Here is a 72089-nt window from a genome sequence, read left to right as displayed (position 1 = left end):
CCTCCCTGTCCATCACCAACTCCCGGAGTTCACTCAAACCCATGTCCTTCGAGTCGGTGATGCCATCCAGCCATCTCATCCTCTGTCGTCCCCTTTTCCTCTTGCCCCCAATCCCTCTCAGCATCAGAGTCTTTTCCAATGAGTCAATTCTTCGCATGAGGTGGCCGAAGTACTGGAGTTTCAGCTTTAGCCTCATTCCCTCCCAAGAACACCAGGGCTGATCTTCAGAATGGACTGGTTGGATCTCCTTGCAGTCCAAGGGACTCTCAGGAAGTGTAGGGCCACCCAAAATGGACGGATGGGTCATGGTGGAGAGTTTTGACAAAACGTGGTCCAGTGGAGAAGGGAATAGCAAACCACTTCAGTATTCTTGCCTTGAGAACTCCATGAACAGTATGAACAGGCAAAACATAAAGGTTGGAAGAATAGATTAGATGTCTCTCCATGAGGCTGAAGAATTCCTGGCAAGAGAGGAAGATGTGGTCCATAAATCAGATCATCAGGTACTTGGAGACAAAGTCCGTGGTGGAATCTCAGGCTCCCAGGCTGTGGCGCTGCTAAGGAAGGTCGGCGAGTGGATGGGTGGGGCGCTGGGCGAGCTGCTTGCCTGCCTGTGGAAGTCCCTGAGCTGAGTCCCTGGACCAGGAGACAAAGCCCGCAGATCACGGGCTAGAGTCTGGAGGTAACGTGACCTCAGAGCAGGAGGAAAGAAGGCAGCAGAGGGCAGCAGGCGCCCCAAGGGAGCTGGGTTTGCTGTTGCTATTGTATGTTTTTTTTGTTGTTTGTGTAACACCGAGGTAGAGGAATAACTGTTGGAAGCAGCAAGGACGCACGTGGAGGACCGTTCTCCCATCAGACCCCGAGCTGCCGGAGAGTGAGGGGCACACACTGGCTGGGGTCTCAACTCTGGCAAAGAGGTGAGGGAATTCTCAGAGGATTATCTGAGGATGGATGAGTCTGCTGATCACTCAGTGGAAGGTCTTGGTGGCAGAGTTAAGGGTTGGAGGGAGAGGAGGAGTTAAGGCTTGGCTGGATGGGGTGCTGCTAAGCTACTAAGTCATGTCAGTCATGTCCGACTCTGTGCAACCCCAAAGACAGCGGCCCACCAGGCTCCCGTCCCTGGGATTCTCCAGGCAAGCATACTGGAGTGGGTTGCCATTTCCTTCTCCAGTGCATGAAAGTGAAAAGTGAAAGTGAAAGTGAAATAGCTTAGTCCAGCTCTTTGAGACCCCATGGACTGCAGCCTACCAGGCTCCTCCATCCATGGGATTTCCCAGGCAAGAGTACTGGAGCGGGGTGCCATTGCCTTCATGGGGCTGTGTAAAGATGGGCTTTTATTTTTCTAAACAGCACTAACTTTGTAGATTGTTTGGTAGATGACTGACATAATTTGTTAGTGGCATACGTTTGTGGTCAGTCACCTCTGACTCTTTGTGACCCCATGGACTGTAGCCTGCCAGGCTCATGTCCATGGAATTTTCCATACAAGAATACCAGAGTGGGCTGCCATTTCCTCCTCCAGGGGATCTTGCCCACCCAGGGACTGGATCTGCATCTCCTCCATTGGCAGGAGGATTCTTTCCCTCTGAGCTGCCTGGGAAGCCAGCAACATTTATATGTATATAGAAATTATCTCCTCCTACTCAAAAAACTGACTACAGAAAATTCCATTGGCCTCCAACTTTATTTTATTTTTCTAGCATTTTTTAATGGCTTTCTCTGCTCTTTTAGACATTGTGGGCCCTCAGTGATAATTGTAGTTTTGACTCGATTCAGCCCATTTGGAAAACAAACCATTAGGAAGTGCATTTGGGCTTCATTTTGTGAAAGAAACAAACAAAAAACCCCCTACAGTATCTATTTCATTAGCACATCAGGCCCTGGGGAGAGGTGAGAATACTCTGGAAAGAAAAGTGCAGCAGGACTAGGGAAGAGATCAGCCAAGCCCCAAAATTCAATTTTGCTCTTTCCAGACCACACCTCAGTCAGAGCAGCTGGACTAGATAAGGCTCTTTGGTTAAGATGCTGAGACTGATTTTCAGATGAGAGGTAATGTGAGGAGGACTTTCTCAGGTTGAGAAGTGTTTTCTTTAGGGAAAAATAGCAGGCAAAACAAAGGAAGTGCTGAGGCTTTCAAAGAAAATGAGAACAGGAGAGGATGATGGAGAAAATGGTTTAAATGTCCCAAAGAAAGGCTGTGCTTGTCTGCACAGGTCAGGTCTGCCTGACAGTCAAGTCAGAAATGTGTCCAGCCGTCTGCGGCTCTGAATGCATGATAACAAATCCCCTGCAATGGTTCAGCTTTTGATTGCCTCAGCAATGGCATTGTTTGTGACCACAGAGACCCAGCTACTCTTCCTCTTGCTAAGAGACGCTTAGAGCCATTCACTGGGGCCTTATTTAAAGACATTACATTGATAAATTAAATGGAATAATATATCCAGCTTGCCTAGCACATGGGAAGGCTGCTTTCTGTCCACTTCAGTTATTATACAAGCACAGTGAAACAATGGACGACGCACATTGCTCTAAAGAATTGCTTTTCCCTCTGAATTTTAAAATTGCAATAACTGTAATAGTGAAACTATTATTGCGCTTGTTTACTCTAAATCAGTCTCTTGGCATTGGCTGGAATTCTATGTGAAATGAGTCTTTTCTTGGCCTCTCCCCAGCAGGCTTGGTGATGCAGCCTGGTCTAGAAAGTGGTCCTACAGCAATTGTGGTAATTACCACCCGGATTGAGATGCTCCTGCAGGTCAGTTAGGTGCTGTACTGGGCAGGCGTTCTCCCCATTTCCCAGAACCTCTGTTGAGTGAGGTAGCAGCATCCTGGTCTAATGGATGAAGAAACTGAAGCTTAGGAGAGTCTTGGCCAAGACTGTTTTATTAATGATGAAATTCATAAATAAAAGGTTTTATTACTTCCCTGGTGGTTCAGATGGTAAAGCGTCTGTCTACAATGCGGGAGACCTGGGTTTGATCCCTGAGTCAGGAAGATTCCCTGGAGAAGGAAACGGCAACCCACTCCAGTACTCTTGCCTAGAAAATCCCATGGATGGAGGAGCTTGGTGCAGGCTCCTGTCCATGGGTTCGCAAAGAGTAGGGCACGACTGAGCTACTTCACTTCACTATGTCAGTGGTGAAGCATAGCTAACCCTTGATTAGAATCTTCTGAAGAATTTTAAACTCTTTTCAAACTATTTTTTAAGCTTGGGTCACTGTGATCCAACAGCAAAGGCATACCGTTGAAAATGGCAGGTGGGAATTCTTGCCCATCTTACCTTCTTTTTTCATTTTTTGGCGGCGCCAGGTCTTCCTGCTGCACCGGGCTTTTTCCCAGCTGTGGCTAGCGGGGGCTTCCCTTGCTTGCGGTCCCTGGGCTTCTTGCCGCCGAGGCTTCTCTTGCGGAGGAGCACCGGCTCCAGGCGTATGATTTCAGTAGTGATGGCTTGAGGGCTCTGAAGGACACAGGCTCTGTAGCTGTGTTGCTCCGGCTCAGTCACTCCGAGGCATGTGCGATCTTCCTGGATCCCAGACCAAGGATCAAACCCATGTCCACTGCATTGGCAGGCAGATTCTTAACCACTAGACCACTGGGGAAGTCCAGGAGGCAGATTTTTTTTTTTAATGTTTTTATTTTGGTTATGCCGGGTATTTGTTGCTGTGTGCAAGCTGCTTCTAGTTGGTGTGGGCGGGAGCTCCCACCGGAAGCCTGGTGGTCACGGGCTTCTCATCGGGGTGGCTTTTCTTGTCGTGAATCATAGGCTCCAGGAGCACTTCAGTGGTTGCACTGCGTGGGTTCAGTAGCTGTGGCTCGCAGGCGCTAGGGCACGGGCTCAGGTGTTGTGGCGAAAAGCTTTAGTTGCTCCTGCCAAGTGGGATCTTCCCAGACCGGGGCTCCTGCTGATTTTGATCAAAACATAGCTCCAACTATAGGGGTCTGCCCTTGGGTTTTCCCTTCTCCTTTGCCACTGTCTCTGGGCAACCTCACTTACGCTTAGGACTTCAAATGCCAACTCCATTCTGATGACTTCCAAGTCTTTAATTACAGTTCGATCTCTTTCCTGAGTGCCAACCCATTTAGTCTTATAAAACTTAATTTTTGTTGGTTAACATATACATTTTACACTTACCAACAGGTGTAAACTCTGAAACATCCATCAGAAAAGCATGTCCCTGAGGCACTTGCACAAGAGGATATCAATACACGTTCACACAGTGACGTTTGAGACAGATAAGTGCCCTTATAGCAGGTCACCAAATAGGAAAGATAGAAAGCATGAGCAGAGAGCATGCGACATAAAATGAAATACATATATAGAGACTGACCATCATTTGAAGCCACCCCATTTATATCCAGCTACTCATGAGATGTCTCCTCCTGGGTATTCCTAAGGGACCTCAAGCTCAATATACCCCAAACCGAACCCATGCCATTCTCCCAAGCAATGTCCCCTCTTCCAGTTTCCATATACCCGGACAGTCATGGCTAGGACCAGCAGGTCACAGAATCCTTCCACTGCTTCTATCTCTCTTCCTGTATCCTGTTGGTGGCCCAGTCCTGCAGAGGAGAGATTCTTGGAATAAGGTCTCCAAACTACCTGCAGCAACTCCATGTGGAAACAAGTTAGAAATAACGATGCTTGGACTCCATCCTTGTTCAGAATGAGCATCTTTGGGGCTGGGACCAGCAATCTGTGGTGTAACAAACCATCCATGTATTCTGGTGATGCTCTAAACTGACCTTGTTTATTAGCTCTCTAATTACTCCATTCCGGAAGCTCCTAAGTCAGGTCCTCCTCTTCTCGCACTTGAATGAATACAATCATTTCCTAACCATGTACCTTTTCCCAGCTTCAGACCCCTATGAACTTCCTCCCCTTTCTTGCCAGCATGCTCCCTCCAAATGAAAATTTAATCATGTCTCTACCACACATATTAGGTTGGTGCAAAAGTAATTCCATTTTGCAATGTTCCAAATAGGAAAAGAAGTACGTCAAGGCTGTATATTGTCACCCTGCTTATTTAACCTCTATGCGGAGTACATCATGAGAAACACTGGAATGGAGGAAACACAAGCTGTAATCAAGATTGCCTGGGGATATATCAGTAACCTCAGATATGCAAATGACACCACCCTTACGGCAGAAAGTGAAGAACTAAAGAGCCTGTTGATGAAAGTGAAAGAGGAGAGTGAAAAAGTTGGCTTAAAGCTTAACATTCAGAAACTAAGATCATGGCATCTCATCCCATCACTTCTGGCAAATAGATGAGGAAACAGTGGAAACAGTGGCTGACTTTATTTTTCTGGGCTACAAAATCACTGCAGGTTGATTTTGTGATTGCAGCAATGAAATTAAAAGACGGTTACTCCTTGGAAGGAAAGTCATGACCAACCTAGACAGCATATTAAAAAGCAAAGACATTACTTTGCCAACAAAGGTCCGTCTAGTCAAGGCTATGGTTTTTCGAGTGGTCATGTATGGATGTGAGAGTTGGACTATAAAGAAAGCTGAATGCTGAATAATTGATGCTTTTGAACTGTGGTGTTGGTGAAGACTCTTGAGAGTCCCTTGGACTGCAAGGAGATCCAACCAGTCCATCCGAAAGGAGATCAGTCTTGGGTGTTCATCGGAAGGACTGATGTTGAAGCTGAAACTCCAATACTTTGGCGACCTGATGTGAAGAGCTGACTCATTTGAAAAGACCCTGATGCTGGGAAAGATTGAGGACAGGAGGAGAAGGGGACAACAGAATGAGATGGTTGGATGGCATCACCGACTCAGTGGACATGAGTTTGGGTGGACTCTGGGAGTTGGTGATGGACAGGGAGGCCTGGCGTGCTGCAATTCATGGGGTCACAAAGAGTTGGACACAACTGAGTGACTGAACTGAACTGAATGTTGAACTTTGCCATTTGATATTGGAATACATTCATAAATAAATGTGGTTATGCTATACATCATTTTAATGCACATTTCTCGCTTTTTTTCCCTAATGACTTATTAGTTGCTGTATATTTTATATTTATTTTAGACTATGGAAGTGATGTTAGACAAAAAGCAAATTTGAGTAATTTTCTTATTCGAGTTCAAAATGGATTGTAAAGCGGCCGAGACCAGCTTGCAACACCAGTAACACATTTGGCCCAGGAACTGCTAAAGAATGTACGGTGCAGTGGTGGTTCAAGAAGCTTTGCAAAGAAGACAGGAGCCTTGAAGATGAGGGTGTGGTGGCTGGCCACTGGATGTTGACAGTGACCAACTGAGAGCTATCATTGAAACTGATCCTCTTACGACTACATGAGAAGTTGCTGAAGACCTCAACATCGACTCTTTTACAGTCATTTGACATTTGAAGCAAATTGGAAAGGTGAAAAGATTCAATAAGTGGGTGCCTCATGAGCTGACCGAAAGTAAAAAAAATAATAATAATAATGATAATCATAGTTTTGAAGTGTTGCTTTCTCTTTTTCTATGCAGCAACTGTGAACAGTTTGTCAATTGGATTGTGACATGTGATGAAAAGTGGATTTTATACAACAACTAGTGATGACCAGCTCAGTGGCTGGACCGAGAAGAAGCTCCAAAGCACTTCCCAAAGCCAAACTTGCACCACAAAAAGGTCATAGCCACTCTTTGATGGTCTGCTGCCCATCTGATCCACTACAGCTTTCTGAATCCTGGCAAAACCATGACATCTGAGAAGTATGCTCAGCAAACCAGTGAGCTGCATTGAAAACTGCAATGTCTGCAGCCAGCACTGGTCAACAGAAAGGGCCCAATTCTTCTCCAGGGCAACACCCGACCGTAGGTCACACAGCCAACACTTCAAAAGCTGAACAAATTGGGCTATGAAGTTTTGCCTCATCTGCCATATTCACCTAACCTCTTGCCAACTGACTACCACTTCTTCAAGCATCCAAAAACTTTTTGCAGGAAAAATGCTTCCACAACCAATAGGAGGCAGAAAATGCTTTCCAAGAGTTTGTCAAACCCTGAAGCACAGACTTTCACATTTACAGAAGTAAACAAATTTATTTCTCATTGGCAAAAATGTATTGATTGTAATGGTTCCTATTTTGATTAAGAAAGATGTGTTTGAACCTAGTTATCATGATTTAAAATTAATAATCCAAAACTGCAATTACGTTTGCACCAACCTAATCACTTTCTTCAAAGTTTCCCCTGTGCCTAAAGGGCACTCTTCCCAAGAAAATATAATGTAGGCTCATAGAATTATTTAATGTGGCTACTAGAAAATTTTTTAAGTTGAAGAAGAAACTGGACTTCCCTAGTGGGGCAGTGGATGAGAATCCACCTTCCAGTGCAGGGGACGTGGGCTCACTCAGTCCCTGGTCCAGGAAGATCCCACCTGCCTCGAAGCAGCTAAGCCCGTGTGCCAGAACTGCTGAGCCCACGTACTGCGACTCTCAAAGCCCAAGTGCCTCTAGGCGTCTGTGTTCCGCAAGGGAAGGCCCTGCAATGAGCCACAGGGAAGAGGAACCCCCAACTAGAGGAAGCCCTCACGAGTCAGTGAAGACCCAGTGAAACTAAAGGTAATTAATTAAAAAAGAAAAAGAAAGAAAGAAACCGAAAGATCCCACACGCCACAGTAATGACCCTGAGTGCTGCTACTAAGATCCAGCACAGCCAAATAAATAAATAAATATTATACAAATAAATGAATTTAAATCATGATTATTAAAATCCTATATATCTAAATATTATTTCAACAAGCAATTAATATAACTAATAAGGTACTTTACTTTTTTTCCCAAGTCATTGAAATCTGGTCTATATCTTCACGCTTACTGTGTATCTCATTTCAGATGTTTTCATGGAAAATATTCGGCTTATATTTAGATTTCATAAAATTTGCAAGTTGAAAGAGTTGAAAGAGTAGATGTACTTATCCAAGGTGCTCCAAATATACTTAAGGGTTTTTTGATAGCTGAATTGAATACCACTTTTAAAATTTAAATGAATCAAAAATGAACTTCTCAGTCAAGCGACCACATTTCTAATGCTCTTTAGTTGCAAGTGGCAACTATCTTAGGGCCCCCGCTCCCTGCCCTGCTTCCCTGAATGGTTCCTCACAAGGAAGTGCATTTCCTGAGATACTTCAGTCGTTTCGTGCCTCAGGACCTCCCCCCATGACACCTCCTTCCCTTCAGTTCTCTCTCCCTCATCTCCTTCTTGATGTGACAAAACCCACTTATTTTTTAAAGTCAGCCCAAGAGACACCTCCTCCATTAAGCCTCCATCTCTGCTCCCCAGGACTGACCAATCCTTCTCTGAGCTGAACTGTATCAACTTCTAAGACTCATATAAATACTGAATTTTATTTACTTGCTCATATTTCTTTTTTTTAAATTGAAAATTGTTTATTTTATATTGGCATATAATTGAGTAACAATGTGTTACTTTCAGGTGTATAACAAAGTGATTCAGTTGTACATATACATGTATACATATCTCTTGTTGCTAGTTAGTAAACTCCTGAAATCTTGTTATTCATCTTCTTTTATCCATAGCACCTAGAACACCACCCCAATGAACACACGAGTAATATCCAAGTTTGTGCCTTTTTGTTATCACATACTCTCCTCCACAGACCTGAAGGGCAGGGGTTCACTATCACTGAAGAATTAGTAAAAATTGTCACTATGGAAGATGATGGATCTGTTACTTGATGTGATTGTATTAATCCTTTCAGTGTATACATGTATCAGAACATCACACTGTATATCTTAAATCATATTGTACAACCTAAATAGATACACATTTTTAAAAATATATATATTTTATTGAGGTATAGTTGACTTACAATGTTTCAGGTGCACAGCAAGGCGATTCAGTTATACAAATACATACATATTATTTTTGAAATTATTTGCCATCATAGGTTGTTACAAGGTGTTGACTCTGGTTCTCTATGCTATATGGTAAACCTTTGTTGCTTGTTGCATATTTTTTAATTAGAAATCTAGCATTCTATTCACCCTAAGTCAAACAAACGGAATCAAAATGTCATAATGTTTTAAATTAGGCAAAAATTCATAAGTTTTCTAAAATATATATATTGTATTTATTTTTATATATGTATACAAAAGCTTTTCTATTACACTTGATAAAGGCTTGAGGAAGATTAAAAACAAAGAAGAGATGGAGAAATTGGAGAACAAAAACTAAATGAAATGGGAGCACTAACATGAAATAGAAAAAGTGAAATAAACTAGGTAAAAGTAAAAGATCATCCTATAGTACAGCTTTTTTTTTTAAAACATGAGTGCTCATTAGAAACGTATCTGGAGCTCTGGAGGAAAACAGCAATACCTGAGCATTTGTATTTTTCAAAAAATTTCAAGAAAATTCTGATATGCACCTTGATTTTATTAATTTTATTTTTAATTAGAGGATAATTACAATATTTTGACAGTTTCTGCCAAACATCAACAAGAATCGGCCATAGGTTTACATATGTCTCCTCCCTCTTGAACCTCCCTCCCCATCCCCTCCCTCTAGGTTGTAACAAACGACTGGGCAGCAAAAGAGATACAGATATAAAGAAGAGACATTTGGACACAGTGGGGGGAGGAAAGGGTGGGCTGATTGGAGAGAGTAGCATTGGAACATAGACATTACCAGATGTAAAATAGATCACCAGTGGGCATTTGCTGTATGACCCAGGGCACTCCCTACGTTTTGTTTTAAGATAAGGTCCTGTAATGTGATTCCTGGAGTAGTCACAGCCTTCTGGAGACTATGAGGACACAGGCCCAAGGCACCTTGATTTTAAAAAGCAATTACAGGTTTTTCTATTATATCCTAGTTTTGGTGCTATAGAGTTCTATTATTTTTCTGTTGACCATTCATGACCCAATGGTATTAAGTGAGTAATAATAGTAATAATCACAATAGTAAAAGAAGTTTGTCAGTTTTCACAATCAATAGTCAGTCAAAAAATAAATGATAATTACAATTGCAAGCCATAATGGGAACATGATTAATTTAACAATATGAAATAATTACATTAATTACATACAAGTTGGCGGCGGAGGGGCGCGTCAAGCAGAGTGATGTGGTAAGTGGAAATGCATCCGTGCACATGTTTTCATCCACCCGGCCAGTCTCTGACTTTTGGTTGGTGCATTTAATCCATTTACATTCAAGGTAATTATCGATATGTATGATCCTATTTGGAGAAGGAAATGGCACCCCACTCCAGTACTCTTGCCTGGAAAATCCCATGGATGGTGGAACCTGGTAGGCTACAGACCATGGGGTCGCAAAGAGTCAGACACGACTGAGCAACTTCACTTTCACATTTCATGATACTATTACTGTTTTCTTAATTGTTTGGGGTTTGTTTTCTTTACGTCTTTTCCTTCTGCTGTGTTTCCTGCCTAGAGAAGTTCCTTTAGCGTTTGTTGTAAAGCTGGTTTGGTGGTGCTGAATTCTCTTAATGTTTGCTTGTCTGGAAAACTTTCGGTTTCTTCATCAAATCTGAAGGAGAGTCTTGCTGGGTATTCTTGGTAGTAGGTTCTGCGCTTTCATCACCTTAAATACATCATGCCATTCCCTTCTGGCTTGTAGAGTTTCTGTTGAGAAATCAGCTGATAACCTGGTGAGGCTCCCTGGTATGTTATTTGTTGTTTTCCCTTTTTGCTTTTAATAGTTTATCTTTAATTTTTGTCAGTTTGGTTACTATGTATCTTGGTGTGTTCCTCCTGGGACTCTTTCGGGGACTCTCTGTGCTTCCTGGACTTGACTGACTATTTCCTTTTCCATGTTCAGGAAGTTTTCAGCTATTACCTCTTCAAATATTTTCTCTGGTCCTTTCTCTCCTTCTCCTTCTGGGACCCGTATAATATGAATGTTGGCATGTTTAATGTTGTTCCAGAGGTCTGTTAGGCTGTCTTCACTCCTTTTCATTCTTTTTTTCTTCTGTGGCAGTGATTTACACCATTTTTTTCATCCAGATCATTTATCCGTTCTTCTGCCTCACTTATTCTGCTGTTGATTCCTTCTAGTGTATTATTCATCTGTTTGTTCTTTAAGTTTTCTAGGTCTTTGGTAAACAGGTTTTGCATCTGCTCAATCTTTGCTTCCATTCTTTCCCAGAGATCCTGGATCATCTTCACTATTGTTAATCTGAATTATTTTTCTGGAAGGTTGCCTACCTCCACTTTATTTAGTTGTTTTTCTGGGACTTTATCTTGTCCCTTCATCTGGGACATAACTTGCAGCGTTTGCATCACGATTAACTTTCTGTAGTGTGTTTTTTTGTTTCAGCTGCTGCGAGACAGTGCTTTTTCTTGCTTCTTCTGTTTGCCCGCTGATGCATGAAGCTGAAGCTTGTGTAAGCTTCTTGATGGGAGGGACTGGTGGTGGGAAAAACTTGATCTTGCTCTGGTGGGCAGGGCTTTGCTCAGTAAAGCTTTAATCCAAATATCTGCTGATGGTGGGGTTGCACTTCTTCTCTTGTAGTTGTTTGGCCTGAGGCGACCCAGCCCTGGGGTCTTTGGGCTCTATGGTAGGGTTAATGGCGACCTCCAAGAGGGTTTCCACCAAGACCTTCCAGTGTCCCCTTCCCTGTGGGGCCCCTACTGACCCACGCCTCCACAGGAGGCCTTCGCAGACTAGCAGGTAGTGGTGGTTCAGTCTCCTGTGGGTCCCTCTCCTCTCCTCTGGGTCTTGGTGCGTGCACAACTTTGTCTGTGCCTTCCAAGACTGGAGTATCTGTTTCTCTCAGTCCTCTGGAAGGCCTATAACCAGATCCCACTGGCCCTCAAGGCCCGATTCTCTGGGGATTCCCAGTCCCTTTGTCGGATCCCGAGGCTGGGAAGCCTGAAGTGGGCTTCAGAACCTTCACAAGAGTTCGAGAACTTCTTTGATATTATTGTTCTCCAGTCTGTGGGTAGGCAATTTGATTTGATCGTGACTGTGTCCCTCCTCCCTGCAGCTTCTTTGTCTTTGGAGGTGGGGTATCTTTTTTTTTTTTTGATGGACCTCCTGCCAATGGTTGTTCAACAGCTAGTTTCAATTTTGATGCTCTTGCAGGAGATGAGCGATGTCCTTCTACTCCACCGTCTTGCTATAATTCTCATTTGAAAAATCATACTTCCATAAAACTGGAAAGAAAAATAAATAAAAATTTGAAAAAAAAAAAAAAAGTAGTATTTGAGCTCTTGCAACTGTCATGTTATGGCAATGTTCCTAAAGCTGAAGGACAAGAGATGGGCTTTCTGCCTTGCCATTTGTTCTTTCTCCAAAGATGATAGGCACACTGCTGAGTGTTCCCTTCACAACGGAATTAGAAACAGAAGACTGTAAGCTCTGGTGCTTGTTATATTTCTCTGTTTTTCCCGGACTCAGTGCTTTAACTTCTCTGAGGCTTGGTGTCCTCCTCTGTAAAATGTTTATGAGTACGTGCTCAGTCACTTTAGTCACGTCTGACTCTTTGTAACCCTACGGACTGTAGCCCGCCAGCCCCTCTGTCCGTGGGATTCTCCAGGCAAAAATACTGCAGTGGGCTGCCATGCCCTCCTCCAGGGGGTCTTCCCGACCCTGCACCTCCTGCATTGCAGGCCGATTCTTTACCCACTGAACCACCTGGGAAGCCCTACAATGGATGACAACCTAATGCACTAAAGACGTAAAATGTGCCATAAACTGGAGTTAAGCAAACGTAAGGTCCTATTATCATTTACTCTCACAAGGTCACTGACAAAGGTGAGAAGAGAGGAAACGCCTCCTTTATGCAGGAGGCTGTACTACCTGTGGAGGCAGGTGGGAAGCGAGGTGCGTGGATGAAGTCACGGCTGTCTCATCCTGCTTCTTCATCACATTTTGTCTCTAGAGGGAGGAGATGCCGCTTTGCACTCTCATTGGTTCTGAGAGTTACCAATTCCTATGTCTGGCTTTTTCTCCTCCAAACCTTCTTTGACTGTCCTGAGATCTTTCTATATACAGGCCGCTACATTAAAGATTTCTGAAGTTCAAGACAGGACTGAAAAGCAAGAATAATATTGTTAAATTATTGGGAGTTAAGATTGTCAGGTGTAAGCTGTAATGATTTAGCTCAGGATACTTGCTGAGCTGGGGACTTCCCTGGTGGCTCAGCAGTAAAGAATCCACCTGCCAATCCAGAAAATGCGGGTTTGATCCCTGGGCCAGGAAGATCCCCTGGGGAAGGAACTGGCAACCCACTCCAGTATTCTTGCCTGGGAAATCCCATGATAGAGGAGCCTGGTGGGCCACAGTCCATGGGGTCACAAGGAGTTGGACACAACTTAGCAACTCAACAACAAAACGACAATGCCAGCTTGCTGAGCTGGGTTCCCTCTGCCCGCCTTTATCTCCCAAAGGGAAGAACGTGACAGGGTTGGAAGGAAAATAAGACAGCAGGTGGCGAGTGTACTGGAGAAGGGGCGCTTCTCCCCAGAGTCAGCTTCAAAGGGGGTGGGACGGGTGGCTCCGGAAGGGTGTGAGTTCCAGCAGTGGGGGGCCCTGCCCTCGGCCTGCGCCCCAGTGGCTCCTTACATGCCTGTGGCTTGAGAGCAGAAGGGAGATATCATAATGCCAGAGGCTGAGAGCAGAGAGAGCCCAAAGCAGCCAGTGTCTCAGTTTCCTAAGCTCCAGAGAGCCTTCCTAGGGAGACGCTCTCATTTCCCGGGGTGTCCAAAAATGAGTATGAGAGAATGGTAGACCTGAAGGTGTCTGGTCATGATGGGGAGCTGGTCCGCCAGCCACACTGCAGGTTAGGCCGAGGAGAGGTCAGGCAGAGGCCAGCACAGCGCTGACAGGTGCCCCCACCAAGTGTCTGATGCCTCCCCCACCGCTAATGCCCACTCACTGTGTGATGCTCAGAACTCAGAAGTAGTCCTCACAACTGCTTGGAAGGAAAAGTAGAAGACAGGGGATTAACCAGGACAGCCTGGAACTGGCTTGGCTAAGAATTCAGTCAGAATGGGGTAAGGCAGTGGATGGAGACTTTTATAGAGATGAAGTCAAGTTACACAAAATAAAGTAAGGATGCAATTAGAAAAAGCCTGTGCATAGCAATAAAGACCAAGTGCGACCAAAAATTAATTGTGTGTGTTAGTCTTTCAGTCATGCTCCACTTTGCAGCCCCATGGACTATAGCCCGCCAGGCTTCGCTGTCCTTGGCATTTCCCAGGCAAGAATACAGGAGTGGGTTGCCATTTCCTTCTCCAGGGCATTTTTCCAAGCCAGGGATTGAACCTGGGTCTCCTGTATTGAAGGCAGATGCTTTACTGTCTGAGCCACCACGGAAGCACCAAAACATAAATAAATAAAAATTAAAAAAAAAAACAAAAGTAGGGGAGAATAACCAATTTACCCTGTAGAAGAATTCCAGATAATTGAAGTTGATATTCTGCCCTCAAGAGGGGCAGCCAACTCCCTGCTCCCTAGTGCGGGTTGTGTGTGTGCACGGTGACTTTTCAATTTGGACGTGCCACACAGCATGCAGAATCCTAGTCCCTGAGCGGAGATCACACCCAGGGCCCTGGGTTCTAGGAGTGCCCTAGAGTGCAGAGTCTTAACCACCAGATCACCAGGGAAGTCCTGGCATGGTGACTTTCTTCCCAAGAGTGTAGGGTGGGAAAAGAGGGAAAACGGTAACCTGCCAGCAGAGAAAGCCAGCAAGCAACGGCTCAGCCAGGTGGACCCAGGTCAATGTCAGCAGTGGTAGTCGTGTTGATAGTAGGCGCTCCTGGGATGACAGGAAGAGAATGGCACTTTGCCTCTGCCGATTCCCCTCTCCAGACCCACAACCCTGTCTTACCATGTGATAAACATCAGACACATCCCAGACGAGGAACATTCTACGGCTACCTGACTCGTCCTCCTCAAAACCGTCAAGATCGTGACAAACGGGATGACTGAGAAGCTCACAGCTGCGAGGAGCCTGCGGGGACATGATGACTCAGTGTATCTTGGGTGGGATCCTGGACCAGATAAAGGGCATTAGACAAAAACTAGGGAAATCTGGATCAAGTATAGACTTAGTTAATCGTGATTAAGCAGTTTTGATTCATTAATTATGGCTAATACACCATTCTAGTGGAAGATGTTAATAAGAGGGAAAGCTGGGTGAGGGGGTATATGGGAACTCAATACTATCATGAGGTTCTGCAAATCTCAAATGATTCTAAATTTAAAGGTCTATGGGAAATGCATGAATCTTTTAAAAAAAGATTAACTGGGACTTCCCTGGTTGTCCAGTGGCTAATACTCTGTGCTTCCATTGCAGAGGGCACAGATTTGATCCCTGCCCATGAAAGTTCCACCTGTTGTACAGTGCAGCCAAATCAATAAATATATCAATTACACAGTGAAAAGCACTGCTGTGCATTTATTGCTGGCGTTATCAGGGTAGGGGTGAGGAAGGCACTATACAAGAATTTATCCTATTTTCCTGTGAGTCAAGTGGGAGTCAGTCAGTTTCGGTTGAAGTAACACAGAAAAGAGCTTTTATATTCCTGTCACAAATATGTGGCCCCTCCAGTGCCTGGCTGATTCTGCATGAACACTTTTTCTGCACCATCATCTCCACAATCTTTGCTCTCTGATGTTAATAATTCTGTTAGCAGCTCTTTGGTTGTTCCTTGAGCCAGAATATCTGCTACATCAGCTAGCTTCTTTTCAGAATCCAGAAAAGAGTGGAAGATTGGAAGTCAGAGTACCTTTGAGTGTTACCTGATCGCCATGCTCTTTGACTTGACCTTTCTCATTCCTTACTTCTTTAGCCATGAACTGATGATAATAATGGTCCCAGGATAGTACAAACTTAAATGGTGGAAGGTACGTGAAAGTATTCTGTGACCTAGAAAGGGCTGTGATATTTTATTTTAGAACGTGCTTCTCTTCTGGGAGACTAGGACTTCCTGTGTCTCATCCTCTTTTAAGCAGCGCTCTGGCCTATTCAGTCGATTCAGCTCTACAGACATTTGTCAAGGATCATTAACACGTCAGGCACATGAAGTGCCTCACCTGGGTAACGATGTCCCTGGAAAAGTAAGAAGTGGAGAAACTCAGGTTTGTCAGAATCTCCATGGCTTGGAAGAGTTGCATGTGGTGGGATGGACAAGCTGCTTGGGTGGGGATTATAAACCCACAAGAGGCATTTGTGAGTCTTGATGCCTTTGGTTGCTGGACATTGAAAACCTGAATCAAGATGGCCTAGATAAGCTGTTGGTTCACCTAATGGGGAGGTCCAGTGTTAGGAGGTCTTCAGCGTTCCATGATACAGTGGTTTAACCACGGCATCAAGGGTACAGTTTTTCCTTTTTCTGTTATCTGTAGTGATGGCTTCATCCGGTAACTAGCTCCTTTCAGGGTATGGGATGGCTGCCAGCAGCAAGTGGAGTTCTTAGCTTCCTTGTTCGTGATAAAGCAGGATGGGGAGGGCACTCACACCTCGTGACCTTGACTGTCCTATCTTAATTAGCTACCCCCACCTCCTGTCTCTTTCTCTAACCTCTCTGCATTCTTCCTTTCACAGTTTGAACTATTATTTACTTTTCTGTTTTGCTTATTATTTATTTATATGTTTACTCATTTATAGTCAGCTCCCTCTCTGGAATATCAGCTTCACGGGGTCATGGATTTCATCTTGTTCACAATGGTCCTTGACCCACCTTCTAAGCAGAGTGGGGATCCTCCTTGACCTACAGGAGAGAGGCTGAGCCTGCAAGGGGGGTTCCCCTTTCCTGCCTCCTTCCGAAGTCCACAGTGCTTCTTGCCTGTGTCTTGACCGCTTGGTGGACGTCGAGATGTACTGGAATTAAGACGATCACAGGTGCCACTTTGAAGAGGTCTTTCCAAATAAAGCATCTTGAGTTGGTTTAGTTTGGTTAGAAAAACAGAACGGTTGACCAGAGAAATCTGGGAAAGCTGGGAAGACAAGGTTGATGGACAAATTGTCCCTCAAGTAAGAAGGGCAGCAAGGTCAAATGGGTGGAAAACAAAGTGGCATAAGATGAACAGTTTAGGACCAAGTCAGAGCAGAGCGGGGGCCATGGTAGGGCTTCTCTCCCACAAACCTCTGTCTACATTCCTGAGCAAACTAATTGCACTTTTGCATGGCAGTGCTCCAAGGATCCTATGAAAGATTAATAATAGTTCTTCACAGTTTTAGAGCATTTCATAACTTATAAGACGTATTCCCAGACATTATCTCACTTCGTTGTCACAGCCATTCTGTGCGGTTGGCTTGATCACTCCTCTTTTGCAAGCAAAGAAACCAAACCTCAGAGCGACTTTCCAAAAGCCATGAAGTTCATAAGAGGGAAAAACTGGGTACAGACATTTTCCTTCAAGTCTTGAGTTCATGCTGCCTCAGTGCAGTTGAAGAAAATGGGCTAATGATTTCCTAATGAAAACACATCCTTAGGCCTAGGCTTTTTTATTTTGCATTATTTGTCATTCCGTTTAGTATTGAGTTGCTCTGTACTTTTATATACATATGTAATTTTCCATAACAGAAAAGTTAAAAAAATTAAAAGGATGGGGTCGTGTGGCTTGGTCAGTCCCCAGCAGAGAGAACCACCGGAAGGTCAGGCCCCAAGGAAGTCAGGTGCTGAAGGGTTTGGGCTTCAGTGCTTTAAGATTTGACTTTAAAAAAGAAATGAGAAAAGGACATTTGGGAATAAGAAATAAGAAAAATCACGTGCATGCACAAGCAGCTAAAAAAAAAAAAACACACACACACACAAAGGGATGAGTTGTTCCCTCTGGGTTTTATATTCTCTTGCCAGATCATTTAATTATGTTTCTATTCTTTTTTTCCCAAATTTAATTTTCCCCCAGACTTAAATAAGGAGCAGCTGATGCTTCATAGAAGACTTTGTGGAGCAGCCTTTCAGGAGGTGTTATTTGCAGGTCCTGGCTTGATGTCCATTTCATTGTGTGATCTTGGATTATTATTTCCCTCCTAAGAGGTTCACTTTCTTTGACTGTAACATAGAAATAATACCACCAAATGACCTCCCAAGAAAACTGATAAAGAAGGCAGGGTGATAGCCATGAAGGCACTTGGAAATTTTCCAAAGTAGAATGTCTTAAGCTGGGAGATGTTTATTATTAGAGTATTCCTTGGATTCACTTGAGTTTGTGGGTTACTACAGTCCAGGACTCTGGCAGCCCCTGCTGCCCTGGAATTAAAGTTGAAAGGACTTAAGTTGTCAGTCTGCCTGGGATCTCAGTTTCTGAAGCTGGATGTCTTCTGGTTGATTTGGTTGGTTGGACACAGATTTCATCCCAGGAGGTATTATTGATTTGCACAGATGAGTCAGGAAGCAGAGTGTCCTGAGAAAGAGATGTGGTCAGTCCTTGATTATCCATGCTAAGGGGCAGATCATAATCTCAAAGAATAGGTCATCTCAAGGAGTGGGATTATTTATCTATTGGCAATACCTTGGCATTCAGGATCTTAGTTCCTTGAGTATAGATGAAAGCCATGCTCCTTGCATTGGAAGTCTTAATCACTGGACCACCAGGGAAGTTCCAAGGAGTGGGATCATTTTAATTCAACTTTGCAACAATACAATTTTTTTTTTTAACCTCCTTAACTTTGTTGCTCAGGCTTGACTTTGTAAAATGGAAGAGGGTTGACCAAGATAGATTTTGGGTGGAGGGAGGAAGGTCATGTGGGGTTACTAAGCCTGGCTCAAGACTCACCTTTCTTTGCTTTCACTTTCAAAGGCTTCAGGACAGGTGCTGTTGGCTTATCTTTTAACAGGAGGGAAACATGAATGTGAAGTCGCTTGGTCGTGTCCGACTCTTTGCGAGTCCCCATGGACTGTAGCCTACCAGGCTCCTCTGTCCATCGGATTTTCCATGCAATAGTACTAGAGTGGATTGCCATTTCCTTCTCCAAGGGATCTTCCCAACCCAGGGATCGAACCCAGGTCTCCCGCATCGTAGACAGACGCTTTACCATCTGAGCCAGAAAGGGGCAGGACAAAACTTTTGAAAGAATGACATAGCCCAAGGACACAACATAAAATGATTAGAATCAAATGGGTCCAAGATGGCAGACCGGCTTTGATCAGACTTTGATCCTCAGTGAGCAAGCTAAATACACACCCAGAGATGCCATGATAGTTTCAAGGCACTGTCAAAAGACCAAGGAGTGGCCCAATTCCTGGAAATCTCCACCTCTTCTCTAAAACAGATGGAATAATCCTCCCACTCATTCAGTTCAGTCGCTCATTTTTGTCCGACTCTGCGACCCCATGAACCACAGCACGCCAGGCCTCCCTGTCCATCACCAACTTCCGGAGTTTACTCAAACCCATGTCCATCGAGTCAGTGATGTTAACCAACCATCTCATCCTCTGTCGTCCCCTTCTCTTCCCGCCTTCAATCTTTCCCAGCATCAGGGTCTTTTCCAATGAGTCAGCTCTTTGCATCAGGTGGCCAAAATACTGGAGTTTCAGCTTCACCATCAGTATTTCCAATGAAAATTCAGGACTGATTTCCTTTAGGATGGACTGGTTGGATCTCCTTGCTGTCCAAGGGACTCTCAAGAGTCTTCTCCAACACCACAATTCAAAAGCATCAATTCTTCAGCACTCAGCTTTCTTCACAGTCCAACTCTCACATCCATACATGACCACTGGAAAAACCATAGCCTTGACTAGATGGACCTTTGCTGGCAAAGTGATGTCTCTGCTTTTTAATATGCTATGTAGGTTGGTCATAACTTTCCTTCCAAGGAGTAAGCGTCTTTTAATTTCATGGCTGCAATCACCATCTGCAGCCCCCCAAAATAAAGTCTGACACTGTCCCACTCATTAGCATATGAAATTACCCAGCCTATAAAAACTAACCATGCCACATTTCACATTTCACATTTCACTCACTGTCTGCGATTGCCTACAGTCTGTCTGTGGAGTGTGCTTCTCTCTGAATCTGAATATGTACATTTCTTACCTATCACTGTCTCTCACTGAATTCTTTCTGTGATGAGACATCAAGGATCTGAGCTTCATTAGGTCCTGAAACCATGCACGGTGGGTTTTGGCTGGGTTTGAGTCCCAGACACATGGGTTCAAGTCCCAAGCAGGGTTTTGACCAGGTTTGAGTCCCAGCCACATGGGTTCGAGTCCCAGACTGGGTTTTGGTTGTGTTTGAGTCCAGCACATGGGTCCCAATCTGTGGTAAATGGTTTCAATCTGACAGCCTCGTTTCTAAGTTTCTTCTCAAGAAGATATTCTTTCAACAAATGCTCCCTTCAGTGCCATTAACCATCAATACTTCATTTAATCATTCATTCATTTGCTTATTCAGTGTATGCTCCAAGTAGCCCCTATGTGTTGAGTACTTCTTAGGGATCAGGTGTACAAAGATTAGAAATCTTCTTTTACCTTGAGGTCTGTTGTGGGAAACAGATGAGTCCCATACGGTGTGATTAACAGCTGTCATAGTGGAATGCCCTTGGTAACTGTGAAGGAGGAGCCCTTTCTAAACCCAGCAGAGACAGTAAAGACTTCCAGGAGGAGTTAACACTTGGACTTGAAGCCTCAGCAGGAATTTTTCATGTGGATGGATAAAAGTGATGGTGGGGTGAGGGAAAGCATTCCAAGAGGAGGGCACAGCATGCACAAAGGCATGCAGGCATGAAACAGCAGTGGTATATTTGAGGAACAGCTAGTATTCTGATTGGCCGGAGGGTACCTGTGGATTGCCAGTAGAGGAGTCCAGGTAAGTAGGTGCCAGATCCAGCACCAGGCTTATCCTGAAGGACATGGGGAACCACTTCCGGGAGTCAGGTCATTCTCATTTTAGAAAGAATGCTCTGGCAGGAATGTAGAGACTACGATAGAGACGTGAGATTGAAGGAATGGGGCGGATGCTCTGTTGGGAGCTTTTGAAACAGGAGGCAAGGGGACAGGGCAAGTCTGTGAAAGAATGACACAGCCCGAGGATATGCCATAAGCTGATTAGAACCAGAGAGGTCCAAGATGGTGGATGAGTCTACTTCTGCTCGGCCTTGAGCCTCAGTGTATGCTCGTGGTAATACATCAACAAGCTAAATGACACGCTCATGGGCACCATGACAGTTCCAAGGCTAACTGTAAAGACAAAAAGTGGTGGTGGCCCAGTTCTTGGAAGTCTCTGCCCCTTTCCTGTGACTCAGACGGTAAAGAATTTCCTGAGATGAAGAAGACCCAGGTTTGATCCCTGAGGCAGGAAGATCCCCTGGAGGAGGGCATGGCAACCCACTCCAGTATTCTTGCCCAGAGAATTCCATGGACAGAGGAGCCTGGTGGGCCATAGTCCTTGGGGTCACAAAGAGTTGGGTATGACTGAGCCAATAACACTTTCACACTTTCCCCCAAATAGTGGGAATAATCCTCCCACTCTTTAACCTGTGAAATTACCCAGCCTATAAAAACTGGCAACTCCCACACCCTAGTGCTGCTCTCGTTTAATGAGATGGCCCACACTCGTCTCTGGAGTGTGTTTCACTGCAAATAAATCCATTTCTTACCTATCACTTTCTCTCACTGGGTTCTTTCTGTGATGAGACATCAAGAACCTGAGCTTCATTACGTTCCAAGACTGGGTGTGATCTCAGTTAAAAGACTGTGGGTTCAAGTCCCAGTGTGGGTTTTGGCTGGATTCAAGTCCTAGCCCATGGGTTCAAGTCCCAGAGGTTCACGGTTTCACTTTTATGGTAAATGAGCTGAGAATGGATAAAGGCCTCTACTCAGCAGGTGTGGATGGAGGAGGGGAGAGTGGAGAGAGAGATCTGAGTGGAGGGTATAAGACTAAGGACCTGGTGGAAGGTGGGGGACAGACGTGAGGGAGGGGAGTCTAGACTGACTGCTTGGTTCCTGGCTTAGGTGACTGTGATGACCAGCCTGCTGGCTTACATAGGAAACACAGGGGGAGAATCAGGCTTGGGAGGAAGTTGATTTATTTCGCTTTGAAAAGACTGAGGTGAGTATGGGACATCCACGTGGAAATAGCCAGTATGCAAGACACGAGAGTGTTTAGGGCTAGACTCCCTCATGTGGGCATCAGTGAGGTCACCCAGGGTGAGCAGGGAGGGAGAGGAAGCAGGAGGGCCACAGAGGACCCCAGGTATCTGATGGTCGTTCAGTCGCTAAACTGTGTCCAACTCTGTGTGACCCCATGGATGGCAGCACGCTAGGCTCCTCTGTGGTCTACTATCTACTGGAGTTTGCTCCAATTCAGGTCCTTTGAGTTGGTGATGCCATCTAACCATCTTCTCAGGAAACTGATGTTTTAGGTGAAGTAGAGCAAGACAGTCCAGGAAAGAAGCCTGAGTAAGAGAAGTCAGAAGTGCAGCGGGGAACCGGGAGGCAGCATTTAGGGAGGCCAGGGCGGATTTCAGAAGAGACAGTGGACAGAGCTGACAGGTTCCTAGGGAGGGTAAGTCTGATAAAAGCCAAAAATAAGGGGCCTGGTTGGCAGAGCAAGGCCTGTAACATCACCGACAGGCTTGAGGAACAGCCTTAGTGAGGAGGAGGGCTGCCCTTCACTGACAGAGGAGATGGAAAGAGCTGGGAAGGAGAACCTCCTTGTTCTAGTTCCTCAGGTCAGTTCAGTCCAGTCGCTCAGTCGTGTCTGGCTCTTTGCGACCCCATGAACCACAGCACGCCAGGCTTCCCTGTCCATCACCAACTCCCGGAGTTTACTCAAACTCATGTCCATCGAGTCAGTGATATCAACCAACCATCTCATCCTCTGTCATCCCCTTCTCTTCCCGCCTTCAATCTTTCCCAGCATCAGGGTCTTTTCCAATGAGTCAGCTCTTCACATCAGGTGGCCAAAATACTGGTTTCAGCCTCAGCATCAGTATTTCCGATGAAAATTCAGGACTGATTTCCTTTAGGATGGACTGGTTGGATCTCCTTGCTCTCCAAGGGACTCTCAAGAGTCTTCTCCAAGACTCTCTTGAGTCTTCTCTCAAGAGTCTTCAAAAGCATCAATTCTTGTACGCTTAGCTTTTTTTATAGTCCAACTCTCACATCCATACATGATTACTGGAAATACCATAGCTTTGACTAGAAGGACCTTTGTTGGTAAAGTAATGTCTCTGCTTTTTAATATGCTGTCTAGGTTGGTCATCGCTTTTCTTCCAAGGAACAAGCGTCTTTTAATTTCATGGCTGCAATCACCATCTGCAGTGATTTTGGAGCCCCTCAAAGTCTCTCACTATTTCCATTGTTTCCCCATCTATTTGCCAGGAAGTGATGGGACCAGATGCCATGATCTTACTTTTCTGGATGTTGAATTTTAAGCCAACTTTTTCACTCTCCTCTTTTACTTTCCTCAAGAGGCTCTTTAGTTCTTCTTCTCTTTCTGCCATAAGGGTGGTGTTCCTAGCCAGGAGCTAGTCCACATTCTCCAGGGCACCTCTGATGAGGAAGAACTTTTGGGAATGGAATTCAGTGCCTCCTGATTATCAAGTCCTGTGTTAGACATTTCATGCAAATAATCCCACCATAGCCCTAGGAGGGGACAGCATAATCTCCTTTTTCAAACAGAGGACATCAAGGCTTATTCAAGTCACTTATTCCTCTCTTTTCCACCGGCCAGGTCACAGCCTCCAAAGCAGATCTGTGAAGAGCCAGGCCTTTATCTCTCATTGGCTCAAGTTGCTAAAGCTGATAAGGAAAAAAGATAGTCTTGGGCCAGACACAGGGTAGATTTCCACCACTGAGGCCACCACAGAAGCAAGTTAAATCAATGGGCAGAAGAGAGATAAGACACTGCACAAAGCAGCTTTCTTTTTCGGGAGCAAAGATCAGCTAGGGAGGGGTGGAGGTGGGGGCAGGTAGGGGAGAAAGTCTGCGAATCTCCCTCTTAAACAATCAGACAGTTCAAGGCTGCTTGTGAGGAAATACACGGGCCCACTTTTATTTCCAAGATTGGTGCTCATTTTTAAATTAATACTTTTACAGTGTTTGACTATCTTCCGAGATTGATTTTATTGCTAAAATCTGCATTTTAAAGATAAACCAAGGCCCGGGGTCTTGCACACATGTTTTTCTGCTATTTAGGAGCCCAGACTCAGTTCATTATTGAGAGCACAGCACTGGGGTCTCTCTAGATGATCCCGCAAGGAATTCCACCGCTAATCACAACACCAAACATGTGCCCACGGACTTTACAGTGGCTTCCAAAGCCCTATATATCCGTCATTCAGTTCCCCTTTTAAAGGAAAAATAATCCATGACACTTGTTAAAGAGGAGTAGGCAGACTTTCAGAGGCTACTGCAATGGGCTTTTGGAGTAAGGGCCACTAAGCTCAACACAATGACCGGGGAGAATTACAGTGAAGGAATGGGGCTGGGGCAGGAGTGGAGTGGTCAGCGGGTGGATAATGACCGAGCAGGCCAGGGTTGTAAGATACCAGTGCCGGGGGATGAGGAATTTTATTAGATCCCAAGGGTAAGGATTTTCCCTTTAACTGACCCAGCAGGATTCGTGCTAAGACTGGACTAAACAGGCCAAGGACAGAGCCTGAGGTCAGGGACTTGTCCGAAAGGGAACTCGGGAGGCTGAATAGAGCTCGGTCAAAGGAGACGGGCTCTGTCAGCCTCCCTGACTTCATTGCCGAGAGTGCTCCCTGCTCACAGGGCTCCTCCCGGCCCCCTCTGTGCCTGCGCGGTCCCTCTCCGGGAAGGCCTTTCGCAGTGGGAATCGGCCCCCGGGTCCTTACAGTCTCCCCTCTCAGAGAGCGCCTGTCCGAGAGCGCAGGCCCACCCGTCCCCACGCCCCCCCCCTCCTGAGTGCTTTCCTCCACGGCACCATCTGCCATGCCGCTTACTTGTACATTTTGTTTATAGTCCCCTTCTCCTCCAGGAGAATGTCAGTCCCATGAGGCAGGAATTCACTGTCTCCCCAGTACCTGAAACTGCATCTCGCATGTCGGAGGGGCTCACGCTTTGTAGAAGGCATTGGATGCCTGGATGCTGACGGTCTCCATAATCCTTTCAGATCTTGATATCTATGTCCACAGCAAAGGATGACAGTCCCCAGGGTCGGAAGACCCTTCCAACCAACTCATAGCTTACTTTTACCAGGTGTTATTTCAACTTTTCTAGATTAACCCAAGAATTACCTCAGATGTTGCTCAGTCACTCAGTTGTGTTCGATTGTTTGTGACCCCATGGACTGCAGCACGCCAGGCTTTCCTGTCCTCCACCATCTCCTGGAGTTTGTTCAGACTCATGTCCATCAAGTCGGTGATGCCAGCCAACCATCTCATCCTCTGTCGTCCCCTTCTCCTCCTGTCTTCAATCTTTCCCAGCATCAGGGTCTTTTCCAATGAGTCAGTTCTTTGCATCAAGTGGCCAAAGTATTGGAGCATCAGGTCAGATGAACCATGGAATATTTGCCACCCGTAAGAATTCTAAGGTATTATGTGCTTAGGAGGGGTTGAAAATGGGAAAAGGAAACCCAGAAATATTGGAACAAAGAAACCCATCTAGGAGTTTGCTGCAGAACACGTCACATGCATATAGGGTCATCTTCCTCAATTGCCAGAGGAATAGATGAGTGCCCCACCCTTCTTTTGTCAAAATCTTGGCTCTCTGTGCACTAATGAGAAACAGAAATACAGACACAGTTATGGAGAAGGAAAGAGTGGCTTTATTTCTTTGCCAGGCAAAGGGGGTACACAGTAGGATAGTGCCTCAAGAATTGTGCCCCTTTCCTGGTGAAGTGTTGTCGTTTAGTCACGGATTCATGTCTGACTCTTTTGTGACCCCATGGACTGCAGCCTGCCAGGCTTCTCTGTCCATGAGATTTCCCAGGCAAGAATACTGGAGTGGGTTGCCATTTCCTTCTCCAGGGGATCTTCCCAACCCAGGGATCAAACCCACTGTGGCAGTCAGATTCTTTACCACTGAGCCACCATGGAAACCCGAATAGAAAGAGATTGTCTATTTAGGCAGGCGGAGGTGATAAGGATCAAGGCAGTGATAGTCTATTTCTGTCTTCTGCAAGTTTCAGAAGGGTGGGGCTGCTGACAACATCAGGGTGTGCACAGGGTCCAGGTGGTCCAATCTCCTAATCTTGATGAGTTTTCCTTTAATCCTGTGATTTTGTGGCTGCTCCTCCCTTGATTAGCAACTGTTTGAATCTCTTTTGGAACTCAGAGAAGGTCATGGAGGCTGGAGTCTTGCCTGTGAGAAATGGTGAACAAAAAGGCCATTGTGCCTGGGAGTCCCTCAGTGGTCTGCTCAGCATCGCGCTCTCTCTCTTCTCCCGAGAAGTCGGGTACAACAGGCCCTTAGTAGGCAATGACGAGCTGCTGCTACTATCTGCCGTCAGCATCATCTTCCCTCCAGAGGCCCCACGCGGGGTTTCTCAGGAGCACCCATGCTGTTTAGGAAACCTGTTGGACTGTCCGCTGCCAGGCGCCCCTGCTCATTCTTTCCGCGTGCCCAGACTGTCCCCTCTCCTGTCTCTACCACTGCCCCCTTATTGCTCATCTCCCTAGTAAGTTCCCACACACCCTGCACGTTTCAGCTGAAACTGCCTCTACGGGGAGGACTTCGGGCTCCCCTGGGCAGGGTTAATCACTCCTCCTCCAATAGCAGCCAGTACAAACACTGTGATTAGGCTGTATTATAATTACTAATTTGTGGCCAAGTCCTCTCCCCAGGTGAACACGGGGGCCTGGAGGGCACAGACGCAACCTACTGTCAGCGCCAAAGGAAACGTCTCAGCGGGCAGGTGTCTCTCACGCCTCACCCCTGCCCAGGAGGCGGGGGAAAGCCTGCTTCAAAAGCGCGTGACTCACTTCCGAGCTTCTGCAGTGCAGGGAGGCTCTGAGGGCAGATTTCACACAGGCTTCCTCTAAGGCGTGCTCTTCCAAAGCAACAGCTGATTTTCAGACAGAGGATTTGAATCTGGCCCAGCAGACGGAAATCTACTGCCGTGAACAAGACAGCTGTTGAAAAGCTAGTTAAAGCAGCCGTTTCCTACCTGTCTGCTCACACTGGCATGTTCACTGGCCACAGTCATTTGGAAAGTGCCAGAAAACAGGTCAGCAAAACTCCACTAAGGCCTTGGAACCAGATAAAGGAGTGGAGCCAGGAGATCATCTGGCCTGAGTGGCAGGCAGGAGTTCTGTCTTTTTATAGCATCTGCAGTAGGAGATCAGTCTCTAGCACAGATTTGATACCCACGAAACAGTTGATAGTGGCTCAGACATGAGTTGGACCATAAAAAAAGCTGAGCACCGAAGAATTGATGCTTTTGAACTGTGGTGTTGGAGAATACTGTTGGGAGTCCCTTGGACTGCACGGGGATCCAACCAGTCCATCCTAAAGGAGATCAGTCCTGGGTGTTCATTGGAAGGACTGATGTTGAAGCTGAAACTTCAGTACTTTGGCCACCTCATGTGAAGAGTTGACTCATTTGAAAAGACCCTGATGCTGGGAAATATTGAGGGCAGGAGGAGAAGGGGATGACAGAGGATGAGATGGTTGGATGGCATCACCGACTCAATGGACATGAGTTTGAGTAAACTCTGGGAGATGGTGAAGGACAGGAGAGCCTGGCGTGCTGCAGTCCATGGGGTTGCAAAGAGTCAGACAGAGTTGAGTGACTGAACAACAACAGACAGTAAAGAATCTGCCTGCAATGCAGGAGACCTGGGTTTGCTCCCTGGGTCGGAATATCCCTGGGAGAAGGGAATGGTTACCCACTCCAGCTGGACACAACTGAATGACTAACACTTTCTCTTTCAAACATTTGATGGATGAATGTGCAACTTCAGGGGAAAAGAGACAAGACGGAGGAGACATTGTATATTGCAGTTGACAGTAGTTCTTCATTTTTAGAAGTCCCTCAGTTGTTTCTCTGTGGCTGTCCTGGGCCCTGGTTGCTGCTCGAGGGCTCTCTCTGTGGTGGGCAGGGCAGCTCTCTGGCTGGGCTCTGGTGGCTCTTCCCTGGGGTGGCTGCTTGTGTGCAGCCCAGGATCTAGGGCTCGGGGCTCAGTAGCTGATGAGTTTACTTGCCCTGTGGCGTGGCACCCCACTCCAGTACTCTTGCCTGGAAAATCCTGGCTGGAGGAGCCTGGTAGGCTGCAGTCCAAAGGGTCGCTAAGAGTCGGACACGACTGAGCAACTTCACTTTCACTTTTCACTTTCATGCATTGGGGCAGGAAATGGCAACCCACTCCAGCGTTCTTGCCTGGAGAATCCCAGGGACAGGGGAGCCTGGTGGGCTGCCGTCTCTGGGGTCGCACAGAGTTGGACACGACTGAAGCGACTTAGCAGCAGCAGCAGCGGCGGCGTGGGGGACCTTCCGGGACCAAGGACTGAACCTATGTCCTCTGCATTGGCAGGCGGATTCTTAACCTCTGAACCACCAGGGAAGTTCCTAAAACTGATCCTTTAACAAGCCATCAAAGGTGGGTCCAGTAGGTGAGCCTCCAAAGTGGCACGTGTAGCAGCAGGCGGGGACCACACTGCTGCCCAGGAGTGTGGCCCAGTCAACCGGGTGCCTTTGGGTTGACTAAGTGGAGGGTGCATGTCCCCCACTGGGCACAGAAGGAAAACTGTCCAGCTTTCCTTGCCCACCCTTTGTCCACATAGTGCTCTGGGTCTGTTTCAAGAAATATAGAATATTTAAAGAACACTGGTAACAGAGGGCACGAAACCGCTAGAAAGCCAGGGGTGTCCGCCTGCCTCAGTTTAGCTTCAGCCACAGTCCCATGAGCTTTAAAGAGCTAAAAAGTGCAGGAGACTTTTTAAGAGCACGACTAACTGTTCCTCCAGGTTGCTTCTGCTTGAAAATCTCTGCAGGGGGGCTATAATCATTTGAAAAGCTCAGCCATATGGGGAGGCCATTTGTCTAGTGCCAGTCATATGCCAGAATGCATGAACTAGGCACTTCTGGGGTATCATTTCATCCTGGGGCTGCACCCCGAGGGAGGTCCTGGACTTCCTTCTGCAGGTGGGCATGGAGGCTCCAAGGTCATGAGGGATTTACTGAAGCTCATCTTCACCGGCAATCTGTCCCAGGCTGGCTGACCCATGCCAACTCAATATGCAGCTTGCAGATGAGATCAGAAAACACTCATGTTTTAAAAGAACCAAATCTTTTTGAGGAATAGCATTTCCTGACCTTTTCAGTGGCTGACATGGTTTGGGTGTCGTAAGTTTGATCTGGCATGGAATAGCAGGGGGAACAGCAACCTCTCCCAGGTGGGGCTGAGAGCGTGTTTCCCAAGGCCCTCCTGAAGCCTGGCCAGTTGTTTTGCCTTGGCTTCCAAGTGCAGGGAAAGTCGGAGGGACAGTGAATTGTGTAGGAGAACGAGAGAGCTGTTGTGTTGGACAGGCTCCTGATGGGAATAGTTTTGACTCGCTTTGCAAGCGGCTAGACTGCACAGTGGCACTGCTTCTTGGAAAAATCACCCCGCTGAACATCACAGGGAAGCATGTAGGAGGAAGAGGCACAGAATGTAAGAGGCTGGCACTGTCTGTTCCAACTAGCAAAAGCAGCAGAGAGACGCGAATGCAGTAATTCTAACCTTGTTAAACTAAAAACATTTCTCAGGTCCTCTTGGGAAACTTTATTTTGCTTCCCAAGGAAGGAAGTGAATCGGCTTCTTCGAGGTCAGTTTCATTTGGAAATTTTCCTCTTTCACTTTCCATCTAATTGGCACACAAGAAGAGTAGACATAACCTGAAAATGTCAAGTAAAAATCTGGAGGTTTGGAATGAGTCTTATTTTTAAAAGGTCTTCCTTTGGGCTTCCCAAGTAGCTCAGTTGGTAAAGAATTCGTCTGCAGTGCAGGAGACCCCGGTTCGATCCCTGGGTTGGGAAGATCCCCTGGAGAAGGGAAAGGCTGCCCACTCTAGTATTCTGGCCTGGAGAATTCCCTGGACTGTATGTCTGTGGGGTCTAAAAGAGTCGGACACGACAGAGCAACTTTCACTTTCACTTTGGGTAAACCCATTAAGAAAACTTTGACCCAGGGATTGTACTCATTGAGAATGAAAACACTATCCCTGGGTTTAATCTGGCTCTGACACTTATCAAGGAAATTCATTTATCTGTGCTTGTTTTCTAATCTGTAAAATGGAGATAATAAAATTATCTACGCATAAGGTTTTTTGTAGAGTGAGATAGTCCATGTAACTAACTAGCACAGTACCAGTCCCCCAGACATAGGAAGTACTCAATTGTTTCTTATTATAATCTCAAAGACCCAGTCACAAACAGGGACAAAACTTTATGCAAAGCTGTTCATACAGCACTATTTACAGTAATGAAAAATCTGAATCTAAAACCCCCCAATTAGGTGAATGACTAAAACAGGCTGCATGTCTGCTCTGGGAAGATGATGGAGCCATTAAAAATTTTGGCTACGAAAGCTATATCATAATTTAAATGTTTATAATATCATAAGCAGGAAAAAGCAGTTACATAATTGCATATGTGGCATATTTACAACTGTACAAAACAAAAACCAAATTCCTTAAATAGCGGGGAAAGAATGGCAGAAAATATATGATAAAGCATTAGGATGAGCGGACTCATTCTAATTGAGGGCACTCTGCACTGAGGCTCATGGGTTGCAGAACCAAGTGTTATTTCAGTTTATTATTACATGCAGAGAAGAGGACCACAGGGATGCAGGATAGGCAGAAGAGCTTTCCAGACTTACATAAATTTAGTTCCAGTTGAAGGATAGTAACTTTACAGTGTTGTGTTTGTTTCTGCTGTCCAACATGAATCAGCCAAAGGTATCTGTGTGTCCCCTCCCTCTGGAAGTTCCCTCCGGTCCCGCCGGCACCCCTCCCCTCTTGGTCGTCACTGAGCACTGAGCTCCTGTGTTGTACAGCAGCTTCCTGCCAGCTGTGAGCTCCTGTGTTGTACAGCAGCTTCCTGCCAGCTGTCTGTTCTCCACACCGTAGTATCTATGTTTCAGCGCTTCTCTCTCAGTTCGTCCCACCCTCTCCCTGCCCTGCTGCATCCGCAAGTCCTCTCTCCACGTCTGCACCTCCATGCCTGCCCCACAAACAGGTTCATCAGCACCGCTTTTCTAGATTCCATATATATGTGTTCGGTTCAGTCGCTCAGTCGTGTCCGACTCTTTGCGACCCCATGAGTTGCAGCACGCCAGGCCTCCCTGTCCATCACCATCTCCCTGAGTTCACTCAGACTCACGTCCATCGAGTCCGTGATGCCATCCAGCCATCTCATCCTCAGTCGTCCCCTTCTCCTCCTGCCCCCAATCCCTCCCAGCTGAATGTTCTAGCGGACCCTTGGTCAGGGAAGCCAGTGAGGCCAAGGAACTGGAGTCAAGCCAGTCGGTGAGAGCCGCATTGGCTTTCAGGGACCAGACCCACTGGGTGTAACAAGTGTGTCCTGAAAACACTTATGTTGTCTTTCTCGTGCACGACACCACCCTCCAACCTGCCCCTCCCTTTCCACTCTCATTCCCAGGCCTCTTTCCACTTCTGCTGTGAGGGTGGTGCTGTGCTGCGGACGGAGCTGGGTGAGACTCAGCTCCTGCCTCTAGAGGGGTGGTCCTGGCCACAGAGAGGGCAGACAGACAAACACTCCCCAGGGCAAAGGACGGGGCCACAAAGGGGCGGCGGTGCTGAGGCCCAACCGGGAGGCCGCACGGGGCCAGAGCCTGGGGGCGTGGGTGGAGGTCTGGACCCAGCACATGTTCCCTGGGCAGGGGACTGGCTGGGGGTAAAGTCCTTCCAAGCCGAGGAAGAGCGGGTAGGAAAGCACAGGTACAAAGGCGCCATGAAGGCAAGATGTCACGGGGCTAGTCCATGGGGTTCAGTCGGGGAGAGAATAAGGAAGAGTCAGCATGAAATTAAAAGACACTTGCTCCCTGGAAGAAAAGTTATGACAAACCTAGACAGCATATTAAAAAGCAGAGACATTACTTTATCAACAAATGTCCATCTAGTCAAGGCTGTGGTTTTTCCAGTGGTCATGTATGGATGTGAGAGTTGGACTATAAAGAAAGCTGAGTGCTGAAGAATTGATGCTTTTGAACTGTGGTATTAGAGAAGACTCTTGAGAGTCCCTTGGACTGCATGGAGATTGAACCAGTCAATCCTAAAGGAAATCAACCCTGAATATTCACTGGAAGGACTGATGCTGAAGTTGAAGCTCCAGTACTTTGGCCAGCTGATGAGAACTGACTCATTGGAAAAGACCCTAATGCTGGGAAAGATGGAAGGTGGGAAGAGAAGGGACTACAGAGAATGAGACGGTTGGATGGCATCACCGACTCAATGGACATGAGTTTGAGTGAACTCTGGGAGTTGGTGATGGACAGGGAGGCCTGGCGTGCTGCGGTCCATGGGATTGCAGAGTCGGACACGACTGAGCGACTGAACTGAACTGAGCATGTGAAGAGGCCCCAAGAAGGCGGCCTGAACCGTACAGACCCATAAAGCCATCAGTGGCAGTCCTGAAGCAGGGGAGAGACATCTTCAAGAGGATGAGCTTGTCTGTTGAGTGTGACCAGTGGTGGGTACACAAGGAAGTGGCTACAAGTGTCTGGGAATCGCTATCTAGGGCTTTGTAGGGAGCTGCAGTGTGAAATGGGGTGAGGAACCAGATCAGAGAGCTGGGCCTGAGGTGGAGGTGATAGCTCTGGCTGCCTGGTTGAATCTGGGGGGTCGGCAGTCAGATAAATCAAGGATGTACATGGCTACAGCCAAGCTATCAACCAGGACAGGATATTTCAGAGAAATGAGTTTGGTGGGGGAATGAAGATAACGACCTCAGCTTGGGAGCGGGTGAGGAAAATGTGCTGGAGGTGGGGAAGAGGCAGTTGATTAGAGAGGTCTGGCCTTCAGAAAACAGTTTAGGCTGAAGGTAGTGAAAAGGATTGATGCTTTCAAACTGGGGTGCTAGAGAAGACTCTAGAGTCCCTTGGACAGCAAGGAGATCCAACTAGTCCATCCTTTAGGAAATCAGTCCTGAATGTTGATTGGAAGGACTGATGCTGAAGCTGAAACTCCAATACTTTGGCCACCTGACGTGAAGAGCTGATTCATTTGAAAAGACCCTGATGCTGGGAAAGACTGAAGGCAGAAGGGGATGACAGAGGGTGAGATGGCATCACCGACTTGATGGACATGAGTCTGAGTGAACTCCGGGAGTTGGTGATGGACAGGGAGGCCTGGCGTGCTGCTGTCCACAGGGTCACAAAGAGCTGGACACAAATGAGCGACTGAACAATTGATAAAGGAGGAAATACACAGAGTGAGCAGATGCTCCAGGAAGAGATGAGGTTACCCTGGTAGACTAGACAACAGAATTCTAAATAAAACCTCAGGACACCCAATCTTCAAACAGATTTGACAGAGGTTTGCGTGAGGGTTTATTGAGGTTCTAAACTGTGTGAAAATTGTTTTCTTTTTCATGTGTATGCTGACAAATTTTCAGTTCAAGTTTTTGATCCAATTTTCTTGCTGACTCTGAAAATGCTGTGATGCAAAGTGAACAGGAGGCTTCAGAACTGGAGGGAACCTGGGTTCCTGTCCCAGCTCCCTGAATGAGTACGAGGCAGGTAAGCCTGACTGTTTCCTACCCTGCAGAAGAGGGAGAATGAAACCCAACACTCAGAGTTGCTACTCACTTACAGTATGTGTCTGCTTGGTAACAAAAAAGCATGCAAGTTCAATCTTACAGGATATTATATAAACTAAACCAAAAGGCTTCTCTGGGTAACATCTTTTATAAAATTTATAATCCTTAGGCCCAGACTAGTGTATTTTAAGCTGAAAATGTGCTGCAATTCAATTATTAAAAAGTGGACTAGAAAATTGTAGATGACAGGGTACATTTGTTTTTCTTCCCATCCTGACTTTTCAAAAAAAAAAAAAAAAAGAGAGAGAAAAAAAGGCTAGTATACAAATTACATATGCTAGATGAGCTCAGGCGTTCAAAAATGCATTATCATTTTCACAGTCATCTAATTTAGAGACAGTGGAACAAGTCCAAGTAACAATTTTATTTTAGTCTACAGCACAATTTTTTACATACACTTTAGTGGTTTTGACAGTGGTACTTTTGAGCAGACTTCAAATGAATAGACAAAAGTTAATATACTTAAAATTAAATATACACAAAAAACAAGAGGCATCCAGATGTTCAGAACCATGCAGAAGGGATGGTCTGGTTGGTGTTTTCACTGGGTACCTTGCCTATTTGGGGTTGCAGAGAGTCGGACATGACTGAGCAACTATCACTTTCGCCTATTTAAGAATTCATCAGCAAAAGGCAGTTCTTCTGTTCTTCATTCCCATATAATTTACCAAAGTCAGAGTTCTAAACGTACACACACACAAAATAAACCCTCCTTTAAGGCTACATCAGTACAAAATTTCAATGAATTGAATTCAATATACTGTCAAACTAACAATTCCAGTGATCATACCCAATCACTAGAAAACAGGCAATATCAGCACCGGATCTAAATGCAAGGTTATTTATTAAAACACCAATTAACCAAAAAGCAACTAATATGTTAATCTTAATATAAGACATTGAAGAAAAACTAAAAACAATATATTAAATATCACTCCACTGAGCCAGGCTATAACTGATGGACAACAGACACATGAGTTTGTCAAACAGTGCTTTAAATACTTTTCTATGATAAAAAGTGTATCAGGAGATGCAAAGGTAGAAATGTGAATTTATCCATTTAGTTCCACAACTTAAAATGACTATCAAACTGATAATATAAAGCTAAGTGACAATAACTTAACCACTGGGCACCAGACAGGCATGACCACTATTCACTCTAATTCATAACGCTCTTCAGCAGTGTTCCGTGGATGGCCAAGCCAGCAATCCTGTCTTAATACAGACTGGATACTTATCCTCTGTGGGAAAAGACCCTGAAGAAGACATGGCAAAGGCCTAGAGAAAAAGTTCAACCTTTTGAAAAAGTTAGTGATATCAAAATGCTTTTCTATTGCTGGGAAACCAAACTAGGTCAAATGTGTGGCCCAAAGCAGCACGGAATTCAGAGTCAGAGGTTGGCAGGAAAGTTTTGGAAAACTTGCAGTTTTTAAAAATTGGCAATTTCTCCATGCTTAATAAAACTATCAGAGAAGAGGTATAATGTTTGTTCATTTGTGGAATGTTGACAGATTGCTGCAAAAATTCACATGAACGAAGAATCGCACAGATGCGCTTCAATGAAGTATTTTTTTAAAAATTTATAAAAAACTGAAGTTTCTATTTAAAAAATAACCACGTATGCCAAGATGAAACATGGTAAAAAGTAGTGTAAGTTCTAGTCATGATTCTTTAACAGCTAATGGGAAAGTGATAGAAATCATTTTCTCTTAAAAAGGAAGTTTTGTTATTGCACTGACTTTTACAATCTGACCTAGTAATTTAGAAAAATCATGTAGTAAAATCTGTAAAATTAAAATACAAAATTCTGGTTTGTAAACATCAGTTGGCCAAGTCTCTCCAGAGTCCTTCATGATAGTGGAATGGAATGAATAATTAATTCACTACCTTATTTACTTGCTGTGAGGGGGAAAATTCCAGAACACAGCTTTCATACTTTCACAGTAATTATATTCAAAGATATAAAGAAAATCAGTGCAGTTGTCTTCTTTTCTTTCTCTGTGCAATTTTCAGCTCTTAGCCCACTCCTAAGTGCCATAACTGAAATAATACTGGTTTGGAGACCTAGTACAGATTGGTCATAAATGTCGCATGAAGTCTGTAGGACTTCGGTAAAGATATTTCCAAATGGCATAGTAATGCACTGCAGCTGCCGTGGCCACAAACAGGTGCCAGATGGCATGGGCAAATGGAATGATGCCATCGCTCTTGAAGAACACAACTCCCAGGCAATAGATTAGGCCCCCACAGGCAAGTTCCTGAAGGCCATCCGTGTTGTTCTGTCAACAGAGGAAAAAAAATGGAAAGGTTTTGATGTTACTCAGATATGACAGCCAAAACCATCCCTGCAAATGCCCCCTACGTCTTCTGATTTTCCAGACAATAAAGCAGCTCTGCACAGACAGAATCCTGATCTGTAAACATGTATACACTTAAATCGACCTGGATTAACCTCTGAATTGGCTGTCTGGATCTCACCAAACAATCAGATTATAGGTTCCATGGCAAAAAGCAGCATCTTCTGCTCATCTATAGCTTGTTTAAGCAGACTGCAATCACATCTAAAATGAACGGTCATTCATTTAATAAAGTACAGTCCTTGGCTTTCATCTTTCTCTTGAGGCGCCTTCTTCCCTACTAAGGCGCACTCAAGCCTCTCTGCTTATAATTTGCATCTCCAGCACGGTTTTCACTCCCTTTGTATTCCTCAAACTCTGTTCTACACTCATCGCTTTTCTCAGACTCCTCTGTTTCTGTGAGCTTGTGGCTTCCTTACAGCTGACATGGCCAGAAGGAAAATCATTGCTAGGAGGGACCTCTGAGATCCTATAGCACAATATAGTTCCTAACCTTCTAGATGCTCCGGGCCTTTTTGTCTTTGTGCCTGGGAGTTTTTTAGCTCAGCAGGAAATTAACAGTCAGTTGTGCTTTAGCACAAAAAGACTTTATAAAGTACTCTTGGTTTTCAAAGCCCTTGACTCATCTACAAGATGAGACCGGGCTGTGTGATGGCAGGCGAAGAGAACAGAGGCAGGGCTCAAGATGCTGATGGATGTACTCTCCAGGGTTTCTGGAGACCAGAACACGGAGGTCTCCGGTTCCGCAGGGTGAATGGGAAACTACGGCAGCTCATGGCCAGGCCTTGATAGGGACAGTGGTGTGGGTGTTCTGGAGGCCTGGGCCCTGCGGCTGTGGCCTTGGCAGCCTTGGAGCAGGGGCCTACGCAAGTCCCACAGGGGACTGGGGGGGGCCCTGGTACGTGGGCTGCCTGCGCTGAGGCGAGGGCGATGGCCACACTGGACACAGAGCCAGGCGTGAGGACCCAGGCCAGGGGTGAGGGCCAGCCCCATCTTCAAAATTCACATGGGCACCATGGTGTTCTGCAGGATTAAACAGTGAGGAAGGAGGCTTCTCAGACTGCTCCTTAACCTTGGTTAAGATGGGACATCAGTCAGATTTCATTTTCTTTAAAAAGTAAAACATAGCAAAACAAAACACCGGACACACTTATTATTTCCTAGAGGTTATAGAGTAATTAATATCCATTAATAAGAGTACATCATGAGAACGCTGGGCTGGAAGAAGCACAAGCTGGAATCAAGATTGCTGGGAGAAATATCAATAACCTCAGATATGCAGATGACACCACCCTTATGGCAGAAAGTGAAGAGGAACTAAAAAGCCTCTTGATGAAAGTGAAAGAGGAGAGTGAAAAAGTTGGCTTAACGCTCAACATTCAGAAAACGAAGATCATGGCATCTGATCCCATCACTTCATGGGAAATAGATGGGGAAACAGTGGAAACAGCGTCAGACTTTATTTTTTTGGGCTGCAAAATCACTGCAGATGGTGACTGCAGCCATGAAATTAAAAGACACTTACTCCTTGGAAGGAAAGTTATGACCAACCTAGATAGCATATTAAAAAGCAGAGATATTACTTTGCCAACTAAGGTCCGTCTAGTCAAGGCTATGGTTTTTCCAGCGGTCATGTATGGATGTGAGAGTTGGACTGTGAAGAAAGCTGAGCACCGAAGAATTGATGCTTTTGAACTGTGGTGCTGGAGAAGACTCTTAAGAGTCCCTTGGACTGCAAGGAGATCCAACCAGTTCATCCTAAAGGAGATCAGTCCTGGGTGTTCACTGGAAGGAATGATACTAAAGCTGAAACTCCAATACTTTGGCCACCTCATGTGAACAGTTGACTCATTGGAAAAGACCCTGAGGGATTGGGGGCAGGAGGATAAGGGGACGACGGAGGATGAGATGGCTGGATGGCATCACCAACTCGATGGACATGAGTTTGAGTGAACCTTGGGAGTTGGTGAGGGACAGGGAGGCCTGGCGTGCTGTGATTCATGGGGTCACAAAGAGTTGGACACGACTGAGCGACTGAACTGAGCTGAATAATAAAAAATGCCCTGTGTATATGTATTAGGGACATTTTGCTTAGGGAGCGTTAGGTTTTCCTAATGGAGGGTTAGGATTCTTATAGGAGCATCTGAGCCCCCAGTGAAGAGTCATTCATCTAACACAGCCTCCTTATTTTAGAGACGAAGAGACTAAAGTCAGAGAGATAAGTACTGCTTTATCAACTTTCAAAGAACCAGAACATGGTTAATCTTAAAAGCAGATTATGTCTGCTTCATTATCAATGCCATTACTGTATTTCTATGTCCCTATTAAATATTTGAAACATCCACTTAATCCTCACAACCCTAAATTAGGTATTTTTATCCCAACTCCACAGATGAGAAACCTAGAACACACAGAGGATACATAATTTACCCACGGCCACGGAGCCTTTAAGTACCAGGATCAGGATTTGAATCAAGACCAAGGTGTTTTGTTTCTTGAAGTTACATTCCTTTTTTAGGGAGGGAGGGAGGTCTTTTAAAAATTGATGATTCATTTATATAGTGTAATGCATAGATATTAAGTGGACTGTAAGGTTTTGTGAAATGCACACTTCTATAAGATGATGCTGTCAAAGTGCTGCACTCAATATGCCAGCAAATTTGGAAAACTCAGCAGTGGCCACAGGACTGGAAAAGGTCAGTTTTCATTCCAATTCCAAAGAAAGGCAATGCAAAAGAATGCTCAAACTACTGCACAATTGCACTCATCTCACATGCTAGTAAAGTAACGCTCAAAATTCTCCAAGCCAGGCTTTAGCAATACATGAACCGTGAACTTCCTGATGTTCAAGCTGGTTTTAGAAAAGGCAGAGGAACCAGAGATCAAATTACCAATATCCGCTGGATCATGGAAAAAGCAAGAGGGTTCCAGAAAAACATCTACTGCTTTATTGACTATACCAAAGCCTTTGACTGTGTGGATCACAATAAACTGTGGAAAATTCTGAAAGAGATGGGAATACCAGACCACCTGACCTGCCTCTTGAGAAATCTGTATGCAGGTCAGGAAGCAACAGTTAGAAATGGACATGGAACAACAGACTGGTTCCAAATAGGAAAAGAGTACGTCAAGGCTTTATATTGTCACCCTGTTTCTTTAACTTATATGCAGAGTACATCATGAGAAACGCTGGGCTGGAAGAAACACAAGCTGGAATCAAGATTGCTGGGAGAAATATCAATAACCTCAGATATGCAGATGACACCACCTTTATGGCAGAAAGTGAAGAGGAGCTAAAAAGCCTCTTATGAAAGTGAAAGAGGAGAGTGAAAAAGTTGGCTTAACGCTCAACATTCAGAAAACGAAGATTGTGGCATCTGGTCCCATCACTTCATGGGGAATAGATGGGGAAACAGTGGAAACAGAGTCAGACTTTATTTTTTTGGGCTCCAAAATCACTGCAGATGGTGACTGCAGCCATGAAATTAAAAGACGCTTACTCGTTGGAAGAAAAGTTATGATCAACCTAGACAGTACATTCAAAAGCAGAGACATTACTTTGCCGACTAAGGTCCGTCTAGTCAAGGCAATGGTTTTTCCAGTAGTCATGTATGGATGTGAGAGTTGGACTGTGAAGAAAGCTGAGGGCCGAAGAATTGATGCTTTTGAACTGTGGTGTTGGAGAAGACTCTTGAGGTTCCCTTGGACTGCAAGGAGATCCAACCAGTGCATTCAGAAGGAGATCAGCCCTGGGATTTCTTTGGAAGGAATGATGCGAAAACTGAAACTTCAGTACTTTGGCCACCTCATGCGAAGAGTTGACTAATTGGAAAAGACTTTGAGGGTGGGAGGGATTGGGGGCAGGAGGAGAAGGGGATGACCGAGGATGAGATGGCTGGACGGCATCACTGCCTCGACAGACACGAGTCTGAGTGAACTCCAGGAGTTGGTGATGGACAGGGAGGCCTGGCGTGCTGCAATTCATGGGGTCGCAAAGAGTTGGACACGACTGAGCGACTGAACTGAACTGATGTAACTCATATCACCCCTATCAACATACACAAATATCCTAACACTCCAGAAAGTTCTTTGGTGATCCTTCCCAATCCTAGATAACCCCTTCCACTAAGGCAACTGCTGTTCTTGTTGCTATTACCACAGACTAAGCCTCTCCATTCTAGAACGTCACATAAATGGAATTATACTGTATGTACAGTTTTGCGTCTGGCTTCTTTTTTGCTCAATATAGTATTTTTGGTGCTAGTGATAAAGAACTTGCCCGCCAATGTAGGAGATGTAAGCGATGCGGGTTCGATCCCTGGGTCAGGAAGATTCCCTAGATGAGAAAACGGCAATCCATTCCAGGATTCTCACGGGGAAAATCTCATGGACAGAGGAGCCTGGTGGGCTACAGTCCATGGGTTGCAAGGAGTCAGACACGCCTAAAGCGACTTAGCAAGCAAGTGTGCACATGTATGCACGCAGGTGCTAATGCCATTCATTCCTTTCTATTACTTATCATTTCATTAAGTTTTAAAAAATAATTTGTTCATCCTTTCCATTTGGGGACTATCATGAATAAAATTTAATACTTAAACTGTTTTACAAGTCCTTTTGTAGATACATGTTTTCATTTCTGCCGAACTAGAAATGTGTGCTTAATTTTATAATAAAATGCTAAGCAGATTACCAAAGTGGTTACATTTTATATTTCCAAAACAATGCATCGAGGCTCTAGTTATTTCACATCCTTGTTGGTATTTGGTGGTGTCAGCCTTTTAAATGTAACTATTCAGTATGGTGTGGTGGTAAGCTTTTAATTTTCATTTCCCCGATTTCCGAGATGACTGGCGACACTGAGTGGTTTTTCAAGGGTTTACTGGCTACCTGTATCTTTCTCTCTTTATCACTGATTTAGAACGCTACAGTGGTTTTACACATCCTTTGTCAGATACATACAGAGAAAGCAAATAATTTCTCCCAGCCTGAGGCCTGACTGTTCAAATTCATTAATCTTTTCTTCTGCAGTATCCCATCTGTTGTTACATTCCTCCAATACATTTTTTTTTCAACATATAGTTTTCAGAGGTAGGATTTTCATTAGGCTCTTCTTGCTTATCTAGCAATATTTGTTTAGATAATGGATGCTAAGAGTACAGATTTTGTTGTCTTCCAAATGTTGAGTTTGTTCCGCTATTTATTTACTAGAAGATCAACTTTTATCCTTTGAGGTTTCTGGGCTTTGTTATGGGAGTGCCACAGCTTTATCTATGATGTGATCTTGCTAGGGTCAATGGAATACTTGTTTTGCTCTGTGTGGTTTCTCCTTTCTGGCTGGTTGGAACGCTGGGGTCTCCAGTACTGGGCTCATTCAGGAATATCCACTTACTTCACAGCCTTTCAATAGCTATCTTCAGCTAGGGTATGCAGCATCTTGCCCAGCACAAATGCAGCTTAGTATTTGGGCAAGGGCACAAGGAAATCCCTTTGTAGATTTCTGGAGACTCTTCTCTGTGAAGCTCCCTCATCTCCAGGACCCTGCCCCAGCCTGGGGAGCTGAATTGCTGGTTTGTTTCCTCCACCCAGACGGCTGCTCCTGAACTCCACTTTCTTTCACTGTAGTTTGGAAAGCGTTCCCAACAGGGAGAAAACTGCAGTGCATTTGAAGCTCATCTTTTGGTTTCTCTCTCAAGGATCATAGTCCTATATGTCTGTGTCCAATGCCAAAAAATTATTGTTCATGCACTTTACCCATTTTTATAGCTCTTTGGGGTAGAAAGGTAATGCTGACACTCGTTATTCTGACTGCAACACCGAAGGTTTGAGTCTTCATCATCTGTGCTGCTCCTGTCCCTTCAGATGCCTGTGTGGTTCCTTTTGACCTGATCTCTGCTCACTGGTTTCATCACAGAACTTGTGTCACCTGCACGGTCACACCCCTCACACGTCTGTGCACATTCGGACCCTCCTGCTTCCCCGTCCCTGGGCCTTCCTCCACGCTGGGTCCATCTCCGTGCCACGTGCGCCACTCTTCCGCCTCTTGGCTCCCGTCTGTCCTTCTGAATCAGCGTGAATAGCATTTCCTCAGGTATTCTGTCAGGCCCTCCCAGAGTAGGTTGCAACTTTCCACAAAGCCTTATAAAACTTGATGGCCACTTCTTATTTTATATGAATTGTATTTTTCTGCTTGATTCTAAGTTCTATCAGGGCAAGGGTGGGGATTTTCCTGTTTGATTAATGTGAACAGTAGTCACCTGTTACTGTATCACTTGAAAATGTCCATGAAAGATTTACACTAGTAAAAATACTGGATAAACTTGTTTTTACGATACCCAGAGGGAATTTACTTGAAGCTTCACTCTAATGATTAGTAACCCATCAACACAGACCTTGCTCTGGGTGTCCTCAATTGCCTTCCAAGCAGATTTTCTCACTTCTGTCTTTCACCTCCCTCCTCTCACCATTCCCTGATGCCTTTACCAACTAAAGTGAAAGTGAAAATGAAGTCGCTCAGTCGTGTCCAACTCTGCGACCCCGTGGACTGTAGCCCACCAGGCTCCTCCGTACATGGGATTCTCCAGGCAAGAGTACTGGAGTGGGTTGCCATTTCCTTCTCCAGGGGATCTTCCCAACCCAGGGATCGAAACCGGGTCTCCCGCATTGCAGGCAGATGCTTTAACTGCTGAGCTATATATATTTTTAGTGCAAGGTAAATTACTAAAGCCATTATAAATCTCATATCTCAAAGAACATATCTCATTACAATCTCATAAAACAAACCCCTTGAAAAAACACAAGCAAACATAAATCCTACATCTTTTACAGGTATTTTTATGACCAGGGTGAGAACTATACACAGCAAAATTCTTACAAAGTGCCTGTGAGCTCAGGAGTGAAATTACAGGTACATTTCTAATCCTTGCAGGCTAAGAAGAGAGTTCAACTAAACAAACCATGACTTCCTTAATTAATACAGTAGCCAGTGCCCCAAAATGCAGAGTATAGACTGGAAATACATAAGCTAAAGGCGCAAGTGGGCGGGACTGTGAGGTCGTTACGTTACTGTTCCAAACTGACAAATACACATGGATTTCTCAACACTGATTAGTCTGACTCCTACAGGTAATGCCTCATTTTCACTCATTAAGGTCCCAAAGGAAAATTTCAAGCAAAGTTAAAAAACAAACAAACAAACACACACTTTCCTGGGAAAGAGAAATAATATGACTTAAAAGCAAGTGAAAGGAAATGTAAGAGTGAAGGGATTCAACAAATATCCAACAAAATGTTGAGCCAAATGACCTTTTGAGGTTCTTCCAATGCTTAAATTTTAAGAAGTCATTAATTTAACTGTTTACAATAGCCAAGACATGAAAGCAACCTAAATGTCCATCAGCAGAGGAATGAATGAAGAAGGTGTGGTGCACATATACAATGGAATATTCCTCCACTGTGACTGAGCAATATTTTTAATATCACAAGCCATTAAAAAGAATGAAAGAGTGCCATTCGCAGCAACATGGATGGACCTGGAGATCGTCATACCGAGTGCAGTAAGTCAGAGGAGAAATAGTGTATGACATCCTTTATATGTGAAATCTAAAAAGAAATGAAACAAATGAACTTATTCACAAAATAAATACAGACCCACAGACTCAGCAAAGGAAGTTATGGTTGCCAGGAGGGGAGGATGGCAGGAAGGGACAGTGAGGGAGTCTGGACTGACATGCACACAGTTATATTTAAAATGGACAACCACAAGGCCCTACTGTACAGCATGGGGAACGCTGCTTGATGTCATGTGGCAGCCTGGATGGGAGGGGCGTTTGGGAGAGAATGGATACATGTGTATGCAGAGGTGCTCTGCTGTGCAGCTGAAACCATCACAGCATTATTAATTAACTATACTCCAATATAAAATAAAAAGATTTTTAAAAAATTTAAAAATTTACCCTTGTCCATGGATTTAGGTTTAAGACACTAAGTAACTTAAAAAATTCCCACCTTCACATTAGCTCACACCCCTTTGGGTAAAGGGTGGGAGTTGGGTTAATAGAAAGGTTATCCCAAGGAACAAATACAGCAGATTACCATATGGAAGAAGACACCTGGATATATAGCTTTTCCAAACTATAGACAGCAAGTAGTGCAAGTTGTGGCACTTTGTAATTTATATATTTTTTCTTTTGAGTCTCTAACAGGCATATTATAACTTCAGAAATAAAAACTAGAGATTGTATCTATAGACATATTAAAAGTCACAGTGATTGGAAAGAAAATAAGGTGAAATAACTAAATTATGAAGAAACTTACCATTGATGTTACCACCAAGGCAGGAGAAAAGCCCATTGTGAGATAGAAAAAGAGCTCAATCACCTTATACCTGCAGAGGAGAAATGTATTAATATAATTTATCTATTCCTACAACACTTAAACCATTTCCTTACCATTTTTTTCTTTTTTCTTCTGAAACACAAATGTAAACTCTTAATGAAATATATTTCATTTCTAATGAAATGTATTTTCCCTACAGGAGACCATTAAGCCTCTAACTGAAATACTGTAGTTGAGTACAATGAACTAATATTTCTTTCAGGATTGTTGTTGTTTAGTCATTAAATCCTATCTGACCCTTGTGGGACCCCATGGACTCTAGCCCTCCTGGCTCCTCTGTCCATAGGATTCTCCAGGCAGGAACACTGGAGTGGGTTGCCATTTCCTTCTCCAGGGGATCCTCCTGACCCAGGGATTGAATCTGCGTCTCCTGCACTGGCAGGTGGATTCTTTACCACTGAGCCCCCAGGGAAGCCCTTTTAGGATTGATAAGGCATCAAATTCTACATGCTACATGGAAAATGTTCTTTGCCCAAAGTTATCAATGAATCCAGTTAACCACGCACTTTCCCTTTCTAATCCCAGTGTTTGCCTTCACCATCATTCCAATTCATCACTATAAGATACTGAAATTATGAAGCTGCACAAGGAATAGCTTGGCGCCTCCTCTATCAGTGGCAAAGGGATGCGAGCCTTAAAGAACTAAGGGAATGTGTTTCTGATTGTCTATTTTGTATCTGCAGAAACTCTGCACAAAATTTGTAAGGCTCATCACCTTAGATGCACATTATTTGAAAATGCTAAAAAAAAAAAACACTGTACTGAAATTCGAGTTATATTTACGCCTAGTCAAACTACACTTTAAGTTTCTCAAAGGCAAAAACCAAAGTATATTTATGTTTGGATCTGCAGGGCCTAGAACAGTATGTGGCACCATTTAGGTTTTCCCTAATACCTGCCAAACCAAATGGCCAAGGGTGACTCGCATCTCGTTCTTAGTGTTTTGTACTCAAAATCCACCGGGAAGTAATCGTATCAGGGAACTGGGGAAGAATGTGGGTTTGGTTTACATCAGAAGGCCTGAAATAGGAGAAAAAATAGTTGTCTTACTTTACTTCCTATTTTATCCAAGGGTATAAATTAGGGGTTTGAGTCTGAGAAGCAAACTGTTCCCTTGGATATATATATATATATATATATATATATATAAAATGCATAACACCACTCAGAATTGCTAATTATGGTAAAAAATGCACTTAAGTGAATTTCAAAGTTACAGAGAAGTTAGCTAAAACTATTTTCTTCTGAAAAGAGAAAACAATTTATTACTTTGTGACAAGCACATGTTATATTCAATTCTGAGGGCCATTCTGCCAAAAACAATAGATAAAGAATTTAATAAACTGTATCCAAATAAATGATCTCATGGTTGTGATTTTCTCAAGCTCAGGCATATGAAATGATGGAAAGAGCCATGGAATAGGAACTAGGCCACCTGGGTCCTAATTCCAGACGTGTCGCTGATTTCATGCGTGTACTACATGTTCTCAGTTTTCAAGCATGAAGCAGAAATAGATGACTTGAAGGTCTCTTCTAGAACTAAGATGCTAAATTTCAATAAGCTTTCTTTTTATATTGCTTCACACCCTAGTACCTTTGAGTAACAGGTTTAAAAAAAATGTGTTCCATGGTGAGGATACTAAGAGCAATGGCACCCCACTCCAGTACTCTTGCCTGGAAAATCCCGGGGATGGAGGAGCCTGGTGGGCTGCAGTCCATGGGGTCGCTAGAGTCAGGCATGACTGAGCGACTTCACTTTCACTTTCATGCACTGGAGAAGGAAATGGCAACCCGCTCCAGAGTTCTTGCCTGGAGAATCCCAGGGACGGGGGAGCCTGGTGGGCTACCGTCTATGGGGTCGCCCAGAGTCAGACACGACTGAAGCGACCTAGCAGCAGCAGCATACCCTTCCAAACATCCCCCTTCCCAGGAGTCCTAGGTTGGAACAGCCTCTGGGTCCCTAACTAGGTGAAGTGTTATGCTGGGGGCTTAATATTGATTATCTTCAACCTTCCTAGAAACTTAGAAAAGCAGTTATTTTTCTCATGTGGTAACTGTAAGTCAAAGAGGATCAGGCTAGTGTGCAGATACGACTAGTCTGGCTGAGGATGTGAAGTGAAGCCTGACTTATTTCAGAGTCAGAACTGAACTACCATTGCAGATGAGGGAGAAGGCTACTTTGTCTTTTAGCTACATCATGTATTACACAGGTACTGTGCATTTGTCTGCAGCAATCTGTCTGCCAATGATAAAGAGCAAATGGTTCTGAAGATTTGTTAAAACAATATATATTCTGTTTATGTATTTCTACTATTTTGAAGTGCAAATGTAAAGTAAATCATACTGTAATGTAGATAAAATTTAGGAAGTTAAATTTAAAGGTATTAAATGTAAATTATTTTCTCTTACTTTTCATGGTAGAGAAATACATAAATGGTTCCTCCAGCTGCCATGAGCCAGATAAACCAACGCATATGAGATGCCAGGGGTCCAAGTTCACGGAGATTTAACCTAAAAATGCAAACATGACAACAGAGAAAAGAAGTGATGAATGAAAGGAATTCATACAACCTGTGTTTTCCTCTAGTCCTGGAAACTGAGAAAGAAGGTACGAGGATAAGACTAGAAAGAAAAAGCGCTCAACATGTGGTAGAGGTATTTGCGCAACTAGGGTAAAATTAATAAATTAAAGATAAAATTGTTGTTCAACCTTTAAGACTTAGAATCAGTTCCAGTGTGGTTTAAAACAGAACCAGCCCAAAGGAGAGACGGAGAGGTGAGCCCCAGCACACCGCGACACGCGACTTTCCTGATGCGGCGGGCTGCTGCAGAGGCCACTCGCCTTCTCATTCCGGACCGCATACCCGAGAGCAGACTGTTTACCAAGATTACTGAGAACAAAACCCTCAACCAGATCACACACACACACACACAACGGATACCTACTACACAGACCAAGTATCTCTGCCAAGAGAAAACATCAGAAGAATTAGCCCAACATATGTCATGTAAGATAGAATTTAACCATGGACTCCTGTGAAGCCTGAACTTAAAATGCTACAAATTCATTTGTACTAAATTCAGATTAAGAATAGAAAAAAATGTTATTCTGAATACTACTACAAAATTAATATTTCCAAATGGAAAATGTACCATCTGCATATTGAAGACTTACATGTGAACAAACTGTTTATTGTAATATTTGTTTCCTCAGTCTACATTTAAAATTTTTATTTATTTTAAATTGAGGTATACTTCACAAAAGCCTCCAAGTATTCTCGCTCCAATATGATGCAGACCTATAATTTAGTAACAGGTACTGGGGAGAGACATCACTTACTTTTTACTACAACACATAATTAGGTTTCTTCTGAATGATGGATGCTACATTAGTCAGAATCCAGAGACCAGCTGTTTGTAATGACTATAGTAGTTGATGGCATAATATGAATTTCCAATGTGGTTAAAACTGGACCATACCATGGTAGCGGAAAACTAATTTTTCTTTAATTATGGATTCAAAACAGCAAAAGACTCTATCTTGTCTATACCAAAAAGACAAGAAGAACCAGGACACTGAACTGAACACCAGGCATTTAAAATAGCTAACTAATTAGGCTAGCTCTCTTATTCATACAGCTGAAGAAATGAGAGACGCACTCCGTATATAGTAGCTACTGCACTGTGAAGACAAACAGTATGAATTTCAAAAGTTAGCGTGTTTTCTTTACATATATATTTATAGCGTTTCCATTTAAACAATTAGATGTCCAAGTATTCTGAACAGCAGAAGCACAGAGAAAGAACATGGAAGGCAAAGGGAACATATTTCCAAAGTGAGCATGCGACCTGCACACAACTTTGTAGCACTTCTCTCCAACAGTCCAGTGCAGACATGTATTCTGAGCATCAGCAACATTCTCTCCTTAAAATCTGCAATCTGACTCAAGCAAAGCAAAATGGGAAAGGAAAAAAACCCATGTATGTATGCTTTTTGGGGTGGGGGGCAGGGACAGGAAGACAGGAGGGAAGAAGGACTGAGAATTCTCTCATAGAAATGCTGTCTTCCGAAAGAGAAAAACTGTATCTTACCATGGAGCGTAAGACGCAGCGATGAAGAAATAGATGACCATTCTATCGCACATGTGAAAGCAATGCTCCACTGTCCTGTGGGGGGAAACGCATTAGACCAAGTTTTCAGAAAATTTTAAGACTGGAAGTAGGGGTTATCACTCTGCTATGCCACAACTGCCACTCTTGTTCTTAGTTCTCATGGCATACATAAATGGGCTTTCAAAGTTACACGGCTTTTTTTTTTAATAAGATGAAGCCACAAATAAAAGCTTTATTATTAAATTACACATACCAAAGATCTTTTCCATGTAAGAACCCCACAACAATCAGAAACTCTGAAATTGTTAAACAATAACAAGCAAAATCTGTGCTTTCTGATGTTTTCCATTTCTTTTAGATCTTATCTAACAGGAAAATGAAGTTCCCCGAGGGCAGACCACCTCTCAACCCCTATCATGGTGCAGGGCACAAACCCGTGAGGGCTCAGGAAAATACTCCCTAAAGCCACAGTCTTTTTAGAAGGTCTCTGAAGCAGCCTTTTCTCCAAGTACCTTAATGCAGACAATAAGTTGCAATAAAGCAAATTTAGAAACTAATTTAGGAACAGCAACGACACAAACAAAGGGGAAAAAAAAAGGTTATCTGCTGTCAAGAGGGTAGCCACCTGTACTTCTAAGCATGTTTTCTCCTCCTACAACTGAAGGGTCAGGAAGTGTGCCACGATCTGGCTCCCCGAGGTCTATTCACAGAGTGGGTAAGACAGGATCTGCCCTTCACTGAGGGAACGTACAAAGTACAGACGCACTGCACTGTCTTTAATCCACTTTCAGCCCAAGTGGTGGACACGACAGCTTGGTGCTTCACCAGCATTAGACTTGCCTCACCACACACACTGCGGTGGCCAGGGCGGGCCGAGGGTGTTCAGCCAGTCAGTGCTGGTCACTACGTTAACGTTCTCAAGCCTGACTGCCTTTCAGAATCGCCCGAGTCACAAACTCCAGGCCAGAAGATCCTGACTTAAGAGGGCTAGAAGATGAGGCAGAAGGTGGAGGGAAGAGGGGAATCTCTTCTTTTAACTGCTTGGACGACTGTGATTCTGAGCCAGCTCTGGGGCCTTGCTAATTCTGCTTCCCAGACGGTGGCAGCACCCAAAGTCAAGCTGCAGCTTGTTCAAGACAACCCCCAGGGACTGCCCTGCCGGCCCAGGACTGAGACTCCATGCTGCCAGCGCGCGGGGCCCGGGCACAAGCCCTGGTGTGGGAACTAGACCCCCTCTGCCACAACTAAGAGTTCATCTGTGGCAGCTAACACCTGGTGCAGCCAAAAAAATAATAAATAAAATATTTAAAAAATAAAACCCCACCACCCGCCTCTCTGACACTCACCCTCCTCACAGGTAAAATAGAAACAACATCTCTATCAGATTATGGATGAACATTAAATGGGATGATGTAGCCATGTGATTAGCACAGCACCCAGCACATAGTAGGTACTTAACCAATGCTCATTCCCTCCCCTCTTTTACTTAAATTAAGGATATACTGGGATATTTTTAAGAATGCAATTAAAATAAATAAATTAAAAAAAAATAATACAGAGCAAAATTCCACCCATAGCTTAGGATTCTAGCAGTGCTATTGCATCAAGAGAGACTGGTTTCTCTTACACCTTCTTCTCAGGCCTTGGCAGGGAGCCCCTGAATACTGAAGCAGGTACCTGCAACTCTTTTCATTGATTCAGAAATCTAGACAGCAAAGCCAAGTCAGACAAGGCAATCACAGGCACTGCACTGTGCCAAAAAGATAATGAAGTGCTCTGGCCTCTGTGACAGTGTGTCCTGAAGAGTCAGGACAGGTACTTTTGAGGCTTGCTTCTGAGTGTGTCCCAGGGCTCCATCATGATTCAACGCTGTGGTTTTATTTTAAGCTCAGGGAACGGTCAGCTTCTGGGTGAAGGTAGCAGACTACAAACTGTAAGCAATAATGTGAAGGGTGTGGTGGAAGTAAACCTCAGGACTGGAGTCAGAGGACCTGGGATGATCAGATTCTGCTGGTATCAATGACTCGGGCAGGTCAGGGCGCTTCTCTGGGTCTCAGTTTCCCCAGGTGAAAATGATGGGGTTTGGATTAGATGTTCCTTAAGGATCCTTCTCAGAGAAGGCAATGGCACCCCACTCCAGTACTCCTGCCTGGAAAATCCCATGGACGGAGGAGCCTGGTGGGCTGCAGTCCATGGGGTCACTGAGGGTCGGACACGACTTCACTTTCACTTTTCACTTTCATGCATTGGAGAAGGAAATGGCAACCCACTCCAGTGTTCTTGCCTGGAGAATCCCAGGGACGGGGGAGCCTGGTGGGCTGCCATCTATGGGGTCGCCCGGAGTCAAGACACAACTGAAGTGACTTAGCAGCAGCAAGGATCCTTCTGGTTCTAAAACTCTGATCTTTAAATGTGAGGAAACTAATAATCATCTCATTACTAGCAGAATCCCAAATCCTGCTTTTAAATAAAGCATATCTTTTTAATGTTAAATTGTCCAAATAGCTTGAGATTTCTTTGAACATTCTATAAAACCAAAAATTACCTTCTAATATTACACTAAATCACTTTTGGTCTGTTCTAAATCCTCCTTTCTGGCCCTTTGGGGTTGTGCAGAATCTATTTCATTAGCAACTAAATGGTGTGCTCTACCTTTGTATTCCCCCAAATTAACTCTTTTTACTCAAAGAATGATTGCTTTTATGTTCTTGTTGGGAGGTGAGGGACCACAGTCTTCTTTGGAAAGCATTTAATAGCTAATAAGTAGCAACATATGTGTGTTTTGTTTAAGTAGATACACTGGATCTAATTCTGAAAGCTGAATTTAGCAAAACAGTAACCCGAGCTGTAATATACCTGGCAGCAATTGTAATTTTTAGTCATTCTCACATGCGTCATCTCATTCACCTATCACTACAGCCCACCAGTTGGGCATTACCGTTCTCGTTTTAGTGATGAGGAAACTGAGGCTACATGAGGCGAGGTTGCAGGGCTGGGACTGAAAACCCAACTGATGAATCCAAGCTCAGGGTCCTCCCCACCACCCCACAGCTGCAGTGGAGAACAGGAGTCAAGGCTCCACACTGTCAGTCCTAGGGAAGCAATGTGGGTTTGTTTGGTTGTTGGCTGGTTGGGTTTTATTTCAGCTGTGCAGCGAGGCTTGCAGGATCCCTAACCAGGAAATGAACCTGGGGCTCCAACAGTGAGGGTGCAGAGTCCTAACCAGTGAGCTGCCAGGGAATTCCCAGCAATGTGGTTTTGTCTGTCTTCTGAACAAAGACGCGCTTTTAAAAAGATACACATGGGGGTCCTCAAACTCCTTCCAATCCACAGAAAATTTCCTGAACAATGGGACAGCTGAGTCCCACCAGGAAGGGAAATGCCCACTCTTCGCCTCAGCTGCCCAAAGCATGCCAGCACGACAGGCCAACCTGAACCAATGATTCTGTGTGACCTGTTGAAACTGCTGCCATTCATAGTACCTTAAGTGGCTCTTTTTCCATGCTACGATGTGAAATACTGTGGAAACGATGAAGAGGGCACAGAGGCCCATTCCATAAATCCAAGCTGTTATCTTTTCCCAGCAGTCATCAGAGAGCCGGTGAAGGAGGGCACTGCCCACAATGGCCGGAACAATGAGGAACTGAGAGAGAGGGAAAGAAAAATAAATATTCAGTAAAATGCTGAATTGAGAACTGTTAAAAATACCCAGGTTTACGAGGGACAACTTGAGGAAGATCACTTTAAAACACTCATCTCCTTTCCCAGATAGTTACAACAAGAACCAGATGAAGCTGATGTTTTGCTGCGCTGAGAACAGGTGCTGTGTTTAAGGCCCGGAGCCCGTGCCTGCCAGTGGGGACACAGTCAGGCAGCAAGATTATTCAACAGATGTCCTCTATCCTAATTTCGCTACCAAACACGTACCCGCATTTCCCAAGGATGAGTTGATCTTTAGACAGTCTTTCCTGTTTCCCCTAAGTGCTACTGAAAGCCCAAATTTCAGCAAAGGGTAACTAAATGAATCAAATCAGTGCGTATAACGCACACACTACACTCAAATCATTTGTCCAATCATACGTCCCCATTTCTAGGAAGGATGTCTACATTCCACCAGTTTGGGGGCTACTGCAGAATGAAAGGGGTGAAAAGGTCTTTGGGTTATCTCATTTTTTGAGATTCATTTACCTATTTGGCTGTGCCAGATCTTGGTTGCAGCATGTGAGATCTAGTTTCCCAACCAAGGATTGAACCCAGGGGCCCTGCACTGGGAGGATGGAACCTCAGACATGGGGCCACCAGGGAAGTTCCCGGGTTATTTCATTTTTAACAGCACCTTTCAAATAGACAAAGGTAATTCACTCCTACAGAGTCAAATGATTTTAAGAGACTAGAATCTTAAGGGGGAATTTTGCTTTTACACTGTATTTTACACTACATATGGACGCAAAGTGCAAAGTCTAGTCATAACAGTATGACTAATAAACATTTTATAATAATAGAAATCAACAGAATAAACAAACTACTTTATTAGATACCAGAATAAACATACCCGGCAAAGAATGCAAACTTTAGAAATCTCATCTACTTTTGCCTCCAACACCTGCGTTTTCTCTCTTGCAACAGAGTATTAAATCCTCCAGATAGAATCAGCACTGAATTTCAATGCTGGTTATAATCGCTTAGAACAAAATGTGATAATTAAGGACAACAAAGTAAGTTTTTCATAAAACAAAATTTATTTTGAGATTATGTTCTATTTTTTTTAATGTTAAAGTATCTTCCTGTTAATGAAAATTAGATGGAAGCTTTTTGTTTTGTCGTTTTTAGAAATTTTAATGCTCTCTGAAATCCAAAAATCAGGGATACAGTTTAATAAGATGACATTTTCTGTTCTGAAAAAATTAATGTGTATGTTTTGTCAGTTTTCCCTTAACTTTGGTTTATATAAGTGTTTCTGATGACCAGCCAGGAGAGATAAACTAAAGGATTATTCAGGTCTATTTCAAGAAAATATTATTCTTAAAGGTGACCTGTGCATCTCAACAACCAGACAATTATATTTAAATGCTCAGTATTATGCTGAATAATAAGCACTTCACTGGTTGCTTTTATAGGTCAGTATTTTGAAAACTATCAGGACACTATTTTTCTAATTTTTATCGGTACTTTGCAGTTGGTAAATGGATACAATGATGGATGTATACTGGAACAATGAGTGAAAGAAAAGGCCATATAAGCTGTCATTCAAACTTTATATCCCCTATATCCTAATCCTGACGTAGACTTAAATACATACACACACACACTTATTTTCTTAAGGGCCTGTGGACAATTATCTTAAGAAATAACTTTACTTTTAGCTCTGTTAAATTCATCAGACATTCAGTTAAGAATAAAAAATGGAAACAACCCAAATGTCTATCAAAAGATGAATGGATAAAGAAGGTGGGATAGGTATAAACATACACACATACATACATATATACATATACACACACGTAACAGAATATTACTCAGTCCTAAAAAAATGAAATATTGCCAATTTGCAGCAATATGGAGGGACCTAGAGATTATCATACTAAGTGAAGTAAGTCAAAGAAATATATGATATCATTTATATGTGAAATCTAAAAAATAAAATGAATGAATCTATATACAAAGCAGAAACGGACTCACAGACATAGAAAATAAACATGACAACCAAAGGGGAAGGGGAGTGGGGGAAGGAAGGGCGATAAATTAAGTACTATGGGATTAACAAATACACACTACTAGACAAAATAGAAAAGCTCAAAATTTACTGTATAGCAGAGGGAACTATATTCAATATCTTATAATAACCTATAATGAAAAAGCTGGCTTAAAAGTCAACAATCAAAAAATGAATATTATGGTATCTGGTCCCATCACTTCATGGCAAATAGAAGGAGAAAAAGTGGAAACAGGGACAGATTTTATTTTCTTGGTCTCAAAATCACTGAGGACAGTGAATGCAGTCATGAAATTTTAAGACACTTGTGCCTTGGAAAGAAAGCTATGACGAACCTAGACAGTATTAAAAAGCAGAGACATCACTTTGCCGACAAAGGTCCGTATAATCAAGGCTATGGTTTTTCCAGTAGTCATGTATGGCTGTCAGAGTTGGACCATAAAGAAGGCTGAGCGCTGAAAAATAGATGCTTTCAAACTGTGGTACTGGGTAAGACTCTTGAGAGTCCCTTATACTGTAAGGAGATCAAACCAGTCAATCCTAAAAGAAATCAATCCTGAATATTCATTGGAAGGACTGATGCTGAAACTGAAGCTGCAATACCTTGGCTACCTGATGCGAAGAGCCAACTCATTGAAAAAGACCCTGATGTTGGGAAGACTAAAGGGCAAAGAAGAGTGGCAGAGGATGAGATGGCCAGACGGCATCATTGACTCAACGGACATGAACCTGAGCAAACTCTGGGAGACAGTGAAGGACAGGAAAACCATGGGGTCACAAGGAGTCAGACACGACTTAGTGACTGAACAACAACAAATGAAAAGTAATCAGAAAAATGTGTATATATATGTATATACAAATAAACTCTATCACTTTACAGTACCACTGAAACTGTCATAATAGTTTAAATTAACTACACTTCAATTAAAAAAAAGAATAAAAGATGGCTATCTAGAAAGTACAGCTAACAATCAAATTAGGCTGTGCATTCTTTAAGTATGGACTCTAAACATTTTGACCCTCTGGTGTTGTGAAGCTCACTTCACAAAATGTGTGTCATTAATGCAAAGACAGGGGTCAGCTCAAGTCTAGAGAATTTCACCAAATCCTTCCTGCCCTGAGAATCTAAGCCACAGCTCCAGGGGGAGTGTCCACTAGTGAGGTTACTCCAAATTTCATTACTGAAGAAGCCCTTTAACGGAATCCAGGGCAAGCATGTACAAACAAAGTAGGTAGGAACTCTTTTCTAAAGAAAAAATATTCAGCAAGATTTCAGCATTTTAATTATTTAAATAAAAATCTTTTGAGCACCTAAAGAAAAAGGACAGTGATAAAAGAGAATAACATTTCGATACCACAAATAACATTTGAATTCTACTATTATAATACTAGGGGCATGGCAACCCACTCCAATATTCTTGCTTGGAGAATTCCACGGACAGAAGAGCCTGGTGGACTACAGTCCATGTAGACTCAAAGAGTCGGACACAACTGAGCGACTAACACTTTCACTTCACTTCACTATAATACATAGAACTAATACTTTAGAAAGTTTGATTTCTGCTAAGTAATGACCAGACAGCATTGTTCCACTAGAGTACAAGGCAATCTGTCAAAAACTAGTTTATTTCAGGTTTACTTGGGATCACGTTCCTTTATAGAAATCAGACTATTCTTTGCAGAAGAGGCTTAAAGAAATGAAAAGGCACAACTTGAATTCAAGCAAAATTTATTCCAGTAATATTTATGTGTAACCTACCTACATATTATACTAACACTCTAAAATAACTGAATTAGCCTGTTCTAAACACTCTTCACTAAAGAGATAAATTGATCTACTCTATCTCTTATCTTCAGACTATGTACCAGCTACCATTTTCCCCTCAAAAAATTTCACTAGATGCAATTTTCAAAGGGAGTAATGAAATTATAGATAAAAGGAAGTTTATAATGACACAAGAAAATACCAATAAAATGAAATCAATAGGGCAACTATGAAAATACAGACATAAACACAAACCCTGGGCTTCCCTGGTGGGTCAGATGGTAAAGAGTCTGCCTGCAATGCAGGAGACCTGAGTTCAGTCCCTGGGTCAGAACAATCCCCTAGAGAAGGAAAAGGCAACCCGCTCCAGTATTCTCGCCTGGAAAATTCCATGGACAGAGGAGTCTGGCGGGCTACAGTCCATGGGGTCACAAAGAGTCGGATATGACTGAGCAACTTCACTTTGTAGGTAGTTTTGCTTTTCTTATGTATTCTTCAGTATTTTCCATTTTTCTTAAAATGAACATGCTTTGCTTTTAGAAGGAAGAAAAAACTGAATTCAGGAATTAAATTTTTCCTTTACAGTAAGGACTAACATCTGCTCTGAGAAGCAATGACAATCGTGGGGATGGGAAGGATGGGGCTAGGAGATCACTGAGGGGAAAAAAATCTTTCTCAGCAAATAGTGAACACTTCTTGCTAAATGAACACAGCTGACTGTCTTAAAAAGGTACTTTATTTCATTCTAGGGGTGACAGTCTTTATAAATAATTTCCTTTGGTTTTTTTAAATAACTAAACACCTATTTTCTTTCAAAGAAGGTCTTATCTGAGAAAGCAAATTCAGGATCAACAGAGCTGACTGCAGGTCAGAGCACTCAAAGTATCCGACAGGCTCAGTTTCTGGGGACATGACCTAGTACTGATACGAGGTCAGGAAAGGTCACAGGGATGGGTGAACCGGATTGACGGGGCTGAGATTAAGAGACGATCGCCCCTTCTTCCCACCAAAGCGCTTGGGAAGCATGGAAAAGGCAGGAAGCTCGTACTCACTGCATGTGTGTAACAGTTAGCAGCATGTTCGTAACAAGTCGGCTTGTAGCGGCCATTGGCAGGGGCCCGGTGGTTCATGAACCTGTAGAGACAAAGACATCCCGTGAGAAAAGCTCGGAGCGTGTAAAGAACGGTGGGAAAGCTTGTCAGAGTTCGCTTGGTCTATCCTAGCTGAAGAGCTGACTGCTGGAAATACCTAGTTACTGGAACAAAACCGAAGCCACAGAGCTGTTGTAAACTGAACCAAAGCCGTGGTCTAAAGTGCATGCCCTAGTTAACGGCGTTCAATATTCTTTCCGTTCATTCAAAAAAAACCTTTTACCAACCAAAAGCCAACAAAGCTCATATCTATCCCCTTCAACTGGTACCCTTCAACTGGGATACTTAAAAAAAAAAAAAAAAATGGCACAACCAAATCTGAAATTAAAAAAAAAAAAAAATCAAGGTCATTTTCCTAAACTTTACAAATACCAGTAACCAACATTTAATGTGAATTCAATGCGTTTGAAAGTTCCTATTTTGTCTCTCAAAATGTATAAAGCTTTATACATGTAGATCTTTAAATGCTCCATCCCATTATTAGCAGGGCTGCCAAACTAGTTTCCCTGTATTGCATTACCTGTTCCGGCATCAGACAGCTTAAATAAATGATACTTGGCTGCCTCCAGGACACTTGAAACAAGAGGTTCATTTTCACCTGCATTCTTCCTGAATTAAAAAAGTTTGCTTCAAAATCTCAATATGTGACCAGCGCCTGACACACTGGCCAGAACATTCCCACGTGCCTGTGCTTAGTCGTGTCTCTTTGTGTTCCCATGCACTGTAGCCCCCAGGCTCCTCTGTCCATGGAATTTTCCAGGCAAGAATACTGGGGCAGGTTGCCAGGATCTTCCCAACCCAGGGATTGAACCCACATCTCTTGCCTCTCCTGTACTGGCAGGTGAACTGTTTATCACTGAGCCACCTGGGAAGCCCTGAAGCGCGTCTGTGTCTAAATACCAACATTTGGTATGTGTACCTGAGCTGCCTCTTGAGAAACCTGTACGCAGGTCAGGAAGCAACAGTTAGAACTGGACATGGAACAACAGACTGGTTCCAAATAGGAAAAGGAGTACGTCAAGGCTGTATATTGTCACCCTGCTTATTTAACTTCTATGCAGAGTACATCATGAGAAACGCTGGACTGGAAGAAGCACAAGCTGGAATCAAGACTGCTGGGAGAAATATCAATAACCTCAGATATGCAGATGATACCACCCTTATGGCAGCCAAAGTGAAGAGGAACTAAAGAGCCTCTTGATGAAAGTGAAAGAGGAGAGCAAAAAAGTTGGCTTAAAGCTCAACATTCAGAAGATCATGGAATCCGGTCCCATCATTTCATGGGAAATAGATGGGGAAACAGTGGAAACTGTCAGACTTTATTTTTTTGGGCTCCCAAATCACTGCAGATGGTGATTGCAGCCATGAAATTAAAAGACACTTACTCCTTGGATGGAAAGTTATGACCAACCTAGATACTATATTCAAAAGCAGAGACATTACTTTGCCAACAGAGGTCCATCTAGTCAAGGCTATGGTTTTTCCAGTGGTTATTTATGGATGTGGGAGTTGGGCTGTGAAGAAAGCTGAGCACCAAAGAACTGATACTTTTGAACTATGGTGTTGGAGAAGACTCTTGAGAGTCCCGTGGACTGCAAGGAGATCCAACCAGTCCATCCTAAAGGAGATCAGTCCTGGGTGTTCATTGGAAGGAGTGATGCTGAAGCTGAAACTCCAGTACTTTGGCCACCTCATGCGAAGAGCTGACTCACTGGAAAAGACTCTGATGCTGGGAGGGACTGGGGGCAGGAGAAGGGGACGACCGAGGATGAGATGGCTGGATGGCATTTCTGACTTGATGGACATGAGTTTGAGTGAACTCTGGGAGTTGGTGATGGACAGGGAGGCCTGGCGTGCTGCGATTCATGGGGTTGCAAAGGGTCGGACACAACTGAGACTGAACTAAACTGAACTGATGGCCTATATCATACAGACAGACATATGTCCATGTTCCATTCCCTCTCTGGGCTAATTTTGTGGCAACAAGCAAAGCAATGCAATGCTCCAGTACCACTGGGCATGAAAGAGAAACAGCTGCCTTCCACTTCAGTGTGTGGGTGAGGATCCCTCCAGCCCCAGTTCACACCCCTGCCATGTCTGACCAAGGAGTCTGGTTTAATCTGTGTGTTCTTTGGAAGGAGTGAGATATAAGCTCAGGAAGATAAAAAGGCAGCTGTCTGAAAAAGAAGCAGATGCAGAGAACACAGTGGTAAGAGAGCCCTGCTGGCTTTCAGGTCTGAGAGCCCTGGTGGCATTCAGGTCTGAGCATTCAAACAGCATTCCTGAGCCTGGGGCCTGCAAGATGTCAACAGGCTTTACACAATAGTGTAGTTTTTTGCCTGAGTTAGTTTAAGGGGGTGTGGGTAGGAGGAGGAGACTTTGTTACTCATCACTAATGAGTTCTGACTAATAATGTCTTATCAATTAACATGATGGAAAAACGGTACCAGGCTAAACCAAATGGCAGAGACAGGTTGCCAAAAACTGACTAAAACATGTGGCGAAGCAATTCCAAACAGTGTCCAGTTTATGAACAAAAGACCAGCCAACACTTTCTCCCCGAATTAAAGAAAGGCCTGGTATCCCTAGAGCAAATGAGTAAAGATCAAGCGGCAGTCCCTGCCAACCCAACATAGAAAGTTCGAGTGGAAGATCCCCTAGGGAATGGATTTGGCACTATGAAGACACCTTCCCTGGAATACCAATGGGCAGATACCTAACTGACATGCAAAAGATACACATACTGAATAGGATTCATCACATGGCTTGGAAACTGTTAGAGAGAAATGTACAGTTAACAGCTTCAGAATTATTCCAAGATATTCTCACACATAGATAAATAAATCTTTTCTCCCCTGACAATCCTTTAAATAATTTCACTAATTTCCTAAGGGACTAGAGTGTTGCTATACGGCAGTTATTAGTAAAAAGGAAAATAATTACACTCTTGGGAAGGAGGCTTTCAAAGTGTCCCCAGCATTCAAGGGCCTACCAGATGATCAGCCTGAGACATAATGACAGGGCTGTGAGTAGCATACCCCATTAGGAATTGTAAAAGGGTAAAGAGTTAGGCTCCAGGGTGGCTGAGGGTAGATTAAATTGCAAGCACTCTGTGCAGGGCATGCTCAGGAGGGTTTGTCCACCCACCACCAGCCTGCAGGCTAAAATAGCAATTTATATCTCTGGCAGCCCAATCTAAAAATAGTCAGGCTATAACACAGAGACAGGGATAGACTTTAAAAGCAAGGAAGCTGAGTGGCCATGGGTGTAACATGTTTGTGCCCACCTGGAATCACTCAGGTTAAAAATAAACTCAGAAGTTGCAGAGAAAAATATTCCTCCCATGTGACTTAAGGTAGTTTCTCTTTAAGGGTAGGGTCAAGATTCCGGCAATAAGGAAAGGGAAGAGCAAGTATGCCAGGCACCGTCTGGGGCCCCATGGGATGGCACATGGTTCTGCCAGGAAATTTACATTTTTCCATTTCTCTCTGATACAATCATGTCTCCCATTGCCTCCTGAAGAAATCATTATGAAGAAATTAGTCACCCAAGACCTACATGAAAAGCAGATGTAAAATGCAAATAACCCCCCCCCCCCACACTGAGGCTATTCTCTTTGCCTCAAAAAGAATGAGGAAGGTTCTCAAGAGTTATGGGAAACAGCACCCACTTAGGCAAGACACCTCCAATTAAAGCAAAGCCGTCCTGATGGTCATCCAATGCTAGAAAACATTCTAACACTGGGTTGTGTTGCCTACGCCGCAACAACAGAAGCCCCCCAACCAAGTGTCACAACTGCTGCTGCTGCTGCTAAGTCACTTCAGTCGTGTCCGACCCTGTGCGACCCCACAGACGGCAGCCCACCAGGCTCCCCCGTCCCTGGGATTCTCCAGGCAAGAACACTGGAGTGGGCTGCCATTTGAGAAAGCCAAAGCGTGCATGCTAAGTCACTTCAGTTGTCCGGACTCTGCGACTCTATAGATGGTAGCCCGCCAGGCTCCTCTGTCCATGGGATTCTCCAGGGAAGAATACTGGAGTGGGTCGCCATGTCCTCCTCCAGGGCATCTTCCTGACCCAGGGACTGAACCCGTGTCTCTTAGGTTTCCTGCACTGGTAGGTGGGTTCTTTACCAGTAGTGTCTCATGGGAAGCCTGGAGGAAGCCCCTGTGCCTCAAGAAAGAGCGCACATGCTACAGCGAAGATACAGCACAGCCTCCCCACCATCCCCCCACATTTTTAGTCCAAAACAGTGCCTAAGGTCTGAAGGCAAATCGCAACGCACCATCAGATCGCAGAGCCTGAGATCAAATCTCAGAAGTTGTCCTAAATTCCTCTGTGTTTCCCCATACTCCAAACGCAAGTACTGTCCGTGCTATCTTCAAAATATATTGCCAAACAGTCCCAGTCTCTACAGTTTCAAAGTTACTATCTCAAATCAAGACATCAACTTCTCTGGTCTGTAAACAAAGGCTCTGGTCTCCCTGCCCGCCCGTACTTGGACTGTCTTCTTTACCCAGCAGCCACGAGTCTGTTAACACCAGATCATGTCACACGTTAAGCCCAGCTTAAAACCTGTCTGGCTTCCCAGAGTGCTTAGGAACAGGGCCTTCTTTGCAGGCCACGAGCCCTCCCGCCTTCTCCAGCCGGGGGCTCCCTTCCTTTCCTCTCCCCCTCAGGCCAATCACAGCCTTTCTGCTCCTCCAGCCAACCAGGCCTGATCTGACTCAGAGCATCTGTGTTTGCTGTTTACATCTGCCCAGAACATTCTCCTCCAGTGTGCCCAGCTCTCTTCTCACCTGTCAAACTCGGCTCAACCATCCTACCTATCAATTCAGGTATCACAATTAGTAAGAACTGGATTTTTTGAACTTGTTTTTTATTTCATCTTTCCACACTGTAAAGTGAAGGCTGCCTTGTCTATCTTTTCACTTCCAGTCCCAAACACAAAGTCCAGCTGATTGTTGGAGATTAATAAATAAGTGGTGAATGAGAATAAAAAGACAGACATTTTGCCTGCTGCTGAAGTATTTTATTATCCTAACTGAGAGAGATCCTGTCGTCAGTTAGTTTCACTGGGGATTTCTGTATGCAACAAAAACAGGCAGTCTTAGACCCAAAAGAATCCTCAATCTTGTGCAAACAAAATGGACAAAGGACAAGACCATGAACATTTCAGGGGCTCCTTCAACATCATTCGATGGGGCAACAGAACTGATCGCTACATAGAACCCTACTATTAATATTAGCTGTCCTGTATGAATAAGCATGATGTCTAGGAAAAAGTGTCTGTGGCCAGAGGTCGTGATAGTGGTGGCGGACACTTAATTACTAAGTAAGGGAAATGGCGCATATAAAGAAACAACTTCAGTGTTCTTCAGTGTTCACTGAATCGGTGTATGATTCAACGCTCTGAGAACTTGGAACAAAAAGGCAACAGGCAGCACTGGAACACTTCCTAATGCTTTAGAATAAGACCCCTTGCCACATACTCGATTTGAAACTAACCAGTGGTCACAAGGCTGGAGCTAAGGAAAGCAGTATCCTTTTTCTTGGATTTCTGGTTGCCAGGCTAGAGAAACGAGCACACACCAACAGGACACTTTAGAAGCTCTGGGTTCTGGGCCTCTGCGCTATCACACAGATGTTGTGTGTGGGCAGGGAGACAGAGGTAAATGGCTGCATGAGTGGTGGAAAGGGACATGAACCCTTCTGTCTGCCCCGTTCTAGCTGTGTGATGATGGCAGGCTCTCTTTTATTCTCTAAAGCTCTTCTATTGAATGGGTAAAAAGTTTGCCTTTCAGGGTTACAGTTAGGGATGAGATGAGTTACCTACAAATACCCGGCTACTGCCTGGCACCGATAGGCACTCAATACATGTTAGCAAGTATTCTAATCAGTCAGAGATGCTGTGGAAGGGAGAGAATGACTCTGTGCAGTGTGGGGATGGAGTCAAGTGTAAAAGGGATACAGCACAAAAGATAAAAGGTGTCCCAGTAGGATTTTTCACATCCTAAGATTTTTGAGAAGCCATGCCTGTATAAAGCCCTCCACTTACTACGCCAAGTTAGGCGTCCTTATAGCTCTTCTCCACATGGCAGAGCTCTGGAAGTTGATCCAAAGCCACAGTGACCGCCAAGTTTCCATTATGAACAAACCAGCAGGGTGTTCAAGTTTTCTTATAAGTTAGACATAGCCACAAAGGATGTCCTAATGAAATGTTTTTACTGCAGTCAAATGCTCTTCAATGGAGTCCTGGTGAATCTATCAGAAGGAACACATGGGGTCAAAGAAAAGTGTGTTCCTCTCTCTAGTTCCTCTGTCATTTACAACCTGTAACTATCCTAAATGCTCACAAGACGGATAACTAACACAGCTTTTAAGAGGTGCAGAACAGTACTCCCAATATGTTAATATATAGACCACAATATATTACTTGTTTGCAGATTTTATTTCTAAGTTCAAATTGATTTATAGAAATCTTTCCAAACAAGAAATTATGGGATCATTCATTCTGCAAAGAAAATCAGGGCAGGTCTAGATGTCATTAAGAAAATAACTCTTAAATATCCACTGATATTGTGCAGTTGCTGCGGGAATTACAATGTCTATGCTATATCAAAAGAAAATGCCTGTATTTTTAATTTTTAAATGAATGGAGTAGAGCGCAAAATCACATTACAACTGTGATAATAAGGACTGGACAGAGTAGTGTCTAGCAAAAAAGAAGAGTTCAATCAGCTGAGATGGTAGGATCTTAAATAAAGATGTGCTTGTTTTTCATTTCTCTTAATACTGCTAATGTTTGCACAACAAACAATAACACAAGTCCCTTTTTTTCCTTTTTTTTTTTTCGGGAGAAGAACTGAAAGGACAGAAAAGAAATAGAACTCTTTAATCTAACAAAAACCGGTAAATGCACAGAAGACTGCCACTGTTCCCGGAAAACAGGAAGAGCACAGATGTGCAGAGAAGTAAAACCAAATTAAACAAACCACACTGTATGGGTTTTGCCAACCATTGCTGAACCTGTGTTACATCCTTCCTTAAAGCCCCTCCAGTCCTCATGGCTGACTTCATGTTCTAAAGCCAGAACATCACGGTTCCTTTTTGCTTTTGGAAGAACTGATATGATGTTCCCATTAGGCAAACATTGCCAGGCATTTAACACACTGAGTGATAAGCAATGTTCAAAAGTTAATCCAAGTCTTCACCCTGATCACCCCAACTCTCCCTGTGCAAATGTCACTCTGGAGAAGGAATGAGACCAGCAAAATAGGTGAGAGGGTTTCTAGGCATTAAAGCATTGGAAAGAAAAAAAAAAAGCGTACTTCGAAAGCTTGTAATAAAAAGCAATGCCTAAAAACGCAACAAAAACCTTGAGAGATTTCACGCATTTTTTTTTTTTTCAAATTCTACTGCACACTAAGCTAGCCTGCTCAGGGTGAAGGCCTGGGAGTGGGGATGCCTGCCTGATTCAGACAAAGGGATGGAGAGTTACCACAAACACACGAGAGGTGAACTTTCACCCACTTACACGAAAGAGAATTAGGGGGAAAAAAAAAAAAAAGCAGGGCTTCCTCTCGAATTATGGCCAGCCTCCATTCATTGCTAGATGGTAGGGACCTGGAGTCAGGATTAAGGCCACGGTGTCTCCCCAGGCTGGCGTTCCCACCGGCTCTCCAGCCAAACAGCTTCCGGGGGGCCTCCTCGGTTCCTCATTCTCAGGCGCCTCAACTGCAGGTCTTACCGCCCAGAAGCTAACCTGCCACGGCGCGGTGACCAAAAATAGCACACGCTGGGGCTCTAAGCCCGAGAACCCCGCAGGCAAGGCTAAACCGGCGGAGCCTGCCTCAGTTTCCCCCACCGCACGGCCGTTCAAAGACAAGCGCCGGAAACCCCCAGCACCCCTGCGGGGCAACCTGGCTAGGGTCCAGGCGCCTCGGGGGTCCCCCAAGCCCAGTTAGGGGTGCAGGCCAAGGCTGGGGTCGGAAGATCCGGGGCCGGTGCCCGCGGCCGGCTTTCAGGTGCCGGGAGCAAGCGAGAGGCTGTCCCTGCAGGGCGAAGCTGGGCGGGCAACCGACGCCCCGGGGAAGGCAACCGGGGTCCGAGGGCTGGGGACTACAGCCTGCAGCGAGCAGCGGGGACCCGGGCCGGCGCAAGACCCGCTCCCGGAGCGGGGGCACCCGGGGACGGCTGGGCGGGGAGCCCCGGGAGCACGAGGGGAGGACCGGGCGGGGCGCCGGGCCCCACATGGGCGGAGGCGCGTCCGGGACCCGGTGCCGGCGCAGGCGGCGGGCCCGGGGCGCTGCCCTCTCACCGCTGGAATCGACTCTGGAACCGCATCGATGCTCCTGCTCCTCCGCGGGGGCCGCGAGCTCCGTCTCGTCAGCGCCGGCGTCCGAGCGCGTGGCCCGCAGGAGCTGGGGTGGCTCCGGGGGCCGCCGCGGGCCCGGCGGACCGCTGGACCGGGCAGCGCAGACGGGGCCGGGCCGGGGGTCGGGACCGGGCCAGAGCCAGACCGGGCGCCTGGGGGCGGGAGGGCGGCCCTTAAGCGGCCCGGCCGCCTCCCGCCACCTCCCGCCGCCCGGCCCCGCCGCCCCCGGCAGGGAGGCCCCGCCCCGCCCGGCGCCCGGACCCGCCCCCCGCTGCCCGCGCCCCGCCCGCCTGCGTGCTCCCGTGGCCGCCCGCGCGTCACCGCGCCCGGGGGCCAATCAGCGCGAGAGCGGAGCCGCAGCCGCGCTGCCATTCATTCCCGCTGGGGCAGGCGAGGGGCGGGGCCTCCCGGCCGGGGGCGGGACTACAGAAGGGGCGTAGTCTCCCTGCGGGGCGGGAGCCAGAGGGCGGTTCACGGCTTGAGGGGTGGAGTTGGAGCGAGAAGATAGAAGGGCCCGATGACAGGAAGAAAAATGGTAAAGGAGGATGTGAGGCACGGCTCTTGAAAGCGACTGTGGTGAAAACAGCAGCAAACAAGGACCTCTGTCTGTGTTCTAGTCCTGACTCTGTGTCTTTCCTTCTTCAGCATTCGTTTCTTCATCCCTCCGTTGGTTTATTCCTTCACCATTTTCAAGGTCAGCTACCCTGAGGCTGCTATGCGAGGTTCTGGGGTAGATTTTTTTGGGGGGTCATTTTATTTATTTTTATTATTAAAAAAATTTTTTTTTTTACTTTACTGTATTGGTTTTGCCATACATTGACATGAATGTAGAAATGCTTACATGCAGTCCTTTCATTTATTTGCTTAATCCAAGAAACTTCTAAATAAACCAAAAAGTAGATTTGAATCAGGGGCCTGTGGGAAAAATCTAAATTCAGAGGGCTTCCTGTAAGAGGTTCAAAGAATATTTAATGAATGACGATTTTTTGTTGTTGTTTTGGGGTAGAGTTTTTGAGATGAACCAAGCTATGTACAGTTTTTAATCATCTTCAAAGCCCTCAGTGATAGTTTGTTTTTCAGTTTTTATATATTTATTTATTTAGTGCTGGCTCTTCATTGCAGTGCAGGCTTTCTCTTGTTGCCCTGAGTGGGGGGCTACTCTAGTTGTGTGAGGATTTCTCATGTTGGGGAGCGTGGGCCCTAGGGTACATGGGCTTCAGTAGTTTCTGCCCATAGGCTCAGTACTTGTGGCGCCTGGGCTCAGTTGCTCCGTGACATGTGGGAACTGACACGGATCAGGGATGGAACCCATGTATCTTGCATTGACAAGCGAATTCTTACCACAACCACCAGGGAAGCCCCTGGTTTTATTTTTTTTTTAAATTTTCTTTTTTTTTTCCCAGCTGCATCACATGGCCTGTGGGATGCTTATTCCCCAACCTGGGATCAAACCTGTGCCCCTGCTGTGGAAGGCAGGAGTCTCAAACCACCAGACCTCTAGGGAAGTTCCAAATGGCTGATTTCTTGATTCCTTCCCTAGATATGGCTCCCTCCAGGTATCCTGTCCACACCATCACTGACACCCTAAACTTCAGGCTCTCAAGCAAACAGTAGGTCAGCCTATTAGAAGTGTTTAGTCGACAGGCAGTGGGAACATTGGAAAGCTGAGAAGTAGTTCACCCAAAATTCTGGTTTCTTTTCCTTTAACACCTTCCAAGTTGGCTGGATCTAGAAGGGTGCTTTCCGTGGTTATTTTCATCAGTTTCCCAGGAGATAAGCATTATCTTACTCATTTCACAGATAAGGAGGCTAAGAAGTTTAGAATCTTACCAAAGGCTAGGATTTGTTCCTAGCTTTGTCTAACATTAAAGCCTCAGATCCTTTCAGCCCCAAACTGCCTCTCCCTAAGTTGTAAAGTTGTATATTTCTTTAATTTTTTTTTTTCTGTAAGTCAGAAAAATGAGCATGGATTGAAGGTTTACTAAACTGCTCTGTCCAGCCACTGGGTTAAATGAATTGGTTGGGGAGGGAAAGGTCACAAAGGAAATAACTAATAAAAACAGTTAAAAAAAATAATGATATGAAGTAACATAGGGAGGATTGAAAACAATGAAGCAGCAGATGCTAGGTCACATCCTCGCAATGGTTTAGGAATGTGCAGGAGACTGAGACGCTAAGTGTGGTGAGGCTAATTAGGAAATGGGACGCATGAGAGAAGGAAGTCTGGAGATGCATTTTTAAAGAGATGATGGGCATGATTGGCACACATCCTTTCGTAAAGTATAATAGCTTGGAAAGCATAGGAGATGTGGTCAGTATGGGGAAAACTTGTGAATGGCCACCTAGGTTTAGAAACGTCATTATGGATGGCATTTACTAAGGTGGGGGAAAATGAGTGAGATAAAAATTAGATCAAATCAGAATAAAATATCTTGACCTATAGTGATCTCTTCCACGGAAATATTGTAGGAATATAATACACAGGAATATTAAAAAACTAAAAATGGCTTGTGTAAACAATATGATCACAAGTTAAAATCAACCTCATTCTTGGTGACTCTCCCAAGTGAAAGCAATTCTCAAAAGATTAAAAATAAAAACCATGAAAGAGTTTAGAATTAAACACCTGCCCCTCCTCCCTTTTTTACTAAGGTGTCCATTTGAATCTTTGTTGTTGTTGTTGTTTTAATCTTTTTGAGGAGAAGTCCTGAGTATGTTTTCAGAAAAAGGTACTAGATTCAACTTAGAATTAGCATTTTGAAGTGGAAGAAAACAGAGTTTTCACATTAGCAGGATGTGACATTTTTGTTGAGCTCAGAAATATACTAGTTCTTCTTTCTGGGAAACAGCAGACAACTATTTGCATAGCCTCTGCCTGGAAGAAAGGATTTGCAAAGGAGCAGATGCCAGCTGCAGAGGAATCTCTTGGGAGAACACCTGTCCTGCTTGCTAAGGGCCACGGAGTTCCTGACCGGATGCTGACCATACTAGGAAGCACCTGAAACCTAGTCCTTAGGCTGCCATCATCCAATCAGAAAGTAGCAGCTCTGCTGCAGACTGTGGCCTCAGATGACCAAGGAGGTTGCCTGAACCCCTGATTGCAAATCTTATTCTATGACTGGCTTTCAGTGTGTCTCTTTACAAATATGACAGTGTAAAGCAATTATTAAAATGTAAACGCTCCCTTCCTTTTTTCCCTTTCCTGAAGACAGGAATGCTATCTTAGTCTTAGTTCTTAGGGTTTCGCCCACATTTCCTATTGTCTTCGTCCCTACTCCAAGCTGCATATGTTGAAATCCTAATGCTCAATGTGATGGTATTCATGGGGTGATGGGAGTAGGGGTAAGAGGTGATTAGGTCAACCACCACCCTTATGAATGAGTTTAATACCCTCATAAAAGAGCCATGAGAGAGATCTCTGGCCCCCTTTCATCATGTGAAGAACCAAGTCAGCAGTCTTCAACCCAGAAGAGGGTTTTCATCAGATTCTGATCATTCTGGCAGTCCGATCTTGGACTTCTAGATTCCAGAACCATAAAAAATAAATGTCTGTGGTTGAAAAGCCACCAGTCTTTTTTTTCTTAATAGCCCAAGTAGACTAAAACCTGACCTTCAAGGAATACCTGTCTCTTTCATGTTCAGTTCCTGCTGCTGCTGCTGCTGCTAAGTCGCTTCAATCGTGTCCAACTCTGTGTAACCCCATAGACGGCAGCCCACCAGGCTCCCCTGTCCCTGGGATTCTCCAGGCAAGAACACTGGAGTGAGTTGCCATTTCCTTCTCCAGTGCATGAAGGTGAAAAGAGAAAGTGAAGTCGCTCAGTCATGTCTGACTCTTAGCGAACTCATGGACTGCAGCCCACCAGGCTTCCCCGTCTCTGGGATTCTCCAGGCAAGAACACTGGAGTGAGTTGCCATTTTCTTCTCTCCTAGACTTTCACAATGAAAACAGCTGGAGAGAACAATGGGAAGAAAGATCTAGAGAGAAAAAAGAGGCCTTGGCAGAGAGGCTATATAGGTATACAAGATGGAAATGAGTGAGAGAAAAACTTTCCATAATCTGGGGGATATTGACCTTTATTGACCCTTGTGCCTTCAGTCAAGTAAAGCTTGGACTCTGTTGACCTAACTCCCAATTCTGTGCTGAATTCCCCTCTGCTGAAGGCATGAATGTGAATATATGAACATGTGCCCTTAGCTTAAAACTTCCCCAATTGCTCTTCTTGGAAACACTGCTTTGGGAAAGATCCACAGTATTTCCATTGCTTGCTGTAAGTAATCAATCCTTCCTTCTCCTGCTCTTTGGCTTGTCTGTGTCTTTTGGCCCCACACCAAGGTGAACTCGATTTTCCAATAACAAGTTTTGGCCAGATGGGATATCTCACCTAACCTCTTCGGCTTCCTCCAGCTCCAAATAGGCTATGCAGTGGGCTGTGGTAGCTCACCTGGGTGAATCTGTCTGTGTTGCTGGGGGACTGTGGGGAAGGGCATAGGAGAATCCCTCTTGCCACCCGATTGTCAAGTCTGGGCACAGCGGACACTGTGGACATCTTGATTTAAGAAGTTGCTTTGGAGAGGTGAGTGACATTTATTCCACAAGTTAGCTTCAAAGCTCTGTCCCCATCTCAAGGTGGGAGAAAGAATGATTCAGGAACTGAATAAGTAATCAGATTTGCTCTGGTTTTCTTGGAGAGTCAGAGATCTGAGAGGCTGTAAGACATCCCTGCCCTCCAAGTCCTGGAGGCTGATCAAGGATGCCTGATTGTGAAACCCTTCAATGAGACAACCTGTATTTCTCTTGGTTTTGACCTTCATTAAGGGGCTCTGGTAACTTAAATTATTTCTAGAAGAGTGCCAGCTTGGTATACCTGAACAACCTGCATATACACTTAAAAATCTTTTTTAACTTTTTTTTTTTGTATTGAAATATAGTCAATTATAGGGCCTTCCTGGTGGTGCAGAGGTTAAAGCATCTGCCTGCAATGTGGGAGACCTGGGTTCGATCCCTGGGTTGGGAAGATCCCCTGGAGAAGAAAATGGCAACCCACTCCAGTATTCTTGCCTGGAAAATCCCATGGACTGAGGAACTTGGTGGGCTACAGTCCACGGGTCGCAAAGAGTTGCGACTGAGCGACTTCACTTTCTCTTTCACTTTCATAGTCAATTATGGAAAATTCAACTGTGGAAAATTCTTAAAGAGATGGGAATACCAGACCACCTGACCTGCCTCTTGAGAAATCTGTATGCAGATCAGGAAGCAACAGTTAGAACTGGACATGGAACAACAGACTAAGGCTCTGTATTGTCACCCTGCTTATTTAACTTCTATGCAGAGTACATCATGAGAAACGCTGGACTGGAAGAAACACAAGCTGGAATCAAGACTGCTGGGAGAAATATCAATAACCTCAGATATGCAGATGATACCACCCTTATGGCAGAAAGTGAAGAAGAACTAAAGAGCCTCTTGATGAAAGTGAAAGAGGAGAGTGAAAATGTTGGCTTAAAACTCACCATTCAGAAAACTAAGACCATGGCATCCAGTGCCATCACTTCATGGCAAATAGATGGGGAAACAGTGGAGAGTGACAGACTTTATTTTTTCAGCTCCAAAATCACCGCAGATGGTGACTGCAGCCATGAAGTTAAATGATGCTTGCTCCTAGGAAGAAAAGCTATGACCAACCTAGACAGCATATTAAAAGGCAGAGACATTACTTTGCCAACAAAGGTCCATCTAGTCAAAGCTATGGTTTTTTGATTAGTCATGCATTGATGTGAGAGTTGGACTATAAAGAAAGCTGAGTGCTGAAGAATTGATGTTTTTGAACTGTGATGTTGGAGAAGACTCTTGAGAGTCCCTTGAACTGCGAGGAGATCCAATCAGTCCGTCCTAAACGAAATCAGTCCTGAATATTCACTGGAAGGACTGATGCTGAAGCTGAAACTCCAATACTTGGCCACCTGATGTGAAGAGCTGACTCATTTGAAAAGACCCTGATGCTGGGAAAGATTGAAGGCAGGAGGAGGGGAGGGGACCACAGAGGATGAGATGGCTGGATGGCATCATCAACTCAATGGACATGAGTTTGAATAGACTCTGGGAGTTGGTGATGGACAGGGAGGCCTGGCATGCTGCAGTCCATGGGGTTGCAAAGAGTTGGATACGACTGAGTGAGTGAGCTGAACTGATTGTCAATTATGGAGAAGGAAATGGCAACCCACACCATTATTCTTGACTGGAGAATCCCATGAACAGAGGAATCTGGTGGGCTACAGTCCATGGGGTCTCAAAGAGTTGGACACAACTGAACAATTAATACACACACATAGTCAATTAACAGTGCTATATAGTTTCAGGTGAATAGTGAACACTTAAATTATTAATTGAAAGAAATTATCACTAACTCTCTAAATAAGGAAATTTTCATTGGGCTAAGAATGGCTCAGTCTGTGTCTCCATCAACCCCTACCATAGACCTCTGGGAGCTGAACACAAATCCTCAACCAGGATCTGAGGATATGGGAAAACAGATATTTTCTCCTCAGACAGCAAATTAGGATACA

General features: G+C 44.5%; 1 protein-coding gene across 1 annotated transcript; it reads right to left on the bottom strand.

The window, feature by feature from the left end:
• Positions 1 to 34001: 34001 nt before the first annotated feature.
• LOC120866511 (monocyte to macrophage differentiation factor) lies at positions 34002 to 65694 on the bottom strand. Its single transcript, XM_040244294.1, has 7 exons — positions 65469 to 65694; positions 57053 to 57134; positions 52005 to 52165; positions 48502 to 48576; positions 46819 to 46920; positions 44329 to 44398; positions 34002 to 35937 (listed from the first exon to the last, which is right to left on the bottom strand). The coding sequence occupies exons 1-7, from the start codon at positions 65492 to 65494 to the stop codon at positions 35737 to 35739; spliced, it is 717 nt and encodes a 238-aa protein (XP_040100228.1). The 5' UTR covers positions 65495 to 65694; the 3' UTR covers positions 34002 to 35736.
• Between the last annotated feature and the right edge of the window lie 6395 nt (positions 65695 to 72089).

This window comes from Oryx dammah, unplaced genomic scaffold (genome assembly GCF_014754425.2).
Source record: "Oryx dammah isolate SB20612 unplaced genomic scaffold, SCBI_Odam_1.1 HiC_scaffold_8, whole genome shotgun sequence".
NCBI classification, from domain to species: domain Eukaryota; kingdom Metazoa; phylum Chordata; class Mammalia; order Artiodactyla; family Bovidae; genus Oryx; species Oryx dammah.
This window is presented reverse-complemented; position numbering and strand designations above follow the sequence as displayed.

Bases quoted from the DNA above. Each gene is read 5' to 3' on its own strand.
- LOC120866511 (XM_040244294.1), bottom strand. From the start codon at position 65,494: ATGCGGTTCCAGAGTCGATTCCAGCG. The intron at 44,399-46,818 runs GTAAGAGAAAAT...TCTCCTCTGCAG, and splicing joins GTATTTCTCTACCATGAAAA to GTATAAGGTGATTGAGCTCT. The intron at 35,938-44,328 runs GTAAGTTTCTTC...CTCTGTTGACAG, and splicing joins CCTTGGTGGTAACATCAATG to AACAACACGGATGGCCTTCA.